General features: G+C 36.3%; 1 protein-coding gene, 2 long non-coding RNA genes and 1 other non-coding gene across 4 annotated transcripts; all 4 read right to left on the reverse strand.

Moving 5' to 3' along the window:
• Positions 1 to 1,395: 1,395 nt before the first annotated feature.
• On the reverse strand, positions 1,396 to 12,121 carry LOC141700134 (uncharacterized). Its single transcript, XM_074503921.1, has 9 exons — positions 11,942 to 12,121; positions 9,919 to 10,010; positions 9,664 to 9,738; positions 9,514 to 9,583; positions 8,699 to 8,800; positions 8,275 to 8,383; positions 7,979 to 8,041; positions 7,827 to 7,901; positions 1,396 to 1,535 (listed from the first exon to the last, which is right to left on the reverse strand). The coding sequence occupies exons 1-9, from the start codon at positions 12,119 to 12,121 to the stop codon at positions 1,396 to 1,398; spliced, it is 906 nt and encodes a 301-aa protein (XP_074360022.1).
• A 16,006-nt stretch (positions 12,122 to 28,127) lies between these two features.
• Positions 28,128 to 28,234, reverse strand: LOC141710129 (small nucleolar RNA R71). Its single transcript, XR_012570664.1, has one exon. It is a non-coding gene; the product is annotated as a small nucleolar RNA R71 (small nucleolar RNA).
• Positions 28,235 to 43,484: 15,250 nt separating this feature from the next.
• On the reverse strand, positions 43,485 to 46,017 carry LOC141706259 (uncharacterized). The gene is made up of 3 exons (XR_012568732.1): positions 44,967 to 46,017; positions 43,820 to 43,910; positions 43,485 to 43,550 (listed from the first exon to the last, which is right to left on the reverse strand). It is a non-coding gene; the product is annotated as an uncharacterized LOC141706259 (long non-coding RNA).
• A 1,605-nt stretch (positions 46,018 to 47,622) lies between these two features.
• On the reverse strand, positions 47,623 to 52,254 carry LOC141708383 (uncharacterized). The gene is made up of 3 exons (XR_012569453.1): positions 51,204 to 52,254; positions 50,057 to 50,147; positions 47,623 to 49,787 (listed from the first exon to the last, which is right to left on the reverse strand). It is a non-coding gene; the product is annotated as an uncharacterized LOC141708383 (long non-coding RNA).
• Positions 52,255 to 72,089: the final 19,835 nt, after the last annotated feature.

Genomic DNA, 72,089 nt, shown 5'->3' on the forward strand with positions numbered 1-72,089 from the left:
ATGATTAGATTCGATTCAATTGAAAGCTTAGAGAGAGAGAGTGTGAGAGGAGAGAGTGACGGAGAAAGCTTAGGATGGTTAGACACTGAAATTTTGACTTGTTAGCCGCTTCTCCAAAAGTTTTAAGCTTATTTTAGCCGCTTATTTTAGCACGCCTGATGATAGCCCAACATTGCTAATTTCACTTTATTTTTATTTTTTTAATAAATTTTTAAGTTTAAATAATGTTCAAATTTTTTATTAATAAAAAAATATAATTACTATATAGTACAGTGTATAAAATTTAACAAAAAAATATATTTTATCAATCTTAGCTAATATTAATGTTATTGCATAGTTATATTATCAAAATAAATTACTTTTGAAATCAAATAATTATATATATTTAATTATTTGTAAAATGTTATCTTTTTATCCATTAACACCCTATTGTAACATAAGTTTCCACATGTTACCGTATGTAACACTTTAAAACTATAGTAACATGTTACAAAGGCTATGGTAACATCAAAAATATTACGTTGCGGTAGGCTAAGATGAGCATAGCTAAGGTAACATAATTTTGTAACACGCATGATTAATCCATTGCGATAGGCCATCTACGGCGTAGTGGCTTCTTACAACAGACATGTCCAATCAGAACTTTCAAGCAATCTTGCTATCTTACAAAATAGATGTTAAAGAATAACATCAGAAAATTGTCAATGAAGCTGAACAAGATGGAAAATGTAGATGCTTGGTTAGACAAAGACTTCAGTATAGAGATGGATGAGGTTTTGGCTAGGTTTAGAGAGGAGTATATAACTATCTTGGGAAGCAATTCCAAAACTCTCAGTCCCCAGAAAGTTTATGATCCTGTTACAGAGGTCTACAAGGCACAACTTAAAGCTTTTCACATTATTGGTAAAGCATTGCAACAGACTCTAAACAGTCATCAAGACATAATTAGAAGATTGGTGAAAGACAAGCTGGATGACCTTGTGCCAACTCAAATAGAAATCAAGAACAAATTTCAGAAATTTGTTGACCAAATGGCAAGGTTTGAAATGTCCAGCAAGGAGAAACGCATCAAGCAACTGAAGCAATCTTTTGTAGCTTTGCATGAAGTTTTCCAGAATCACATTACAAGTAATAGTGACACAAGGGTCAAACTGGATCAACTTCATCAAGCTAGATATGAACCATCTTCTCTTTTAATGCAAGGGATCAAGGAGACAGTTCAAGCTACTTTTGGTGCTCCTATCTCTTCAAATTCCCAACAACCTCCTTCTACATCAACAAATCTCCAAATACAATCTCTACAACAACAAGTTTCAACTCTCTAAGCCTCTAATAACTCACTCACAGCTCATGTCAATGCTCTCACTTCTCTAGTGCAGAGTTAACAGAATGACATCAGGAACCTGGTAGACTCCCACAAACATCTTCAAATGCAGAATTCCGTTTTTTGAGAGCTATCATTGGTGCCTTGAATGTTCCTTTACCTGCTCTTCCTGAAGCTGTGAGGCCAGAAATTCCAAATCCACTACTCCTTCCTGCCAACAAGATTAAGGGGGGATAGAAGCTAGGATTCAACAGTCTAAGGAAGCTAGCAAATCTTCACAATCTCATGAGGCTGGAAAATCTACTACTCACTCTGGTCAAAGTTCTATGCAATTAATACTCTATCAATATGTTGGTAAAGACATGCTCCAGAAAGCTGCAGGAGGACCCTGTCAAGATAAGGAGTTCAATGAGCTACTAGCAGTTCTAAGAGTCTCCTGGCCAACAACTACATCACTTATAAGAGATCTTTCACAACAACATCAATTTCTTAAGAGTGGTACTCCCTCCGTCCCACTGGATTCTTTACATACTTTTGCCTCATGCTTGACACGCACTTTAAGGCTACTATAAAATATAGTTCTATAATTTTTTTTAGAATTTTCTTTTTTTTTTGTATAAAAGTTTAAACATTATATTTTTATTTAAAAAAGAAAAATATTTAAAATTATTTAGCGAACTATATTTTACGGGAGCCTTAAAATGCGTGTCGATCCCCCATCCGCCAATATAAACAACCCACCGGGACGGAGGGAGTAATAGTAAAGGTTGAAAACTTTTTGGAGAAGAGGATAGTAGCCAATGTCAATGACTGTGGTTTAGACAGATGTCTACAGATGTCTCTTTCAAATCTTCAAAGTATGAGAGCATCTAAGTAGGATGTAATAATTGAAAGAGTTAATCGTGTAATTCGAGAGGACACCCAATTGCTCAAAGAACTCAAGAAAGCTCAGATAGCTGCTTTTTCTAAAGCCTATCTATATCCAAGCAAGGGGGTGGCCTACATTTGTCCACAAACTAAACAGTGCAAATACTTCACAGTACCCAAAAACTGTGTAAGGGGAAATACAAGATTAATTGTGACATTGGAAACTGATCTAAAGAGGAAGAACTTCAAAACAGCTGAAGATGAGATGATTAGGATGCTGGAAAGATACCTAAAAAATGCTGAGATCATGTTGCCAACTAAACAGTTCAACATAATAGATGACAAGGATGATGATGAGCAGAAGAATAATGAGCAAAACCTGTTGTGCAAGACATGCATGTACAATAACAAGACTAAGTCATATTGACAACCCTAAATAAGTTATTTGGTAATCTATATTTGCATTGTGTTTTGTAACACCTAAGTCTGTAAAAATGTAAATAGACTAGACTGGAGTATTTTTCTGCAAACAGTCTCAAGCCTAAGAATAAGCTCCGAAAGAAGATCATGAAGATCATGCCTCAGAGAAAGTATGAAGAAGCTTGGAGTTGAATAAATCTATTTTGTGAAAAACATTCTAAGTCAAGAAGTCTACAAGTCACATATTTTGTGTTATAGAGAAGTCATTCGAGAACTCCAGAATGACTTATCGAGAATTCAAGAAAAGCTACTAGAGAACTTAGAGATATCGACAAGCCAAATTGAAGACATAAATAATGGAGATATCGACAAGTCATTTCTTCACTAGAGAACTCTGAGTTATCGACAAGTTAAAATATCACTAGAGACCTCTGAGTTATCGATAAGCCAATTTTTCACTAGAGAACTCAGAGATATCGATAAGCAAATTTGTCACTAGAGAACTTAGAGATATCAATAAGCCAAAGTGAAAACACGAAGATGAGAGATCTCGACAAGACAAATTCTCTTATAGAGAACTCAGAGACTTCGATAATTCAAAACATTTATAGAGTGATGAGAGATCTCGATAAGCCAATATACTTATTGAGATGTCAAGTTCTCTATTTACCAAACTGCAGACCAGTTAAATATCCAAGATTATCAATCAACAAACAATCCAATCAGTTGGATTGACAAGTCTACAAAAGCAGCTTGAAGAGCACAAGATCAAAGGCCAAGATTAACTGACAAAGTAAAGTCACAGGCATGCAAGATTAACAAAGATACACTAAGCCATAAATAGAAAGATTTGGTTATCCAAAAATAGGGTTTAGTACATGCTACTGCATACTGTGTAATAACCAGTGTTTACTGTTCTATAAAGTAAATATTGGATGCTTTGTGTTAGATGCAACAATTTAGATCAGAAATCTTGTATTCTCTCAAGAAAGAAGCTAAGCTCTTTATCAACAAAGAGCCTAAACTTTTTTTAGTAAAACATTCTTAATTTTAATATAAAATTAATTGAGTTTTGAAAGATCTATGTTCACTATTTTTATCTGTTTAAATTCAGTACTAACACATTTCACTACAAGGTTTTAATTTACATTGTTCAACACCATAAACACTTCAAGAAAGCAGAAAAACACATTCACCCCACCCCCCCTGTGTGTGATTCATTATCTAACAAGTGGTATCAGAGAAAAATCTAAAAGTAAATAGATTCAAGATCTTGGAAGAATAAATACACAGAAAATCAGTAGTATCAAAATCCCTACTTTTGATAAGACTAACTACACTCTATGGAAGAAGAAAATGTTGCTTTTTATCAGGATGGCCAATTTATTATACATTCAGATTCTCAAGAATGGGCCTTTCACTCCTACGATAAGAGTTGAGGAATCTACAGATGGAGACATGGTCATTCCAGCTCATTATGCTCCTAAAGATCCTTCAAAATACACTGAGCCTGAGAAATAAAAAGTCTCCCTAAACAGTGGCTTGCAGTTGATCTTGATAGAGTCACTTGACAATATAATGTACAATAACATTGTCAAATATGACACTGCTAAACAGATCTGGGAGAAGATATAAATACTTTGTGAAAGAACAGAGGAAGTTCGGTCAAATCAAAGAAGGATATTGATTTCACAGTATGAGGGTTTCATGGCTAAGCCAAAGGAAAGCATTACTGATGTGTTTGAAAGGTTTAACAAGCTGATTAATGACTTGTAGCTACATGATTAATATTATAAAGCTGAAAAAATGAACCTGAAGTTTTTGCTCACACTCCCTGACTATTTGGAACAGAAAATTTCAGTAATTAGAGAAGGGAGAGACTTGAGCAGATTGACTTTGGAAGTTCTATATGGAATTTTAAAAATATATGAATTGGAAATGATTTAAAGGAAATCATTAAGAGCTTGTCAAGGGTATGTTGTAGATAATTCAAGTGCTCTTATTATTAATGAAATCCAGATCTCTAATGATGAGCCAAATTCCAAACTCCAAATATCTCAACTAGTGAGCAAAGAAACAATGTTTCACAGGATCAAGTCATACCGGAATTAGAAGAAGATGAGTTCTACACCCTGGATGAACTCGATGAGCTAGATCAGTCAATGGCCTATATGGCAAGAAAGTTCCCTAATATTAGAGTAAAGAAGCCAAGATTCTTTAAGGGAAAAGGACAATCTTTCAACAAAGACAGCCGCTGGAAAGGAAAAGGGAAGCACACACCTGATAGCAAAAATGGCTACAAAATTGGATCTGTTGACAGATGAAAAATAAGATGATATAACTGTGATGAGCTAGGCCATTTTGCTATAGAATGCAGGAAACCCAAGAAAGCAAAGAAAGTCAAAGCTTATCTTGAACTGGAAGCAAAGTATGAAGCTCTTCTGAAGAAATAACAAAGCACAGCCTATATTACAGAGGGAAATAGTTGGGATGATTCTGAAAATGATGAAGATGAGGAAATTGGAAATTATGCATTTATGGCCTTGGAGCAAGGAGAGTCGTATTCATCAAAAACACATGTACCAACTTTTACCACCATTAATTTAAATGTGAGTCAATATAAGGAAACTGTTGAAAAGATGAGCACGGAAATATTTCACATTCATACAAGTATGGTTGCTGCTATTGAAGAGGTTAGTAGACTGACAAAGATAAATGAGAAACTTGAAAATGAGAAACAAGAAAATGAGTTGTTGCTCGTAGAGTTTGAAGCTGTGAAACAAGAAAATGTATATTTGAAGAACAAGCTCAAGTGTGCAAATGAGATTGAAGCAGTGTTAAGGGAGAAGCTAGAAAAGAATGAAGTCAAGTTGAAATCTTTCAGGAATACATCTGAGTTTGTTGGACAATACCATGAGAAGAACAAGCCTTGTGCAAATATTGTTATGGTCTTGATTATGATGCTTTGAACAACAAAAAGGAAGCTGTAGGTGAAAAAGGGAAAGTAAATTAAAATGAAGATGTTCCAGCTATGCTGAAAAAGGTTGGTTCACCTATGTTCAGAGTATGTGAAGTAGATTTCAGTGAAGAAGAGTTGATCATAAAGCAAGAAATTGCTGATGAAGACAATGAGAAGAAGAATGCAGAAATAACTCTAACTTCAAAAGCTAAAAAGAAACCCATGGTCAACCAAGATTCCAAGGCACCTGTCAGAGAAATGAAAACTGAAGATGCAAGAAAGAAGAAGAAGAATAGAAATGGGAAGATTGGGATAAACAAGAGCAACAATCTTGCTTATATTGCAGATGCTCCAAGGAATAAATGTAAAAAGTGTGGCTCTGTGAATCACCTAACTTACCTTTGTAAAAGGATTGTTAGCAAGCCAATTGAAGGAGCCTGCAAGTATGATGAAGCCAAGGAAAATGATCCATATTCATTTTGTGATAAGTTTGACTGCATTCCATGTAACTTAAAAGTAATGAAAAGTTGCCACAAGCTGATAGTAGATCTCAAAAAAGTCAGTATTGGATCTACAACTCACTACGTGAAAAACTGGAATAGACATCGGTTATTAGCCGATGTAAAAAAAATCCTGACCGATGTCTTCATCGGTGTAGAGAAAGGTCCCCCCTTTGACATCGGTTTTTAGCCGATGTAAAATATAGCTTTCCATATCGTTTTTTGACAATAAACTGATGTCCTTTATCTTATATAAGTACCTAATAACATTTTAATTTTACAAACTAAGAGATTATAATCAATTTAAAGATATCACACACAGTGTGATTATAACCTCTTACATCAGTTTTTTTCTAAAAAATGATGTTTATTAAGACTATTAACATCACCCTCGTTTAAAAACTGATGTTAAAGATTAACATAGACATCGGTTTTTAGCTGATGTCTATACTTTACAATGATTGTTCATTCAACCGATGTTAAAACACATTTTACACATCAGTTAGTAACCGATGTAAAAAGTATATAATTTTTCTTAAGGTCAAAGACATCGGTTTTGAACCTTTGTCTAAAGTATATAATTTATGTTAAAATCAAAGACATCGGTTCAAAACCGTTGTTTATTTGATTTAACATCAGTTTGGAATTGATTTGCCTGATGTTATTGAGTTGTATATACATCAGTTTTGGGTACAAAAGAACACAATATGCCTGTTGTTTTTTATTAGCATAGACATCGGTTTTTACATTTTCAGTGATGTGTATTATTCACATATTCAACTAGCCAAAACTTACCAATCGCAAACCAATCACAAACCAAACCAATCGCAAACCAAAACTATCAAAACTGAAATTGACTAATCGCAAACCAAAACTGAAATACTAAAAGCTTTTTAGCTATATATCAAGCACCAAACAAGCACGAAAATGCAACAAAAGTTATATAATAACTTGCAAATCATCCAACAAAAGTTATAACAATCATTTAAACAAGTCAGACCGAATATCCAAAATTCATGATCTGCCATAACTAGTCTAATTACGCAAGTCATTTCCAGCAAAGCGTGGTACTAGCATGGTAGCAGACTACTTAAGCAGATTACAAGACCAACCAAACGAACGAATGACCAACTAGATGACAGTGTACTGATCAAACTAAATATTGTTCCCTGGTAACATGAAAACTAAACAAACTCTTGGACATATTGAAGAGTCTCGAATCGCACTTCATCAAGTTCCTCCCTTGTATAGCACTTTCAAGTCTTAGCTGCCCACTGTGAAATTTACAGAGTGCAAAAACAACAAATTAACATACTATACTATAAATATAAATATGCCCTGATAAATGTACATTTATTCTAGGTGTTTGCAGATTGCGCTAAATGTACATTTATTACCTTGGTAATGAATTTCATTTCTTTATTTATCGAATATGTCTTTCATGTAACGCATGACAACGTACCCATACTCGTATCCACCCGGTTGTTTCGGGGATCCCTAATCCAACAAAAAGTTAACAATCAATCAATCCCAAAAAAGAAAGAATTTACAAAAAACCATAGTACAGTCAAATGTGCATAAATGAATACTTACGCTAAGGTTCGTAATATTGGGGTTTTTGTTTACCTATAGGATCATCAGAGCAGCATGAGCCAAGCATGCTACCGTTATTATACTACACATTGATATAAAATATTATCACTAATCCTCCTATTATCTTGGATGATTCGCAACGCAATGAATCAAGTTATGTGACCTGATGCGGCTACAAAGCTTTCCAAAGCAGAGTTTTTGTCTTCAATGTCCCTAAATTTAGCTCTCCTCCTATGGCCTGCAGTTGATTATAGATAATTAAGATACAAAAGGAAGCAATCTGAGTTATAGACCAGTTTCTCTAAATCATTATACCTGGTAATATCCATTCAAAATCAAACTGCGTTAACTTCTTGACACTCTGAATCTGTGCCAGAACTGCCACACGCACAAAAAAAATACAAGTTAGAACATAAATTGGACTACATATACTTCACCAGCTGTACTACTGAACCTTTTTTTGTTCATGCAGTGTAGAACATTTTTCTTTGTTCACTCTCTAATGAACAAGTGACTAAACAAGAACAAGTTGAAAATCATTTATCAACAGATCTTGTAGGCAAAAAAACAACAACAGAATAATAATTATAAACTGATTCCAAGTCTGGTACTTGAAAACCAATTGTATATCTCTGAAATGCATAGTCTAGATTCATCCATTGTGATATGATCCCCAACAAAAAGTACCTTAAGTGACTTGTGTAATAAGCAGACTGATCCCTGCCACAAAAATAAAAATAAAATTGAGTGATGCAACACTCAACTATAACATTTTTAACCAAGTAAAGAAGTAACAAACTAACAAATGGACTGTTTCCTTTAAACTGACGAGTGATGATCCAGGATATAATAAAGAGAACCTAACCTAGAAACCTTTAAAGATGAGGATATAAGATTCAATTTTAACAAACTCCTACATGCTTCTAGCAATTATAGGACATAGATCATATTAACTGGATTGCGGGTCAGTCCATTGATAACATAAATTAATGGTACACTAATTACTAAATTTGCTGAAGGAACATCTTTACCCACTTTTATGTGGCCCAGAGTGTGTATAAACTCAAGATCATCAGCAAGCTTCCATGGCCCATTCCCCTCTAGCTTACACTCTACTTCAGCAGTAGAAGCATCTACCTTCAGAAAAAAATATAGTACGAATTATAAATTAAAATTACAGAAATGATTATGCAGAGAAGAGTTCCAGTTATGCCCTGAAGAATTTACAAATATTTCTTTTAGATTTGTTCCAAGGAAAATGATCGACAAATCTACAGAGTGAATGAGAATACATGTGAATGGACATTTAACTGAGAACAATATTATTTTAACATTTGATTGACAAGTCGAACTGAGGTGGCGGTGTTTAAAATGTGGGACAACTGAATCACCTTAAACTACCAGGTAATCTGTTCATCTCTCATTTTGAACGGGCAGGAAAACTATGTGATGATGGCCAAGATTTAAAAATTCAAACTTTCCCAATAAACTTCAGCTAAGAGGGATGATATTGATACACTGATGTTGGAAGAAGCTGTTAATAGAATCGTTTAAATAAACAATGTTCTAAAAAAAGAGAAATTAAGCAAGCAGGTTAAGGTATTGCTGCAACGTGGATATTTTTCCTTGAAGGCTAAATGAAAGGAAATTGTTTACACAAGATCTTATCTTCTACTAGGTAGAAGTAGGTTTTCCTTTTTGATATAAACCTGCAATGTACTTGGTCCTGTCGAGTGCTTTAATATATATAGAGACCTTAGGTGTGTAGTAAAAATATCTTAGTAGACGCAATATGGAAATGAGGAAATCAAGTAAAGTAGAATTAAAAATACCAATTTTTGGAAAAATACTTCTTCTGAGTGGATAATTCTGTCACATCCTAGCCTTTTTGACCACTTCATATGATCTGCAATATCATCCCTGATCACAAAAGAAACAATAATCATTTACCAAAGGAAATTTGCAAAGCTCTGTATTATAAGTGTTATGGCAATTAGTACCTGTGCGTAAGAAATATGTAACGAGCTCCACCCATCATTTCAAATCTACGGGCCAGTTTATCTATATATTTAGGACTGCAAGACCCGTGATGGTCATACAATTCAAGTAGAACAATCAAAACTTAGTGCAAGACAATAATAAAAACAACTTCTCACCACTAAACTTCTTCATTTCCATGATATTTTAATTTTTGATGTATTAAATAGTAGAATGGATGGAGAAACCTTTTTGATAAATTAAACTATACATTGTACTTGTCCACAAGAATATTCCTTTCAGGATGGACAATGAAGTACGAAGCAGCCCCAAATGACTTCTCAGAATGATAACCACAATGATATATACCCTAAAACAAGTCACTGAATTTTGCTCAGTTAAAAAATCATTAAACAATTGAAAAAATTTTAGTCTTTAAATTAGACGTTAAATAATAGAAAGTAATAAAAATATGGTTCTGTTATGAAACATAAAAGAAAGTTCAGTTATAACTTACAAGCCCACTATCCATGATAGGTACACTATTAAGCAAAGAAAGTGTTATAGTTGGAACGACACACTCTTCTAAAAACATTTACAGGTTTCGAGCAAGATACTGAGTTCAGAATCTTCGTTTCAAGCTTCGACCCCTTATTATGGCATCATTAAGCACTATGATCAACTACAAAGAAAACAGTACACACACAGAGGCCCGGGGGAGAGGGGGAGCTAGTATGAACTCTTAAAGATTTGTTAAAGATTTAACAAATTATGATAAACCTATCATACCATATACAATTACATCGCGTTTCACTAATTTTATACCTTTTTTTAACGAATACCTAAATTACAATTACGACTAGTTCTCCTCAAAATCATTAACATCTCTTCTGTATTTCACTAATTTTATACTTTTTTTAACAAATATCTAATTAAGCTTGTGAACTTGTTCTCAAGCTCATACACAACTGCTTTCCATAAATTGCACAGTTTATATAAATAAAAAAAATTGTAAAGCCCCATATCAGCATAAACAGACAATCAAAACAGAAAGAGGATTACTAAAATACATACACATTTTAAAACATACAATCAAAAAAGAAAGAGGATTACAATCATTTTAAATAACATTAGCATAAATATATCAACAAAGCCCCATTTCACACAAGTAAAAACAATGCATACACATTAATTCACAAAGGTACACAAATTCAGTAATAATCTGACTATAAGACACACACACCAATCAAAAGTCCCAAAAAATCAAATTTAATTGAAAATACACTTACAAATTAGGGTTCGATTTCGGTGAAACAGAGCTCGATTTGTGTAAACTTGCTTGATTCGGGTTGTATGAACACTTCTCAGGGCTGCATGTCAACCTTCTTGCTTGATCTGTAATTAGAGGGTTTAACTTTGTTTTAGGGCTTGTAACGGGTAGAGGTGAAAGAGAGGGGAGAGTGATAGTTGAGAGGTGAGAGACGGAGACGGAGATGGAGAGAGAGAGAGAGAGAGAGAGAGATAGTATAACCGACTCGTGTATATTCTTTTATTTTTATTATATTTAAAGTGTAATAAAGGTTTAAATAATTAAATCAAATGTGTGTAATGGTTTTGGCAACAGTTATTGATTTTTATTTAACTATTTGTGATCTGTTGATATGTGGGATTGAATTGTGTGATTTATTAGTGAGTCATACGATTTTATCTCGCTTGTAAAACTGATTTTGTTGCAATTTTAATTCCATAAATACTTGGATTGTTTCTAAAATTGGTTTTATAATTTTATAATGCTAATAATTATTTTTAGGACTTTATAAAATTGAGAAATCAATATTCTATTAATTAATTATTTTTAAATGATTTTCTGAGTATAAGTATTGGTAAAATCCATATTTAATTCAGGAAATATTCAAAAATCATGAAACTTATATTTTATTAAGTCCGTATTATTCTGAGAATTTTAAAATTATTTTAGAATTTTTCGGGATTCGTATCACCCGCGCGTCGTTTCGTTATTCGTCAAAAAGCGGGTACAAAGTGCACCTTAAAAATTATTTTAAAAATTTTGAAATTTATGTTTTTGTAAACTTCGGGATATTTATGACCTTTTGAAATTATTTTCGAAATTTTCTGAAATTACTTTTCGTAAAACCAGGTTCGTTAATTTTAATTCCGGGACAAACCGAGTCATGAAACCCTTGTATACATATCCTATATTATACGTGTTGATTTTTTAAAGCAGGGGGACACGTGTGTTTTGGTTGGTGCGGCAGCTGTCAAACAAAAGAATAAAACAACCCCACCCCCTTTTCTTTCACCCCTGTGCTCGGCTGTTTCTTCTTCCATCTTGGTCTCTATCGCGTTTCTTCGCGATTTCTCTGCTCCATTTGCTCCTGCTCTTCCCTGTTCTTTTGTCCTTGTTGCTTCATAGCTCGATTGCCGCCGCTGTGAAATTATTCCAGTGAGCTTGGTGGTCATGTTGCTTATTTGTATGTATATATATATATAGATGTGTATGTGCATGTGTGTGTGTTGTGATTGTGTGTGCGTTGTGGCTGTGTGTGTGTGTGTGTTTTAACAGTGGTGTGAGTTGGGGCGGCGCGTGGCCACGTGCCTCCTTGTCCCTGTTCTGTGTTTCTATTGGATTGTCCTTTTGGGTTGTCCTTTGGGTTGTTTTGGGCTTGCAGTTGCGCCGGATGTTTTTCGGGCCTTTTTTGTTGGGCCTGTTTGTGCAGTTTGGTTTGGTGACTGGAAATTGAATTTTTATTTTCTGTACTGCAGGAAATTATTGATTAATATTCGTGAAATAAAGTTTTGCTGCGGTAAAAATAATGTTAATCGGCGTAATTTATTTGAGAACCCGTATTATATTGGGCGCCAATTAATTGTGCCGCCGTTGACGATGAACTTCGGTGAGTCAACGGTGGACGGTGATGACGATGTTCTGAGTCCTAAACCTTATAAATAAATAAAATGATTCGTATAAAATGTTTTCGAAAATGAATTGTGCATGAATATAGAATTGGTATGGAATGAAAATGTGGATTGTTGAGAATTGTTGACGTCGATTATAATCGACGGGTAGTCTTATAAATAAAGAAGTTGCTACCAAAATTTTCTAAAAATATATTTGTAAACGTACATAATTATGTTCTATGTGTTACCCCTATTTATGTTCGAAAGATGTGATTACATGATTATGTGTATAATAATAATACGAGTCGGGTTGTCGGATTTGGGTTATTAGGATTTGAGGATATCAAGCATGTCGGTATAACTAATTAGGGTACTCTGTATTTGTAGATCCCAGTCGAGTTTTCCCAGGATCAAAGTCAGCGTGAAAATTACTTAGGGTTTTGTAAAGCGTTGCAAGGCAAGTACCCCTGACCATTCTTTTATGGTTTAGTGCATATGAATAGCTAAATGTTTTATTCTCATAATGGAACAAAAACGTTTTAAGTTACGTATCCCCTGTAGTTATAAATCACTGTTTTCAAATTGTTTTGGGGAGAAATAACTTCGAAAGGTACCTATATTAAATGAAATGATTTTGCAAACTGGATTTTATATGTGTGCTGGTTAAATAAATGATTTTGGAAATGAGATAGGTACAAGTGTTTTGAAAACTAGATAAAACGGTCAGATATGGGATACATTGGGGCCAGAGTAGGCCTATTGAGGTGGCGTAAGAGGCTAATTCGGTTGTGCGCACTATAAAACCGATTAGTCCAGCAGGTCAGAGACCTAGCTAGTCTCTGAGTTCCGGAACAGGTAAATGGGATGGCAGTTAGAGCCGTCTGGTGTTGATAGCCTGATCAGTTGTCTTCACATATCCGCTATATATCTGATTGGGATTTGTGATTTATATAAGAGCATAAGTAGATGATACAGCGGTTCTATAAAAATGATTAGCATGCTAAAATTGGACTCTAGTATTTATACAGCACACTACTATGTTATTTTTATAAAGCATGCTAGTTAGTGATATCCAGTTATCTCTGATTTTTATTATGAAATGTTGATATCATGGTTACAGTTTTGTTCCTATTATTATTACATTCCAGTTTTTATTCTGTTATTCATATCTTGGTACTACTGAACGATTATGCTCACCCTTGCAAACTATTATGTATATTTCGCAGATGCCTAGAAGATCAGTCAGACCGACCCATGTTCCCGCCCCTACTAGACCCGGTTCCTCTGAGGTAGTTTGTATCAGGCCATGAGGTCTGAGGAGTTGCTGAATAGAGTTAGAGTGTGTTAGATGTTGAATAAAGAGTTTGTAGTATTGAGAACCTGAATTATACTTGAACTTGGATCGGATCTTGGTTTGGGGTCAAGTTAGTATATTTTAATAATAATTCTGTTGTTTATATTTTTGGTAATTGTGTTTAGTGAGGTCAACTCCTGACCCCGGGGTTGAGGCCGTCACAGATAGAGAGAGAGGGAGAGAAGTCGGGGAGGGAGAGTGTACCGAGAGAGAGAGGTCGGGGAGGGAGAGCAGTGAGAGAGAAGAGGGGAAATGAATTTTGTTTAAGTAAAAATTTCCCCTGTGTTTTTTTAGTTGTAAAGGGGGAATAATTTGTTCCGTGTTTTTTTAATTTTTTAAAAAGCAGGTATATACAACGGTCGGACATGAAACTGATGTGAATAATGTTGTTTCACATCGGTTTGAGAGCAACTGATGTCAAAAATTGTATTTACATCGGTTTTTTTTGTAACTGATATAAAAAGTGTGATGTCTATTCCAGTTTTTCACGTAGTAGCTGCAAGGGAAAATGCACAAATATTTTTGAATGTTATTCTTTCGGAGACTTCTAACTCTACTTCTGCTAAATCAGTTAACAAGAAGAAAGTACCCAACACTGCTTGGGTTGCTAAACACACTTAAACTCATTGTATGCAGGGCAAAATGAAAAAGGTCATATGAATCATAGAGAGTGGATGCTCCAGGCATATGACAGGTGATAAGGCCCTGCTATCACAATTTGAGGAGAAGGCTGACCCTTTGGTGACCTTTGGAGACAACATCAAAGGATTCAAAATGGGATATGGTAAGATTGTTTCTGGAAATATTTTCATTGATGATGTAGCATTGGTAGCTGGTCTTGAAGTAAATCTTCTCAGTGTCTTCCAGTTTGCAGACAAAGGTCTTAAAGTTCTATTTGACAAAGAAGAATGTATCTTCATCAGCAAGAAAAGCAATGAAATTTCTCTTAAAGGAGCAAGGAAAGGAAGCTTATTTGTTACAGACTTAGACTCACCAAATGAGGATGGAATTTGTTGCTTCTACACAAAGGCGTCCATAGAGCAAAGCAAGTTATGGCATAATAAACTCTCATATCTAAACTACAAGGCAATCAACACTCTGGTCAAGAAAGAGTTGGTGAGAGATATGCCAAAATTAGAGTTTGCCCAAATTGAAGTCTATGAAGCCTGTCAGAAAGGAAAAATGAAAAGATCAAGTCACAAGTTAAAAATTGTGAATTCCATAAGTGCACCATTGTAACTTATTCACATGGACTTTTTTGGGCCAGTAAATGTCTTATCAATTTCAAGAAACAAATATGCACTTGTCATGGTGGATGATTTTTCAAGATATACTTGGGTAGAATTTATGCACTCTAAAGATGAGACTCCACATATCATAATTGAGTACATATAGAAGATAGAAAAACATGATGAAGATCAAAACTGTGTAAAGAGATTGAGAAGTGATAATGGGACATAATTCAGAAATGCAACATTAAGTGAATTCTTCAAAAATAAAGGCATTGTTCAAGAATTCTCTGCTGCTAGAACACCTCAACAAAATGGGGTAGTTGAGAGAAAGAACAGAATATTAGTAGAAGCTGCAAGGACAATGCTGCAAGATGCCAAACTGCCAACTAATTTTTGGGAAGAGGTTGTTAATACTGCATGCTACACTCAAAACAGATATCTCATTAACAAGATTCATGGAAAATCACCTTACTCAATCATGTCTAAGAGGAAGCCTACTGTAAAGCATGTGTTTGGAAGCAAGTGTTACATTTTAAAAGACAACTCTGAATATGTGAGAAAATTTGACATTAAGGTTATTGAAGCAACTTTTCTGGGATATTCAGTGGAGAGAACTTCCTACAAGGTCTATGTAATTGATCAAAAGAAAACCATCAAGAGCACATATGTGACTTTTGATGATGACAGGTGTCCAGGCTTGGAATGAATTGATGATAATGAAGCTGAATCCCTTGCATTTAAATTTTTTAACATTGACAGTGATGATGAAGAAGCTAAAGTCAATGCACAACAGATGATGAATGAAGAGACTACTGAATAGGAAAATCATGGAAATGGAAGCTCATCTCATACACCTGAATTTGATAGCACAAACTTAGGGGGAAAAAGAGAAGAAAGATCTACTAGTCATACCAATAATAAAGAAAATGATGAAGGCACTAGTCAACAAACTCATACCAGAAAATGGGACAGGAGTCACAATCCAAATACAATAATTGGTGATCCCAAAACTGGTGTAAGGACTAGAAGTGCAACTGCTAATGAGTGCCTACATGCATGCTTTCTGTCTCAAGTAGAGCCTAAGAAAACTGAAGAAGCTCTTATGAATCCTGATTGGATATCTGCAATGCAAGAAGAGCTTAATCAGTTTGAAAGAAATAAAGTTTGGGAGTTAGTTCTTGCACCAAAGAACATAAGTGTAATTGGAACAAAATGGGTGTTCAGGAACAAGATGGATGAATATGGTATAGTTACCAGAAATAAGGCAAGGTTGGTTGCAAAAGGCTATTCACAGGAAGAAGGAATTGATTATGATGAAACTTTTGCTCCAGTTGCAAGACTTGAAGTAATAAGGATTTTTCTATCCTTTGCTGCACATTCAAATTTCAAAGTGTATTAAATGGATGTCAAGAGTGCCTTCCTAAATGGTGAATTAGAGGAAGAAGTTTATGTGCAAGAGCCACCTGGCTTTGAAGACTCAGAATTTCCATATTTTTTGTACAAGATACTCAAGGCTCTATATGGATTAAAGCAGGCACCTAGAGCTTGGTATGATACACTGACAGACTTTCTACTTAAACATGGTTTCACTAGAGGAACTATAGACAAGACACTCTTCTACAAGCTGCATGATGGTGATATGATCCTAGTTCAGATTTATATGGATGATATTATCTTTGGTTCTACTAATGAGAAGCTCTGTCAAAGATTCTCTAAGCTTATGCAGAGTGAATATAAAATGAGTATGATGGGAGAACTAAGTTATTTTCTTGGACTCCAAGTTAGTCAAAGAAGTGATGGAATTTTCATCAGCCAAACCAAGTATATTAAAGATTTATTGAAAAAGTTTGGCATGGTTGATTATTCACCTACATCTACACCTATGTCAGCAACAAAGTTGGATGAAGATAAAAGGGCAAGAATGTAGATATTTCAAGCTACAGAGGAATGATTGGATCATTGCTTTACTTAACTGTAAATAGACCAGACATCATATTTGTTGCATGTCTATGTGCAAGATTTCAAGCCAATCCAAACGAATCACATTTGATGGCTGTGAAGAGGATTTTTGGATACTTGAAGGGGACTCAAACTTGGGATTATGGTATCCTAAGGGAACTGGTTGTAAAGCTGTTAGATACACAGATGCAGATTTTTCTGGATGCAGGGTTAACATAAAGAGTACTAGTGGAAGCTGTAAGTTTCTTGGACAAAGACTTGTATCATGGTATAGCAAGAAACAAAATCTGTGTCAACTTCCACAGCTGAAGCAGAATACATAGCTGCTGGAAGTTGTTGTGCTCAAGTGCTTTGGATTAGAAATTAGCTAATGGATTATGGCCTGGTGTTACACAAAATTCCAATTATGTGTGACAATACTAGTGCTATATCTATTGTGGCTAATCCAGTTAATCACTCTAGGACAAAGCACATTGATGTAAGGTACCATTTTATTAGAGAACATATTACAAATGGTACCATTGAGCTCAATTTTGTTCCAACAGAAAAACAATTAGCTGATATTTTTACTAAACCTTGATGAAGCAACTTTCACTAGACTTGTAGGTGAAATTGGAATGCTTAATTCTTCATCCTAAGGCAAGAACTCAGCTAATATTTTGTAGCAGATTAATTTTTAGTAAATCAATATTAATTTGATTTAATTAAAAATTAACTGGAATATGAATTATAAATATTTCAGAAATCTCTGCATATTTATTTTTTCAAATTTTTAAAATTTAGCTTAGAATTTTTCAAAATTCTAAGTAAACTGTCTGGATGTTAATTTATATTTTCAATATGTAAAATTAGCAAGGCAGAATCAAAGTGATCAAAAGTATAAAGAGAACTGAGTTCTCGATAAGTCTAATTGACTTATTGGCAAGTCATTTTAAGACTTCTCGAGTGAGTTCTCGATAAGTCAATTTTCCTGACATCTCGAGTGACTTCTTGATAAGGTTTATTATGACTTATCGATAAGTCATTGTATAGTTCTCTAATAGTGTTAACTCACAGAGTTCTCTACACGTATAATTTTAGACTTATAAATAATTCAGAACTGAAATAATTTAATTTAATAAATTATTTTGGTAAAATACTTTTGGCAAAATTATTCTGATTTTATTTTGATTTATTCAAATAAAAATTGGAATCAATTCAGTCCATTTTGGACAAACTAGGTATTTATTTGACATCTCGATAAGTTATTTTTTAGTTATCTAAACGAGCAAATTAAAATGATTTCTCGATATGTAATTCACTTTCAAAATGACTTCTCGATAAGTATACTCCAAACGTCTATTTTTGAGTCCTCGATAAGTCATTTACTTTTACTATAAATACCCAGAAATCTCGATACACATATACTTACGCCTTCGAGAACTCTAAGTCACCTAGCCTTTTCAATTCTAAACCGATTTCTCTATCATTTCAAACTCTTTCTCACTAATTTTTCTTACCCATTCACTCTTACTCAACAACAATTGAACTCAATACTGTTAAAGCTATAATCCCAGAGAAAGGAACCAACTATATTGCTTTCATTGATGCTAATAAAGCCCCTGACAGTTTCAAGGGGTTTATGAATTTTTTTTCCTGAATCCTATCTTGCAGGTGCTTTAACTGCTAACCTAGTCCTATACTTGGATGTTCTGCATGAATTATGGACAACAGCTGTGGTGAGAACTGTTATGAATGACAACTCTGTGTCCTTGGTGGTAACATGCTCAATTGGAGGCCAATCTATAGAGTTCAATGAGCAAGATGTGAATGCAGCTTTGGGTCTTCCAACTGCTAATCTAATGGAGGTGCCAACATAAGATAAGCTAGCTGAGTTCATGGATTTCATCAACTATGGTGGAAGAATCAACCTGGCAAGCTTGAACAGAACAAACCTAAGGAAGGAATGTTCCTTCATGTTTGATTCTATGGTGAGGGTCTTCACATGCAGGAAGACAGAATATGACAACATATCAAGTGTGGTGCAGAAGCTGGCGTTCTCAATAGCCCACAACAGACACTTGAATGTTGGTCTATTGATCCTGGAAGAACTTGCCACCAGGCTAACTATGCCCCAATCTTCTAGAGGTGAGGAAATTTTCTTTCCTAGATTTATTATGTCTACTTAAATCATAAAGTATCAGACATACATTTGTTGAATGGTATAGACAACACTAAAATAGACAATTATAAGCAAGTGTCCAAAATCATATTTGGTTCACTTACTACAAAGAACAAGGTAAATATGAGTATGAAAATCAATCCATTCATAACGGAGAGGTTTAAGACTTACCCTTACCCTATGCCTGATATGAGATCTAATGCACAATCTAGTACAACCATGGTCCCTGAACCTGTAGAAGTTCAAATACAGGAAAACCAACAGGGGCCTTCCCAAGCTGACACCACTTCTTCAAAACCAATAGCAGTTAGGAAACCAACCACTTCATGCTCTTAAAAGGATGAAGTGAGTAAAAAGAAGAGAAAGGAGATAACCTTTACTGTAATGAATGAAAGTGGTGAGGAACCAATACCAACTGAGGCACCCTTAGTTAGAAAAATAAAGAAGGCTAAGAAAACTGAGTTGACCACTAAAGCCACCTATGTATCCTCCCAAAAGGATTAAGTTGTACAAATGGGGTCAAAACAGATTCTAGAGACATCCTCTCAACATGGTGTTTGTATTGAAAAAAGCATTCTCCCCAATGCATCTTGTAATGAGTCTACACCTGCACTAGATCAAGTTCCAGTGTATGAAAGAAGAAATAAGGATGGCACACACAGTGAGAGCACATCTATTGAAGCTCCTTCATTCACTCAAGGGGAGCTGCCAACACTCACTCATGATCGAACTCTACTTATCTCTCAAATTTCTTCTTCTCATAATGTGCTTAAATCTAATTTTTAAGTACAACCCCATTCAAGTGACTTGGTTCAAGAAACCTTGCTCATCACCCATACACCAAATTCAGATGGTGAGAGGCTACTAGTTGGGGTAGACCTTGATGACACCATCACAAACATGGGAATTTTTCAGTTTTTACTAAAGACACCATGTTGGTTGAAAATGCACCTTAATGTGCAAACCAGTCTTCACAGACTGTTAGGTTTGAGGGTAGTACTCCTGAAGGGGAGATATCTAAATCCTCTCCAATTCAATTGGAGGTTCTTGTTCCAGGAACAAATCCCCTTAAAACCTTAGCAGAAATTGCTTTAGCAATTGATGCTAGGAGTACAATTGTCAATGACCCTGCTATGGGAGAGGCAAGTATAGCACATTTAAGTGACAGTGTGGTGCAAGACACACAAGGGTTTGAGGCTATTTCAAATGACAGTAGCACACTCAAATCCCCTCCAATTCAAACGGAGGTTCCCACAACTGGTGAGGGACAACACCTTGTCATAAACATAGAGAAATCTGTGAGTCAAATTGTGATTCCTATCATAGGTGGTTCTGATCCTTCACACCAACCCTCAACCTCTCAACCTCAACAACCACACATCATCTCATAATGGCTGCAAACAACTGTCTCTCAACCTACATCTGTGGATGATCTTCTTGTTGAGCAAATATCTGGATTAGCCAACATCTCACAACATGTACTTACTTTAGATATGAGCAACCAGGACTATCAAGCCATTCTGCTAACATACAATGAAGAAGTTGAAAAATAGAAGGAGAAAATTGTAAATGATGCAGAACAAGATGGGAATGTAGATGCATGGCCGTCTAAAGATTTTGTTTTGGAGATGGATCAACTCTTGGCTAGATTTAGGGATGAATATATCACTATTCTTGGAAGCAATGCCAAGGCCTTTACTCCACATGATGTTTATGATGCAGTCACTGAAGTTTACAAAGCTCAACTCAAGGCTTTTCACCTCTTTGGTAAAGCTCTAGAATTAAAGATGGCTGGTCATGAAGAAAAGATAAGGAAGCTGGTGAAAGAGAAGATGGATGAGATCATACCTTCTCAAGTCAAGATCACCTCAAAGTTTAACATTTTGCTGACCAAATGTCAAGGCTAGATCCGACTTCTATGGAAAAAGATGTCAAAAATCTCAGAAAATCTTTCATTGCTCTCCATGAAGTGGTTCAACAAAAAATTACAAGTTCCAATGACACAAATCTCAAGTTGAACCAGCTTCACCAAAGCAGATATGAGCCCTCTGCACTACTCATGGAGGGTATCAAACAGGCTGTGACAGACACCTTTGGACCTTCTATCCCATCAAGCTCTCATCAACCCGCCTCTACATCTACCAATCTTCAAATTTAAGCACTTCAAGGTCAAGTCTCCACTATGCAAACCTCAAATGACCAACTCACAGCTCAAGTGCAAGCTCTCACTACACTGGTGCAGAATCAACAGACAGATATTCAAACCTTGGTGGACTCCCACAAGCACTTACGTATGCAAAATGTTGTGGCTTGGGGAGCTATCATGGGAAAGCTTAACATACCTCTGCCTGCACTTCCAGAAGCTGTGAGGCCTGAAATTCCTACTCCTCTTATCATGTCTACCAACAAGACTAGGGGAGAGATAGAGGCTGAGCAATTAAGATCATCTACTCAAACTGTTCAAGCTGCTGACAAGAGAAAATCTCAAGAAGTTGATATTGGAATGGAAAGGCTAATCTAGTCTGAGCAGGGAATTTGATGAATTACTCAAGGCTCTCAGGGCTTCTCTAAATAATAATTTCTTCACTTACAAGAAGGCCTTGGATAAGACAATAAATTCTATAAGGGTGATCTTAGTGACAAAGGACAATTTTCGGGAAAGAAGAATTGTGGTCAATATAAATGACTAAGCCGTAGACAGGTGTATGCAGGTGTCCCTTAACTATCTTATCTCTAGAAGGGCATCTGAACTGGAAATTATGATAAACAAGGTCAAAAGAGTGATTCATGAAGGCACTCTCTTGCTAACTAAATCAAAGAATGCTCAAGTAGATGCTTTTCCAGAAGCATATCTATAGCCAAGCAAGGGAGTGACATACATCTGTGCTACCACCAAACATTGCAAACATTTTCATATCCCTAAGCAATGTGTCATGGCCAACAAAAAGCTCATCATGATTCTAGAGTCTGATTTGAAAGTCAAACAAAATGAGATTGTTGAAGATAAAGAAATGATTAAGCTGTTGGAGAGATATATGAGGAACCCTGAAGCTAACTTGCCTAAAATTCCAATCAATAAGAATGACTTGGATGACGATGAGCAGAAGAAAGATGATCAAAAACCTTCTGGCTCAAATCCTAGTCAATCCTCTAAGGCAGCTGGAAGCAAAGATAAGAAGGAGGAGAAAAAGTGTAACACCCCTTCTTAAAAATTGAAGGAGATATTATTATAATCCATAAACCTGCAAACAGAGCACTAATATAATCTCTAATAAATATTTAAATCTAAATAACGTTGGAAGTATATAGACCTAATCAACAAAATATAGTGTATCTCTCCATCACACAGTCCTTAATCCCCCTTAGCACCTGCCAGAAAAATAATACGGCAAGAGCTAAATGCCCAGTACGGATTTAGATTATAGTTTATAAAATAGAAAATCCGGAATTAATATTTCCCAGTTTATAATAAAATAATAATTTTAAAAACATGTATGGCTGAAGCAACAAAGGGTTAGGATATTTCATACCAATATCTTAACAGATACAAATACATACATCATAGGGTACCATAATGTATGCAACAAACTGGTTAACGTGTACGGCATATACAACGTCACCGCCAAATCAAATTAAATCAAACTATGGGTGCACCCACGTATCCTGAACAAATATCAAATGCGCAAAAGCTCCTCCCAAGAGCTAACAGAAGGATACGCCGTGACCAATCACACTGTCACGGAAGTGTCATGTCACTGGTGCCGCAATGACATGGCTGTAGTACCCCTACAGCTGGTTAACTTGGTATACCCTAAATCATACTAAGGGTCCAAATAAAATAATTCTCGCAAAATTTAAAATCATCTCAAACAAATAATTCAGATTTTCAAAACAGATGGTGTCATAAATAATTTTTGAAAATCGCATGACAGATTTTTAAAATTTTCAAAATCAATTTTTAAAATAATTTTCGGAAGTTAAACGGTCAAAACAAATATTAACGGAATGAACAGAAAGTAGAACGGAACAAATCAAATAAATAATATAGACAAGAGGAGTATCGCTGAATAAAAAGGAGACGGGATCCGTACCTCAAATATAACAATCCTCTTAACTAACAAAATCTGCAAATCACCTCTCACTAAATTCCCGAATCCTGAGTTAATAACAAAAGTATTGACATATTAAAGTCAATATATTATTAAAGTCAATACAAACCCTGTGAATTTGTTCGTACTTAGATAATAAGCCTTTCTAATAAATAAAATAAAAATGCATTAGCCTTATCCATGAATAACTTCCTATCCTTGTAATTCTATTATGCACTAAGAGACTCTCGTCATACAAACAATTGATCAAGACTACTCCTAATATTAATATTACAATTTTGACTCTAATTTTACAAACCAGTTTCGGTGGATCGAGCTATTGAATCTACATATATTTATATTTTACATGATTACCTTAGATTTTGAAGCCATAAAATCAATTAAGTTTATAATTTAATATTCATGAAACATAAGCATATACTTTAAACCCTTTCATGTTTTATTAACTAATATCTGAATTTTTAAAACACTAACTACTGAAGTAGACCATTAAGTTAACATGCTCCTTCGTGATGTGACATTATGAATTATGAATGTATATAGGATTAATCAATTATATAAAAAGACTACTAAAACTTGAACATGAATTAATCACCTTACTTGGTTTACGGTCAAACGACTCATACAAATGTCTTTGACTCTTCTCTCTCTCCTCATGGCTCTGTTTCTCCCCTCTGTTTCCCTGCCTCTTTTTTTTATCTTCGTGGCTTTACTATTAGGGTTTCTAATTAATTAGACAATGATTGTGTGTGCAAATATATAGCCTCTAGATATTTGTTTATTTTTTTAATTACCAATATATTAGATCCCTTATTTTAATTATATTCAAGTCGTTATTATTATTATTATTATTAAATTCCGGATATTACAAAAAGAGAGGTGATGAGAGAAGAAAGAAGAAAAATAAAGACAGTTCAGGACCACACCAACAAACCCTAAATATCTAAATTAAACAAACCAAACCCTCTATGCAAATAAATTCAAATATCAAACCACCTCAAACTTCAAAGCCTAAATTCATATACAAACAAACTACTAACACATTTCTAAAAAATACCAAGCACGTTAAGCCAAACATTTCTCAAGAAAATCACAAACCTACCTTCTGTCAAGCCATCACTCAAAGTTCACTACAAGTCTGTTAGGAGGAAACCTAAGAAAGCTAAGCATACTGAAAAAGTGCAAGTTACTAAGAGGGCCATCTGGAATTGTTACAAGCAAAGTGATTTTCTATCTCTAAACTGGTGCAACTCAGATGAAGACTACTTTCAACAACTAGCTGAGAAAATAGTCAGAGTTTGGGTTGTAACACTAAGGAAAGTAAGAATCTACTATGAAGATGGGTCCTTCACATTTCTTGGCAGCAACTTAATGGATACTTTCGCACCCACAGAAGTTAAGAGAGTGATAAGCTTACTAAAGTACAAGAACACTGCAACCATTGCATGGAGATCTGTTTTAGCTGAATGGTTGATAGTAAAGGAGGAAACAAGAGCAAGGAACAATGCTGAGTATTAGGAGAGGAAGAGAAAGTATGATGATGAAATAGAAATATACATTAAAAGATCAGAAGAACTCAAGGCAAGAGGTATGATAGTAACATGGTCAAATCCCCTCCTATTCAATTGGAGATTCCCATTGTTGGTGAACAACACACTGTCACAATATCACAATCACAGTTCCAACTGTGAGTCAAACTGTGGCATCTGTTAGAGGTAATGTTCCTTAACCCCAACCATCCACCTCAAACACAACAAACATCCCTTCTACATCAAACATTTCTCAACAACCCTCACACTTAATCTCTAGTGGCTACAGGATGCTCAGGCTCAACCAATCACCATAAATGACCTTCTGGTAGATCAAATCTCTAGACTTGCCAACATCACACAACAGCTTTTTACAACAGACATGTCCAATCATGATAATAAAGCAATCTTGCTGTCTTATGAAATAGATGTTAAAGAATAACAACACAAAATTGTCAATAAAGCTGAACAAGATGGAAAATGTGGATGCTTGGTTAGACAAAGACTTCAGTATAGAGATGGATGAGGTTTTGGCTAGGTTTAGAGATGAGTATGTAACTATCTTGGGAAGTAATTCCAAAACTCTCAGTCCCCAGGAAGTTTATTATGTTGTTACAGAGGTCTACAAGGTACAACTTAAAGCTTTTCACCTTATTGGTAAAGCATTGCAACACTCTGAACAGTCATCAAGACAGAATTAGAAGATTGGTGAAAGACAAGCTGGATGACCTTGTGCCAAGTCAAGTTGAAATCAAGAACAAAGTTCAGAAATTTTTTGACCAAATGGCAAGGTTTGATATGTCCAGCAAGGAGCATAGCACCAAGCAACTGAAACAATCTTTTGTAGTTTTACATGAAGTTGTACAGAATCACATTATAAATAATAATGACACAAGGGTCAAACTGGATCAACTTTATCAAGCTAGATATGAACCATCTTCTCTTTTAATGAAAAGGATCAAGGAGATAGTTCAAGCTACTTTTAGTGCTCCTATCTCTTCAAATTCCCAACAACATCCTTCTACATCAATAAATCTCCAAATACAATCTCTATAACAACAAGTTTCAACTCTCTAAGTATTGAGTGGTATTTATGACACTTTATAATGCTCTATTAAGCTTTGAATTGGTGCATTTACACTAAAGTTGTTGGTATTTTAATGTGTTTCTAGTATTTTTGCATTTTAGGAATTAATTCAGAAATCAGGTGAAATAACATTGTTTTTGAGTTAATATGGTGTTAGGATGGTGTCCATGGAATAAAGCTCGGGAAACCAACTCATTGCATCAAGAATTGAAGAAAAACATAATTTTCTCCAGGAGCACGGCGCGCCCGCGCTGTCATAGCGCGGACCCGCGCCCAAACTACAGAGATGCAGCGCGCTGATGAAGCGCGTGGTCGCGCCGGTTCGGGATGTTAGAATCTTGATTCTACATGGCTTCTAATTGGAGGACTTCTACTTTGCATGGGCTGCTGTATATACCTAAATAAAAGATGTTTTCAGAGAGAGACGTACCAGAACACAAGGAGAAGGCGTAAGAAGACCGTTTTAGCACAATTTAACAAAGGCGAAGAAGATCTAGCTTATACTTGTGATTCTTTGTTCTAAGTTGTAATGTTGGATGCTAGTTTTCTTATTCGTGAACCTATACTCTTGTTTCATACTTTTTTTATTATTTATTCAGTATAAAGACTACGTTTATTATACCATACTTTCATTGGAACCCACATTGATGATGAGTCTGATTATGGGATAATCGTTATCGTGGGGTTCTAGTGGATTTATTTATGGATTTCTTTAGTTGATTTATTTCGATGCCTTATTGTATGGTGATTGTATGATAATCTAGTATTCGTTGTGCTTATTCATCTTATGAGCGTCGCGAACTTATAAGGTAGTTTGTTAATTCTTAATGAAGCGATAGTGAATTTAAGGATTTAGAAATTGCCATGCTAGAATAGGTTCATGTGTTATTGTTATGCATGATTCGTAGATAATTTTAACTATTTACATGCCTTATGTAATCACGATAGATAACTTGTGTATTAAACCATTATGCTGTCAAATTCTATAGACATATAGGGTCTCAATATAATTGGTGTCTATTCAGCTTCTATCTCTTTTGTGGATGTCTGGTAGTATGGTATCCGTGCAACGAAAGTTGGCGTTTATCAGTTTCGTGTCTGATTAGTGTCATCACCATTACATGCTAAGGTTAAGAACGAAAAGACTATTGAATGAAGTACTTAATGAAGTTAGAATCACATGTTTGTGTCATATATTATTCAATTCTCTTTACTCTCTTTAGTTAAAGTTCCCTAGTATAATTCTCAACAGTTAATCGTAGTATAATTAAAACCCAAATTTTTATTCGTCTTAGCATCGAATTGTAGCCATATCATTGTTGCATAAGTGCATAAATCACAAAGTTAATCTAAGCCTGTCCTTGTCGGAATGAACTAGAAATAATTCTATATTACTTGCGAACGTGTATATTTGCGTGAATTTTAGCGCATGTTTAGCGACTAATAAGTTTTTGGCGCCGCTGCCGGGGACTGTAGTATTAACTTTTAGTTTATGTGTTTGTCATCAGTGATCGTTAAAGTTCATTGACTCAGACATTGTTACTTACTTACTCTTTTCCTTGTCGTGTTTCAGGTACTCTAGCGAGCGTGTATGCATACGCGTTCGCGGGCTCGTTAGAGAACTTTGGATCAAGCCGAGGAAGAAGCTGTAGTGATTCGAAGGGAAGTTTTTGAGGAAGAAGAGAAAGTAGAAGAAGAAGAAGAAGAAGAAGAAGAAGAGAAAATTGAGGAACCAGCTTTAGTACTGATGGGAGATCAAGCAGAAAATCCTAAGGCTCTGACGGACTATTCTCAGCCTAAGATCAATGATATTAAGTCAAGCATCATCAGACCGGACATCTCGGCTAACACTTTTGAGATCAAGTCGAGCATGATTCAGATGATACAGAACTCAGTTCAGTTTGGGGGTTCTCCTAGAGAAGATCCCATCATGCACATCAGGGATTTCATCGAGATCTGTGACACTTTCAAGTTCAATGGGATGACTGAAGATGCTATCAAGCTGCGACTCTTCCCATTCTCTCTGAGGGATAAAGCAAAGTACTGGTTACATTATCTACCACCAGGGTCTATCACCAAATGTGAGGATCTAGCTCAAAAGTTTCTCACTAAATTCTTCCCTATGGCGAAGACTGCTGTAATCAGGAATGCTCTTACTCAGTTTGCTCAGCAAACTGGAGAATCTCTGTGTGAGGCTTGGGATCGATATAAGGAGATACTAAGGAAGTGCCCACACTATGGCATGCCTGATTGTATGATTATAAACTATTTCTATAATAGTTTGGGCGCTCATTCTAGACCAATGCTCGATGCAGCGTCTGGTGGAGCCTTATGGGCCAAAAGCTATAATGAAGCTTATGAGTTGATTGAACTCATGGCAGCTAATAAATACCAGAATCCTACGTAAAGAATGTTGCAAGGCAAGGTACAAGGAATTCTGGAAGTGGATACAGCTACTGCTATAGCTGCTCAACTTCAAGTTTTGACGATAAAACTCGACTCTTTGGCGAATTATGGAGTTAATCAAATATCTAGTGTTTGTGAGCTTTGTGCGGGGGCGCATGAAACTGAGCAGTGCGCTATTTCTAGTGAATCAGCTCAATTTGTGAGCAACTTTCCGAGATCATAGCAACAAGATCCAGCCACTTATCATCCAAATAACTGTAATCATCATAACTTCAGCTGGAGTAATAATCATAATGCGGTGCAACAATCTTATCAGCCATACTCAGCAAAGCAGTATAACCCTCCTGGTTTTCAGCAACCGTAATATGCCCCTAAGCAACAACTTCAACTTCAACAACTACCGTAAGCTAATGAAAAATATGAATTGGAGGAGTTGAGGCTCATGTGTAAGATCCAAGCTGTGTCTATCAAGACCTTGGAGAATTAGATTGGGCAAATTTCTAATACATTACTGAATCGTCAACCTGGAACGCTTCTGAGCGATACTGAAGTGCCAGGCAAGAAGGAAGATAAGGAGCAATTTAAGGCAATTATATTGAGGTCTAGTAAGGTTGTGAATCCTGAAAAAGCTAAGACAAAATTTGAAGTTGAGGCTGAAGAAGAAGAGGTGCAGAAGGAAGAAGAAGTGGAACCAAGGAAGACTATTGTTGAGCACACTCCTCTTGAGGGTAATATAGGGGAGAAACAGATCTATCCTCCACCTTCTTTTCCTAAGAGGCTGCAGAAGAAAAAGCTGGATATGCAGTTTGAGAAGTTTCTGGAGGTGTTCAAGAAACTTCACATCAATATACCTTTCGCTGAAGCTCTTGAACAAATGCCTAGTTACGCGAAGTTCGTGAAAGGTATTCTCTCTAGGAAGGTGAAGCTTGATGACTTAGAGATCATTGCTCTCACGGAGGAATGCAGTGTTATGCTGCAACAGAAGTTGCCTCCGAAGTTTAAAGATCCTGGAAGCTTCACTATTCAATGTACCATTGGAAAGGTGTCATTTGACAAGTGTCTATATGACTTGGGAGCTAGCATCACTTTGATGCCCTTGTCAATCTTTAAGAAGTTGAACTTGCCTGATCCAAAGCCTGCTTATATGACTTTGAAGTTGGCCGATCATTCTATTATATATCCTCGAGGTATTGTGGAGGATGTCTTTGTCAAGATGGATAAACTCATCTTCCTTGCTAATTTTGTAATTCTTGATTTCGAGGAGGATAAGAAGATTCCCATAATCTTGGGAAGACTTTTCTTGGCTACTGGCCGAACCTTGATAGATGTGTAGAAAGGTGAGCTCACCATGCGAGTGATTGATCAGGATATAACTTTTAATGCGTTCAATACCATGAAGTTCCCTACAGAAAATGAGGAGTGCTTAAAAGTGGAGTTGGTTGATTCGGTGGTTACTTCAGAACTCGATAAATGGCTAAGGTCTGATGCCTTAGAGAAGGCCTTGTTGGAGAATTCTGATAGTGAAGATGATGAAGGGGATGAGCAGTTGCAATTTCTGAATGCTTCTCTCTGGAAGAGGAAGATTGATATGCCTTTTGAATCTCTGGGAATGGAGGAGTTGAACAAAGCTCCTAAGCGCCTCAAGCCATCTATTGAGAAAGCTCCTACTCTTGAGCTTAAACCTTTACCTGAACATTTGAGGTATGCGTTTTTAGGTGATGCATCTACTTTGCCTATTATTATTGTATCTAACCTTTCAGGTAGCGATGAGGAGAAGCTTTTGAGAATTCTTAGAGAATTCAAATCGGCAATTGGTTGGACTATAGCAGATATCAAGGGAATAAGCCCTTCATATTGCATGCATAAAATTCTGCTAGAGGAAGATATCAAGCCTACTGTTGATCAACAAAGAAGGTTAAACCCTATCATAAAGGAAGTCGTGAAGAAGGAAATTTTTAAGTGGCTGGATGCAAGAATCATCTATCCTATTTCTGACAGTTCATGGGTGAGCCCAATTCAGTGTGTGCCAAAGAAAATAGGTATCATTGTGGTTGTTAATAAGAAGAATGAGTTTATTCCTACTCGAACAATCACGGGGTGGAGAGTTTGCATGGATTAGAGAAAGCTGAACAAGGCCACAAGAAAATATCACTTCCCTCTGCCATTTATTGATCAAATGCTTGACAGATTGGCTAGGCATGAGTACTACTGTCTTCCGGATGGTTATTCTGGTTATAATCAAATTTGCATTGCTCCAGAAGATCAAGAGAAGACTATTTTCACCTGTCCTTTTGGTACTTTCGCCTTTCGAAGAGTTTCTTTTGGGTTATGTGGAGCACCGGCCATATTTCAGAGATGCATGATGGCTATCTTCTCTGATATGATTGGTCAAAATGTGGAGGTGTTCATGGATGATTTTTCTGTGTTTGGTGATTCATTTTATGGGTGCTTGTAGAATCTAGGCGACGTTCTCAAGAGGTGTGTTGAGACCAATCTGGTTCTCAATTGGGAAAAATGTCACTTTATAGTGTGACAGGGCATTATTCTTGGGCACAAGGTCTCTAGTAAAGGTCTTGAGGTGGACAAAGCCAAAGTGGGGGTCATCAAAAATCTTCCCCCGCCAATTTTTGTTAAGGGGGTTCACATTTTTCTTGGTCATGCGGGCTTCTATAGGCGGTTCATCAAGGACTTTTCAAAAATTTCTAAACCTTTGTGCAATATTCTGGAGAAAGATATCCCGTTTAAGTTTGATGACGAGTGTGTGGCTGCTTTTGAGTTCTTAAAAAAGAGTTTAATCACGTCATATGTCATAACTGCACCCTATTGGAGTGAACCTTTTGAGATGATATGCGATGCAAGTGACTATGCAGTTGAAGCAGTTCTTGGGCAGAGAAAGAACAACATATTTCATGTGGTCTACTATGCTATTAAGACCCTATATGGTGCTCAACTAAATTATACTACTTCAGAGAAAGAACTTTTGGCTATTGTCTATGGTTTTGAGAAATTTTGATTTTATCTGCTTGGGACGAAGCTGACAGTTTTCACTGATCACGCTGCCATTCGATATCTCGTCTCGAAGAAGGACTCGAAGCCTAGATTGATTCGATGGGTTCTTCTACTCCAGGAATTTGAGTTAGAGATCAAGGACATAAAAGGGACTGAAAATTAAGTCGCTGATCATCTCTCTCGTTTAGAGGATCCAATTGCTACTTCACAAGGTAAGACATTAATCAATGAGTCTTTTACCGATGAGTAGCTGTTTGGAGTGCAAGAGGAAGAATCGTGGTTTGCAGATATTGTGAACTACTTTGTGAGTAATATCATGCCTCCCGACTTATCATATGCTCAAAGGAAGAAGTTTCTGCATGAAGTGAAGTTGTATATGTGGGATGAGCCATTTCTTTTTCGACAAGGAGCTGACCAAATCATCAGAAGATGTATTCCTTACAGCGAAATGGGGGGGATCTTGCGAGATTGCCACTCAACGGCTTATCGAGGACATTATGGTGGAGAAAAGACAGCAGCTCGTATTCTTCAAGCAGGTTTCTTTTGGCCAACTTTATTCAAAGATGCTCATCAGTTCATTTTGAAATGTGATCGATGTCAACGTGTGGGTAATATGTCCAAGAGGGATGAGATGCCTCTTAATGTGCTTCTCGAGGTTGAAGTCTTCGATGTTTGGGGAATCGATTTTATGGGGCCATTTTTCTTATCTTGTAACAATCAGTATATCTTGTTGGCGGTTGATTATGTGTCGACATGGGTTGAAGTTAAGGCGTTTCCAACGAACGATGCGAAAGTAGTGCTTAATTTTCTTCACAAGCAGATATTCACAAGATTTGGAACTCCAAGAGACATAATCAGTGATGAGGGGTTGTGACGCCCTCAATCTCGGGGTTAGGAAATGAGGACTCACACACCTCTATTCTAATAATTAAATATGCATAAACCCCGATTAACTACTAACAGGATCAACAGGATAAAGTATGAGAAAAGATTACAACTACCAATCATAGAATATAACTTACAAACCCAAAATATTATTAAATAATCAATATCAATTCCGGCTGGGAATCGACAGATAACCCATTGTATCTTTATACACCTCTTTCTAGGCGCGAGCTCACTCATAACCTGTACTACCTGCTCTGGCAACTGGAAGCCCTCAACACGGTAGGGACCACCAGGTACGCTCTTACGAGCAGTGCGCCTAAGCCTGGCCATCTTCTTGCTTAACTGCCATGGTTAGATTAAGACAAAACAAGTGAGTAGAAAACTCAGCAAGTAACTATTTAGCAGTTCTACAATATCAAATCTCAATATACTTTGAACAAACTAGGGCATTCTACTTTAGCTAATCTAGGTGGCAGATTTCCACATATTTTTTTTTTGTTTTCTTTTGGATAAGGAAAGGTATCCCAAGAATAGTTGGGCTTTCAAGACACAAGGCTCGAAACAGGATGAAAGCCGACATTCATCACAAATCATTATAGGATCAAAATAGATCTTTCGATAGAGGAAAGCAACAGTATTTCAAGGTATAGAATCATACATATGATCAACAATTTCAGGAATTAGGGTTCTGAGCTTTAAGCTCGACAATAACATAATCAACTCTTTTCAAAGCAGTATAAACCATTTTCATTTCCAAAAATCAATTTACTGAATAAAAGTTTCAGTTCCCTTTTTAAATAATCATTTAGAACCCTTGATTGGATCACTTATCTTTCCATTTCATTATATACGGGTGATCAGCCCGTATCGACCTCCATTCCGGTCTTTAAGCTACCATTCGGCATAATTTCAGCCTTAAATTGGACTAGTCCCACTAGCCTCTTACCATGACTGGACTAGTCCCACTAGCCTCTTATGTCTCAATCCAATCCATCAGGAATTCATTCGGAAAACCTTGAGTTGGAAAAACAAATAGGTTTTCTAAAATCCATTTTATCATTACCAAGCATTTGAAATCATTCGGACTCTTTCAAGTCGAAACTCATTCTTAATTCAGATTTTAAAGAAACAAAGTTCAGGGAGTGAATCAAAGATACGCAAGGAACAATTCTCAAGAATTATGTATCAAGGATAATAAGGTACTAAATTTGAAGGATCAGTAATAACTTAGGGATCATTAGGGCGATCAAGAGAAACAGGGTATCATTAACAGAGTTAATCAAAATATTCAATAGGTTCAATATGATTCATGGCATTATAGGAAACTTGAACAGAAAGGCAGATTATCAAAGGGTGAAATCAATAGGATTATCAATAACAGGTTATCAAGAACAAGGGTACTTCAAATCAATATCAGGGTTTCATAAAGCAAGGGTTTCATACTTTAACAGTTCAATACTCTACCTGGTATGAACAACATTTTCTTTATAATCATTTACACAAGTAATCAGAGCTACTTGCCTGAAATTTCTTTCCTGAGGGTTGAACTACTGCCACCTAGTATACTTTTCCCTTTCCTAGCCCGAATGCCCTCACGCTCCGAATCTACAATAAAAACCAAAAATCTTAATTAGATTCCCAACTCTCGTTCCCGAAACGATCTCTCTATACGATAAATCGATTATATCTTTGACTCGAGCATACGAATATAGCTTATAAGCACACAGCACATAGCACATAGCACATAGCACAATTCTTTCTCGAAGTTTTTATATCCTTATATACCTAGCAATCAAAGTGTACTCGCTTGACCTAGGCTATATCTCAAATCACACTAACACGACTCTTTTACGAGTACTAGACCCATTTACAACCAAACATTTACGTGCATACTATCACTTATATCAATCAACTTAATTCCCTTTTCTTTTATTCCTTTATTCGAACCAAAACAACAATCCAATCAAGCAAAATCAAAGATTTTCATATATAACACTCAATCATTCTTTCAATTACCAAAATCAAGTTTTGACCTTTATTTCTTATGGCCTATTCGGCCTTAACACTTATCACAATCAAGAATCAAACATGCAAAAATAGATTTTGACATGCAAGGTTATATACCACATTTCTTTCTTGTTTTAATCCCCTATTAAATCATTCCATTCATTATGTCACCAAACCATGCACTACTTAGTGATTTCAACTTAATCAATCCATCAAATCAACATGCATACACTTAATCACCAAGTTATCCCCTTTTAATCTTGTTTTCATTCGGCAAGAACATAATTTTCAACTCAAAGACTAATTACTAGCATGCACTCATTGATCTCCTTTAAAACTATCATGCAATTGCTTTTAAATCATACAAACTTAGTGTTTACCAAGATTATCTCACCAAATTCAATTTCCTTTCTTGTTAACACAAAATTTCGAACCTAAACTTAGCATGCAACAATAATTCATTCCTTATTAATCTAATCACCATCCATCATTACTTTAATCAAGTCTACTCACAACAAATCACTTTAAAGATTCAACCCATTCGGGTTTATCAAGAAAACACACATTCAAAGATCAATCTTGACATGCAAAGTCCTATATCACATTTTCAACTTGTTTTAAGCCTTAACTTAGTCATTTAACTCATTTTCATCAAGATTTTCGAAGCACAAAGCCAAACATCACCTAATGACTCAACCTTAATCAAATTATTCAATGCATGCATTCACTTAATCATAAATCAATCTCTTTTAAACCCATTTCCCATTCGGCAAACATTCAAAATTCACAATCCAAGAACCAAACATTGACATGCATCACTAACTCCTCTTTTAAATCAACATGCAACTCTATTTCCTACTAATTAAGCTTAGTTCATACCAAGATCAGGTCACAAAATTCAATTTCCCTTTTTATTAGCATAAAGCCGAAGCAAAAACTCACATGCAAATCATTAATTTTGATTTTCTAAGCAACAATCACATGCACACATTCATTTTACAATCAAGGAAATCATTTTACCAATCACATACTCAATTTTCAACAAAAGAAACAAAACCCTTTTTCAAACTTTCAAGAAACCATAACATGCAACATTAAAATCCAACAATCACATCATGGAAAACCCACCGGCTCTCCTTTGGATCATGGCCGGTGGTGGTCGAACTTGAGAGAGTCCATGACGGATCTCTTCTCGAGTTTATGACCTCCAAAACCTCTTAAAATCACTCTTATAGTTATGCTTCAAGAAATTGTTTTTCTTAAACACAACCATAATGATCACTTCAACAAAACCTTTATAATCACTTACATGCAAGTAGGAATTGAAGTATATACCAAGAATAACAACTAATGAAAGCAATATCTCGGTGTTTGAGTGTGTTTTAATGGTTGCATGCGAGTGAGAGAGGTGAGAGATGAGAGAGCCGAGAGGGAGTGAGACAGAGAGAGTGTGTTCGGGAGAAAGAAAGAAAAAGAGAGAAGAGAGAATGAGTGCTCGGGAAAGAAAGAAGAAAATGGGGAGGAAGGGGTTGATTTATACTCCACCAAAGCAAGGGCAAGATGGTAATCTAATAATTTCTTTTCGACTCACACATACTTTCTCTTTTTACTTAAATACAATAAAATTCAAATATAAAATATATCTCTCTCGGGAAGTCGAGAATTATTGAAAATGACAATTTTAACACGTAGGTCTCGAAATTAGCTTTTTATCCATTACTCATAATAAGAATTTGAGCTAACGGTTGATTTTATATGAATTTCGCAAACTTGCTTTAATAAATACATTTTCCACATAAAATCAATTTAAAAATGCAAAGATCAACAATCAAATTCACTTATCATTTTTATAAAGTCTCTAAGGTCTTTACAAGGATAACAGAACAAATCCAATATTTTTATCTTACTCGGATGATTTTATAAAAATGCACGAAGGTTAAATAAACCCTTATTTAAATCAAATAATTCCTTTGAAATTCACAAAATTGACACAGAACATATAGTCATGCACACAGTCAAACAATCACACACATATAGTCACATAACGACTCAGGTCTGATCATAGAATCTATCCCTCTTTAATCTTTATCATCTTTTACGCGTACCGGGTCACGTTCAACCTGACGGCCCGATGCTCAGCGTTTCGATTACGCTTCTCATTATATTTGCCAATCAACACGTCTCTTAAGACGAAATACTTTATTCATTCACTTCATATATAATTCACATTTTATATTATTTAATTCCATATTAGGACGGGTTCCGTTCTACCTGACGTCCCGACACCACAGCTCGACTTCTAAGCTGACTCTTTAAATTGGAACGTTTTTATCCACGCTCCTTAACTCTAGTATACAGATAAGACAAATAATCACCGCTTAATCACATAATCTCATCACATAACACATACTTTACTTTCTTAATTACGACACAAAATTCGGTCGTTACAATCTACCCTCCTTAAAAGGATTATGTCCCCAGAATCTAATCTAAACAAATAGATGGGGATACTTTTCTTTCATTTTGCTTTCTAATTCCCAAGTCGATTCCTCGACTAGTGGATTTCTCCACAACACTCTAACTAGAGGTACAACTTTATTTCTAAGCGTCCTTTCTTTTCGATCCAAAATTCGCACTGGTTGTTCCACATAGGACAAATCTGGTTGGATTTCTACTAGTTCCAACTCGATCACATGGCTCGCGTCGGTATTATACTTTTTCAGGAGAGATACATGAAATACATTGTGCAGATGTTGCATTTGCGGCGGCGGCGCCAATTTATACGCCACTTTCCCAACTTGTCGCAATACTTCAAATGGTCCAATGTACCTTGGACTTAGCTTTCCTTTCTTTCCAAATCGAGTTAAACCTTTCCAAGGAGATCTCTTCAACAAGACTTTGTCTCCAGTTTCGAATTGCACATCTTTCCGCTCTTGATTCACGTACTTTGCCTGTCGGTCTTGAGCTGCAATTAATCTTTTTCGTATCATTTTAACTTTTTCCTTCGTTTGCTGCACTAGCTCGGGGCCAATTAACTTGCGCTCACCAACTTCATCCCAATAAGTAGGGGATCTACACTTTCTTCCATACAACGCTTCATAAGGCGGCATGCCAATACTTGCGTGATAACTGTTGTTGTAGGAAAACTCAACTAAGGGCAAATGATCGTCCCAATTTCCTTTGAAATCTATTGCGCAGGTTTGCAACATATCCTCAATTGTCTGAATTGTCCTTTCACTTTGTCCATCTATCTGCGGATGATATGCTGTACTCATTTTCAATTTCGTTCCCAAATGATCGTGGAATTGTCACCAAAATCTCGAATTAAACCTTGGATCTCTATCAGACACGATAGATACAGGAACTCCATGACGCATCACGATTTCATCCAGATACAATTTGACCAGCTTCTCTAATGAAAACCTTTCGTTTATTGGCAAGAAATGTGCTGACTTTGTCAATCGATCAATTAGCACCCAAATCGCATCGTGATTAGACTTGGTTTTAGGTAATCCTACCACGAAATCCATCGCGATATGTTCCCATTTCCATTCAGGTATGTCCAGTGGCTGAAGCAATCCACTTGGCCTTTGATGTTCCGCTTTAAATCTTTGGCACGTGTAACATTTGCTTATCCATTCCGCAATTTCCTTTTTCATGTTTGGCCACCAAAAATTTTCTTTCAAATCCTGGTACATCTTCGTACTCCCAGGGTGAATTGAAAATCTCGAGTTATGCGCTTCTTGCAAAATCTCGTGCTTTAGTTCCACAACATCAGGTATCCAAATACGTGAGTTAACACGGTATATCCCTTTTCCATCCTTTTGAGCTTTAATTTCTTCTCCCGTCAACTTATTCCTTTCACGATTCATCACTTGCTCTTGACAGCATCTAATCTTTTCCAAAATTTCAGGTTGAAACTGTATTGCATAAATGGCTTCACCTCCACATTCTGGAGTCTGTACCACTATTTCCATCTTTTCAAAGTCCTTGATTAATTCTTCTGATGACGTTAACATATTCAACTTTTCCTTTCGACTTAAAGCATCAGCTACCACATTTGCCTTTCCAGGATGATAGTTTATCGCACAATCATAATCTTTGATCAGTTCCAACCACCTTCTTTGTCGCATATTCAGTTCTTTCTGAGTAAAGATATACTTTAAGCTCTTATGGTCCGTATAAATCTCGCACTTTTCCCCGTACAAATAATGCCTCCAAATCTTAAGGGCAAATACAATTGCTGCCAATTCCAAATCGTGCATTGGATACTTTTGCTCATGCGGTTTGAGTTGCCTTGACGCATATGCTATTACCTTCCCGTGTTGCATTAACACGCATCCAAGTCCTTTATAGGAAGCATCACTGAATATCACAAATTCACCTTTATCATCTGGTAATACCAACCCTGGGGCGGTTACCAATCTCTTCTTTAACTCTTGGAAACTTTCCTCGCATTTTTCTGTCCAAACGAACTTCTCGATTTTTTTCGTCAATTTTGTTAATGGAACGGCAATCTTTGAGAAATCTTGCACAGATCTTCTATAGTATCCGGCTAATCCCAGAAAACTTCTGACTTCCGTCGGAGTCTTGGGTCTTTCCCAATTCATTACAGCTTCTATCTTGGCTGGATCCATTTTAATTCCTTCTTTATTAACTACATGACCAAGAAATTGCACTTCCTTTAGCCAAAATTCACACTCTGAAAACTTTGCATACAGCTTCTCTTTTTGCAGAATTTCCAAGGAAATCCTCAAATGCTCCTTATGATCTTCCTCCCTTTTGGAATAAATAAGTATATCGTCAATAAACACAATCACGAACTTGTCCAAATACTGCTTGAACACTCTGTTCATAAGATCCATAAATGCAGCTGGCGCATTCGTCAAGCCAAATGCCATCACCAAAAACTCATAATGTCCGTATCTTGTTCGGAACGCTGTCTTGGGTATATCTTCCGCTTTGATCTTTAATTGATGATACCCAGATCTTAAATCAATCTTTGAGAAACACGAAGCTCCTTTCAATTGGTTAAACAAGTCATCGATCCGTGGTAGAGGGTACTTATTCTTGATTGTCAACTTATTCAGCTCACGGTAGTCGATACACAATCGCATACTTCCATCATTCTTCTTTACAAACAACACCGGTGCGCCCCACGAGGATACACTCGGTCGGATTACTCCTTTGTCCAACAATTCTTGCAACTGAGCTGCCAATTCCTTCATTTCAACCGGTGCCATGCGATAGGGAGCTTTCGACACTGGTTCCGTACCAGGAGCCAATTCAATCATAAACTTGATCTCTCTGTCTGGAGGTAGTCCAGGCAATTCATCAGGAAACACGTCCGGAAAATCTCTTACTACTGGAATATCGTCGATCCTTACAGATTCTTTCTCCACGTCCACTGACATGAGCCAAATAAACCTCGCATCCTTGACGCATTAATCTTCTCACCTCAATAACCGTTAGAAACTTTCTTATCTTGCCTCTTTCCTTTAAATATCACTTCCCTCACCATCCTTGGTTTTTAACTTCACTTTCTTACTTTTACACTCTATTTGCGCCTCATGATTTGACAACCAATCCATTCCTAGTATAACCTCAAATTCTCCTAACTTAAAAGGAATTAAGTCAGCAGAAAAGTGCCGACCTTCTATAGACACATCACAATCGGGACAAATCTTATTAACAACAACTTTCTCTTGATTTGCTACCTCTATAATCAACTTAGGCTCTAGAGGGTACGCAACACAATTTAACTTATCAAGAATGCTTTCAGAAATAAAAGATCTGGTTGCTCCAGAATCCATCAAAACTTTTACTTCTACTGAGTTTATAACAAGCATACCTGCTACCACGTCCACATCTTGCACCGCATCTTTCATTGACATGTTAAAGGTCCTAGCTCTGGGTTGAGCTGATGGTGCTGGGAGAGACGGAGGTCCAGCAATTCTGAGAACATTAGCCTTCTGCACAGGCTCCTTGCAATTTCTAGTCATATGGCCTACCTTGCCACACTTGAAACAAGCCAAATCAGGCTTCCTTATTTCATTTGAACATTCTGAAGAATAATGCCCCTTCTGGTTGCACTTAAAACATGTTATATCCGGCTTATTACACCTCCCCGGGTGTCTCTTTCCACAGTTCCTGCATTCTTGCATCTGGGGTCTGCTATCCTTTCCCGGTTGTCCAGCTTTCTGGAAACGGTTCTTCTGAGCTCCATTCCCGGGTCTAAACCTCTGGAACTTTTTTGTTCCGACCTCCACCATTCTTCCCAAACTTTCCTCTGAACTTTGAACTTCCTTGCTCTTGCTCAGAGCTTTCAAACTTCCTCTTTCTTCCTTCATTTTCTCTTCGAGCAGCTTCCCGCTCTCCTTCCACTATCATTACTTTCTGAACCAAAGAAGCATAGTTCTTGATCTCCAACATCGCTATTTGACTCCTAATCCACGGCTTAAGTCCCTGCTGGAACCTCTTAGCCTTCTTTGCTTCAGTATTCACGTACTCTGGTACGAACCTTGACAATTCCGAAAACTTCACCTCATATTCTGCTACCGACATTTCCTCCTGTCTAAGATCCAAAAATTTCATCTCCAACTGATCTTGCATATAACTTGGCAAATATTTTTCCAGAAACATCTCAGTGAACTTCTCCCAAGATAAGTCTTTGCCTTCCAACAACGCCTTAGAAGACTCCCACCAGAAACTTGCTTCATCCCTCAAATAATAACTTGCGTACTGAGCTTTCTTATCATCCTTAACTTCGGCTAGCTCAAAGGCTTTTTCCATCTCTCTCAACCACGACTGTGCTTTAATCGGATCTGGCAAACCTAAGAACTCTGGAGGATGAACAGATTGAAAGTGCTTGAAATTTCCAACTTTTGGGGCCACAGGTTGTTGCAAAAGCTGAGCAAGTCTGCTCATCAAAGTGGTTTCTAGGTTTATTTCTGGGTCTTGGATGGGAATTTCTTCTTCTTGGTGATCTGGTGAGTTGGCCATTTCTTACAAACCTGATTGAGCAACTATTTAGCAATACGATAGCATGGCATATATATAACAACAATTTTTTATGAAATCTCTTTTGTGGGTTTTAAGTTTTACCCAATTTGCACATGCAATCCTATTACTACATAATTCTCATATCAGTGTTGTTTTATCATGGCACGAAATAGGGTTTTACGATCTTTAGACATGGTTGTACGAAAACATAGCTGTATTTAAAACATGGCATTGAGAACAGTTTATAAGATAAACAAGGTGCACAAAGGAAAGCAAGATAATAGATTTATTTAAATCAAGGGATTACATAGGAAATATTCTGGATTTTAAGGTTCTGAAACAAGGTACAATAAATAGCAGGGTTAAACAGAGGAAAAACTGGAAAACATCCCCTATCTACCCCTAACTTCTAACTACTACAACTACTACACTGGTCTGAAATACAACAAGATAAATGAAAAAGGGATCCCGACATCTGACCAAGTATCCCAAAGCCTACCGGCGCTGAAAACAACAATAACAATCTACGGGCTCAACCAACAGTCCCGTCTAATCATCTAGGATCTCTCTCAACACAACCAACATCCAGCGAATGATCTTATGCAGCCTCCGGGCCTCAGCATCAGCATCACTAGTGGATGGTCCCTCATCCAATCTCTTCCTGGCAACCTGCTCCACCAACTGAATCCTAGCTCTCCACTCCTCCATCACCACAGAAGTCCTCTGCCTAGAGTCTCGAATCAACCTATCTACCAAAGCTCCCAACTCAGGAATGCGGGAGTACACAAAGTCTCGGTCCTGGGCTAACTTGCCACCAATACTGACAGGAACAGTCTTAGGCATCTCCGACTCTGGCTCAGGGGCAGGGGTCTCTGAATCAGGCCTCAAGGGTGAAATCTGTATAGGGATCTCACTACTCTCAGAAGGGTCCTCCTCTGGGTCTGAACTAACATATACAGGCTCCTCTGGAGAGGGTGGAATAGGGTCCACAGGGGTACCAGTCAATCTAATCTCTGAGTCTGAATCACTACCACTACTAGGATCCTAAGAGAAAACATAAATAAGCAACCAAGAAACAATGTTAGGGTCAAATAAAGCTTCCAGCTAACTCACACCCTAACTCTAGTTTCTGCTTTACCAATCAAACACTTTCCTTAGACTATACCTAATAGTCTAACTCAACTCTACATGAGTCGAACTCTCTCGCGATATAGATATATTCCCAAAATACCCCTTTTTAAAACCTAACTTGTCTCAGGGACTAGATCCTGTAGCTCTGATACCAACTTGTGACGCCCTCAATCTCGGGGTTAGGAAATGAGGACTCACACACCTCTATTCTAATAATTAAATATGCATAAACCCCGATTAACTACTAACAGGATCAGCAGAATAAAGTATGAGACAACATTACAACTACCAATCACAGAATATAACTTACAAACCCAAAATATTATTCAATAATCAATATCGATTCCGGCTGGGAACCGACAGATAACCCATTGTATCTTTAAACACCTCTTTCTAGGCGCGAGCTCACTCATAACCTGTACTACCTGCTCTGGCAACTGGAAGCCCTCAACACGGTAGGGACCACCAGGTACGCTCTTACGAGCAGTGCGCCTAAGCCTGGCCATCTTCTTGCTTAACTGCCATGGTTAGATTAAGACAAAACAAATGAGTATAAAACTCAGCAAGTAACTAAATAGCAGTTCTACAATATCAAATCTCAATATACTTTGAACAAACTAGGGCATTCTACTTTAGCTAATCTAGGTGGCAGATTTCCATATATTTTTTTTTCTTTGGGATAAGGAAAAGGTATCCGAAGAATAGTTGGGCTTTCAAGAAACAAAGCTCGAAAAGGGCGAAAGCCGACATTCATCACAATTCATTATAGGATCAAAATAGATCTTTCGGTACAGGAAAGCAACAGTATTTCAAGATATAGAATCATTCATATGATCAACAATTTCAGGAATCAGGGTTCTGAGCTTTAAGCTCCACATTAACATAATCAACTCTTTTCAAAGCAGTATAAACCATTTTCATTTCCAAAAATCAATTTACTGAATAAAAGTTTCAGTTCCCTTTTTAAATAATCATTTAGAACCCTTGATTGGATCACTTATCTTTCCATTTCATTATATACGGGTGATCAACCCGTATCGACCTCCATTCTTGTAACGCCCCCAAATCCGGGGTCAGGGGATTTGGTCGTCACGATGAAACCTCAATCCAAAATAACCTGTTAAATCAAATAATAAATGCCAGCGGAAGATATTTATCATAAATGACCCCAAACTAATCCAAGATCTTTTAAGGTTACAGTTCTAGAAACAAGATATCCAAATTCAATAAATAAATTTTCTCACTTTCTTTTAAAACTCTTTTCAATAAATTCCAACTCAAAACTAAACCCACTAGTATAACTTCGAAATGAAGTGTACTAGGCCCAAATAAAATATACAACTATAATATAATCTAATATAAATAACTTTACACAATAAAACTTACACTAGTCCGCAAACCCTGGACCAACCACCTTCCAAGAGCTTCTTCTTTGCTTCCTCGAATTATGCAGCTAAACAACGCAAGCTAATCCTCACTGGAGGTTAAATTTAAAAACAGGCAAGTATGAGCGAAAGAAATGCTCAGCAAGTTAATTATAACATATATAGGGTCGTTTTGATATAAAACCGACATCTGCATCAGCGCAGAACATAGAAAAAAATCATAATTGCTGAATCATAAAATTTTATAGTTGAGGAATCCCAGAATTGATTCCTTAATTATATTCAAAACCATTTTGATACTTTTGAGCGAAAGGCTTCAGCAATACTTTGAATCTTGACGAGAATAAAACTCGTAAAATAGTGTTTACGGAAATATCGTAAACCACAATAACATGAAACAATGAATATATATTGAATCATAAACTTTATTCAAAACCGAACTCTGGAAATTAATACTTATCAATGTTCAAGAAATTCCTAACTATTCAGTATCCATCATTATCGACTAAGTTTCCATAGACTTAGCCTGCTAAACCAGCCTGATAAGGACGGGTTAAATAATTAAGAAGATCCCAATTCATTCAAGATTCTAATTATCACTGAGCAACAAATGCTGCAGCAACAATCTGAACTTCGAATTCATTTATAAACACTGTAATTTTCCCGAAACTGAGTGCTAAGAAATTAATTCATAATCATAATTTCTTTTCAAGAAGGAATGCCGTCAATGGCGATCAACAATAAATTAGACTGGATACTAGAAACCAACATATGCACTATAATCTGCTGATTAGTCAGAATATAGTGTGGATCTATACCCAACTGCATAGACCCAACCAACATAAGGAGTACTCAGGCAACTATGGCCTAAAGGGTCCGGTTCATCTCCGGCCCATAGGATCCAGCTCATCACTGGTCCTTATATATATATATATATAGTAACCATCCAGTCCGTGGAGTATTTTGATGTCAAATCACTTTGGGTACTTGCTCAAGAGAGCAATCGATGATAAAGGAATAATAGTGAAAGGAACTTGCATAAATAAGAGTAATTGCAGCGAAATATAAAACAGTTTAACTATTCTGAACTTAGAATAGGAACGAATAAATATTTGCAGTATTTAAGGAGAAAGGTTAGGAATACTTGCCTTTGGGTTTTTAGCAGTTAGTCACACTCGCAAAAACACAAATATCTCATGATGCTTTCTCAAGACGTCACAATTTCTTATTCTTAACTCTTTGATATGTCGCTAATGCAGTTACTGGGATCTGATACGAAATCTTATCCAACTTCAGTCTTGATCCCCAACGTATGGTTCTGTTAATCTCGAACCATCCGTAACTACTGAACCCCTATGCAACTCTCCCTTTTTCTTTTCTTTTTCTTGGTCTCACGCCTTTAATGCCTGATCCTATCATAAGCAAAAATATACTACTTTAGTATCCTTCTGAAATGATTATCTTATTTCTACCCTTTCGCGATATATATGTATATATATATATATCACATAACAGGTCGCACATATTATAGTTTAAAACTTACTACCAACTCAGAATATTATTTAACACGAGAACGCGCAACTTATGATAATATTTCTACGAAAAATTCGGCATGACCTATTTGTAATATGGAAAATACCCTGAATAACCACACCACAAATACAACCCACAAGTCATTTCAATGTTCTTACCCAAACATATCCTATACGTGTTACGACTAACAATCATAACATGCTTTCAAATCATTGAAATCAAATAAGTCAAATAGATTTAGATACAGGGGAATTTTAGAAAATTTTGGCATGAAGTATTCGTAATTAGGACTATCCGCCTGTTTTTCAATTCCACAATTTAATCTTATAAACAAACAAAATAAAGTTGCCTCAACTTGCAGCAACATAAAAGTAAACAAGTAAGAAAAGTACCCGCCCAGACTTGCGGCACCTAAACATTTAAGGAAAATTACCCGCCCAGACTTGCGGCACCTAAACAATTAAGTATACTGAATAATTTATAATATTTGAACTTACAGTTATATAATTTAGCATCACCAATTCAACTTGAGTAAACACTTAAATAAATCACCTTACACATATATCACATAGACTAACTATACACATATTCAAATCACACTCTAATAATTAGCAACTAAACTCAATCTCAAATAGGCATATACTAACATGTATTTTCATAAGACACATCGTTGATATCACATATACAAATAACAAGTCAATGTACATGTGCACAAGTCAAGTATGTCATCAAGTATGCTAACTTAAATCTATAATTTAATAAACTAGAAAGCACATATCAAATCACTAACCAACACTTCTATATTATAGGTTCATATATTTAATCTATTAAACAATGACTATCAATCACATATATTAGCACGAAACCATATGTCGAGTTATAACATACAAAATAGCTACCGAACCTAAAATTTAAGTTAACCAGCCTCGGAAGAATGACATTTTACAACACCTAGATGAACTTAAACAGAAAAGTTTAAAACATAAAAGTTGTAGGATATTTAGCGACCTTTCCAAAATGGTAAGGCTCGCTAAAAATGACCAAGTAACGAATTCAGAAACTTTAAAATACACAGCTGCATAAGCAGATTCAGCCCTGTTTTCGCAAGTAACTTAGTATTTGAGACTCCTAAATCATAGAATTGATTAATGAACTATAAGTAACAATTGTAGATCCTGAATTAAGCTTTTAAAATTGGTATAGTTCAAAGTCATAGCTAAAATAATGAATTTACTACGAATTTTTGAAGTCAGGATGTATCAAACTGAAATAACAGGACAGATTTTACAAATGGCAGATTTTATCATAATTGCAGGCCGAATTTGGAAAAACACAAAGAATGAAAATTGTAGATAATTCCATTATCTTTCCAGAGAGTGCAAAATCATTATCATACGATGAACTAGTTAAAAGCTACGAATTTAACAAGAACTCAGCTTATTTCTAAACGGATTTGACAACACAATTCACAACATATCATGCATATAACTCACTAATAATCCTTCAAATAACTATGTATAAATCTGAAAATTTTGTAGAACAACTCAAAATACCAAGACTGAAATTTAAAACCACCATAAACTATTATAACTTAAACATATATTAACCGGGTCAAGCCATAATCACTTAACAAACCAAAACTCAAGTTATACACTACTACACCAATGTTATAAATCTAAAAACCCGGAAATCATCTGTACCAACTGAAATTTCAGATTTTATAAAATCAAGAATAGTAGTTGTCATTTAGACATTCAATCCGCCTAAGAATATATAAGCGAAATTCAACCAAGTATTGACTTACACAACTCGAAACTACACAAAATCAATTAGCAAGTTCATAACTATAATTAACAAGCAAAATCAACCTAAACCAAATAATATTTTATGCCGCCGACTCGCCGGAGTTCATTGCCGGCGGCCGGCTGACCTCCGATCGACCCCAAATCACGGGTGAAGATCGAGGTCGAGCCTCTGGTTCGTCGAAGCAGCCCAGTTCTCGTACTATCAAGGAATTCGCGATCTTCCCAACATCAATTGTAGGATTAAAACAAAAGAAATCAAGCCGAATATATATATGTATGTATATGAGAGTATATACCTGATTGAGGGTTAAATTCAGAGGGTGATTGAATTAAAGAACGGAAGAAACAAAAAGAAAAAGAAAGAAAGAAGAGGGGTGGAGGAAAGGCGTTGAAGCGGTGGAGTAGAGGCGGGGGAGGGGAGCAGCGACGGGGAAGAAAGAAAAAGCTGGGGGGGGGGCTGTGTTTTTTTTTGTTTGTTATTGTGTTTGTTGTTTTATTTTTTTCCATTACTCCTTCCCAACAAGAAAGTGACACGAAGCCAAACCCATCCTAAAATCAAACGCGTGTACTAATAGATAATCACGAAGATTCTGAAACCCGGTTTATCCCGAAAGTTGACATTAACGGATCGAGGTGCAGACAAAACAATTCCAGAAAATTGACGAAAAAAATTTAAAATGCTCGAAATATTTAAAAGTTAATAAAATAAAATTTTCTTGATTTTTGAAGCATTTCTGAATTTAATACTGATTTTATAATTAGATGAAATCAGGCAATCATTTAAAGATAAATAATCAATAAAATATTGATTTCTAAATTTTATAAATTCCTAAAACGAATAAATAAAATTATAAAACAATACAAATAATTTTAGAAATAATTTTAGCATTTATGAGAATAAATAATCAATAAAATCATTTTAAGAACAAAATAATGTCGTTCAATAATTAATTATACAAATAAGGTTCGTATCCACAATTACCCAAAATTAACAATAAAGTAACACACAGACTCATCCCATATTTTATTTTGAGCACATAAAAATTGAAATACTCAAATAATATCACATATAAACACCCAAACATCAATTCCACTTATCATATAATTCACTAAAATTCACATAAAATCACATAAATAATTCCAAATAATTATAATAATAATATCTAAAAATATGGGATATTACAATCTACCCACCTTATAAGGATTCCGTCCTCGGAATCAGCAGAAGAAAGCACTAAGGGTTTTCTAACCAACTTTCCATTCCCAAATAATCCTAGTTTTCCATAATCTCAAATAAATCTTGTATTCGTTGTATGATAAAACTTTTATAGGAGCTTCACCGTGCACCACTGTTCCATTCACCTCTTTTGACCAATTCCTCAATAGAATCGCTTTACTGATTGCGAGAAAGAAGAATAGAGAGAAAGATAGAGGGAAGAAAAGAAAGAGAAAGATAGAGAAATAAAGAAACAGAATGACTTCGCTATACACCCCTGATATTTTAATCGCATTGCAATCCACTGTTGCTCTTGATAATCCCATCACATAACCCTGCTTTGACTTGACCAGGATAACTCAGCTTAACTTGATTGGCATACCTTCGAATGTTTGGGATGACAAAATCATGGAATTTCAAAAAGAAAAGAATTTGATACCATAACGGAACCAAAATCTGAATTTGAGAAAAAGTATTGTTGAAATAAAAGAATAACTGAGAGATCAATATGATCAAACGAACTTGGTATTGCGTGTCCAAATTAAGACACTACTAAAGGTTGTTAACCTTCATGTATTCACAATACACACAAGTGATGGCGTCCCATCCAACTCCTATCACACAGACAGGTATACCTTGTGTCCCCTATAGTTAGGGTTGTTTATCCCAGTCAGAATAAAAGAATATCAAAGTGATCGAAAATCAAATGAATAAAACTGAAAAGATTTCAAAGCTGATATTTCTGAAGGAATGAAATCCAGAGAAAATAATTATGGCACCAAATGAGCAAGTGGTGTCACATCACCAAGAAACCATCCACCAAATAAGAAAAGTGGAAGTTAAATTATCATAACTTGGCAGAGCTATCAAAACCTGAAAAAATAGGCTTCATGACAGCCTCTGACACATTTAAAACACAGATAGGATTGAAAATGAGTGTTAGGGAATATATCCTCTAACAATCACTTCTTTTGAGAGATGTCAAAAGGAATTATAGAAAGAAAAGGTATTGCCAAAGTCTTAATATTTATCTTCAATTTGAACTCTCCAGTTGACTCGCCATCTGATTCTAGACGCTTCTTTATGTTCCAAGGATATCGATAATCTTCATCGTCGTCGAATCGTAGTAGCCTCGGAAGATTCCACAATAGAAGTTTGCAGCTTCCCGGAGTTCCGTCCAGCTCAACACAACCATCTCGAACGAATGCGCCTATCTTAACTTACTCGTTGGCACTATATCTGATAGTCCAACAGGAACTCGATATGAGCTCAAACGTCCTCACATAGCTATACACACTCCTACACACTCTCGTTTCTAGTTTACTATAACCTCAGCTCTGATACCAACCTGTAACGCCCCCAAATCCGGGGTCAGGGGATTTGGTCGTCACGATGAAACCTCAATCCAAAATAACCTGTTAAATCAAATAATAAATGCCAGCGGAAGATATTTATCATAAATGACCCCAAACTAATCCAAGATCTTTTAAGGTTACAGTTCTAGAAACAAGATATCCAAATTCAATAAATAAATTTTCTCACTTTCTTTTAAAACTCTTTTCAATAAATTCCAACTCAAAACTAAACCCACTAGTATAACTTCGAAATGAAGTGTACTAGGCCCAAATAAAATATACAACTATAATATAATCTAATATAAATAACTTTACACAATAAAACTTACACTAGTCCGCAAACCCTGGACCAACCACCTTCCAAGAGCTTCTTCTTTGCTTCCTCGAATTATGCAGCTAAACAACGCAAGCTAATCCTCACTGGAGGTTAAATTTAAAAACAGGCAAGTATGAGCGAAAGAAATGCTCAGCAAGTTAATTATAACATATATAGGGTCGTTTTGATATAAAACCGACATCTGCATCAGCGCAGAACATAGAAAAAAATCATAATTGCTGAATCATAAAATTTTATAGTTGAGGAATCCCAGAATTGATTCCTTAATTATATTCAAAACCATTTTGATACTTTTGAGCGAAAGGCTTCAGCAATACTTTGAATCTTGACGAGAATAAAACTCGTAAAATAGTGTTTACGGAAATATCGTAAACCACAATAACATGAAACAATGAATATATATTGAATCATAAACTTTATTCAAAACCGAACTCTGGAAATTAATACTTATCAATGTTCAAGAAATTCCTAACTATTCAGTATCCATCATTATCGACTAAGTTTCCATAGACTTAGCCTGCTAAACCAGCCTGATAAGGACGGGTTAAATAATTAAGAAGATCCCAATTCATTCAAGATTCTAATTATCACTGAGCAACAAATGCTGCAGCAACAATCTGAACTTCGAATTCATTTATAAACACTGTAATTTTCCCGAAACTGAGTGCTAAGAAATTAATTCATAATCATAATTTCTTTTCAAGAAGGAATGCCGTCAATGGCGATCAACAATAAATTAGACTGGATACTAGAAACCAACATATGCACTATAATCTGCTGATCAGTCAGAATATAGTGTGGATCTATACCCAACTGCATAGACCCAACCAACATAAGGAGTACTCAGGCAACTATGGCCTAAAGGGTCCGGTTCATCTCCGGCCCATAGGATCCAGCTCATCACTGGTCCTTATATATATATATATATAGTAACCATCCAGTCCGTGGAGTATTTTGATGTCAAATCACTTTGGGTACTTGCTCAAGAGAGCAATCGATGATAAAGGAATAATAGTGAAAGGAACTTGCATAAATAAGAGTAATTGCAGCGAAATATAAAACAGTTTAACTATTCTGAACTTAGAATAGGAACGAATAAATATTTGCAGTATTTAAGGAGAAAGGTTAGGAATACTTGCCTTTGGGTTTTTAGCAGTTAGTCACACTCGCAAAAACACAAATATCTCATGATGCTTTCTCAAGACGTCACAATTTCTTATTCTTAACTCTTTGATATGTCGCTAATGCAGTTACTGGGATCTGATACGAAATCTTATCCAACTTCAGTCTTGATCCCCAACGTATGGTTCTGTTAATCTCGAACCATCCGTAACTACTGAACCCCTATGCAACTCTCCCTTTTTCTTTTCTTTTTCTTGGTCTCACGCCTTTAATGCCTGATCCTATCATAAGCAAAAATATACTACTTTAGTATCCTTCTGAAATGATTATCTTATTTCTACCCTTTCGCGATATATATGTATATATATATATATCACATAACAGGTCGCACATATTATAGTTTAAAACTTACTACCAACTCAGAATATTATTTAACACGAGAACGCGCAACTTATGATAATATTTCTACGAAAAATTCGGCATGACCTATTTGTAATATGGAAAATACCCTGAATAACCACACCACAAATACAACCCACAAGTCATTTCAATGTTCTTACCCAAACATATCCTATACGTGTTACGACTAACAATCATAACATGCTTTCAAATCATTGAAATCAAATAAGTCAAATAGATTTAGATACAGGGGAATTTTAGAAAATTTTGGCATGAAGTATTCGTAATTAGGACTATCCGCCTGTTTTTCAATTCCACAATTTAATCTTATAAACAAACAAAATAAAGTTGCCTCAACTTGCAGCAACATAAAAGTAAACAAGTAAGAAAAGTACCCGCCCAGACTTGCGGCACCTAAACATTTAAGGAAAATTACCCGCCCAGACTTGCGGCACCTAAACAATTAAGTATACTGAATAATTTATAATATTTGAACTTACAGTTATATAATTTAGCATCACCAATTCAACTTGAGTAAACACTTAAATAAATCACCTTACACATATATCACATAGACTAACTATACACATATTCAAATCACACTCTAATAATTAGCAACTAAACTCAATCTCAAATAGGCATATACTAACATGTATTTTCATAAGACACATCGTTGATATCACATATACAAATAACAAGTCAATGTACATGTGCACAAGTCAAGTATGTCATCAAGTATGCTAACTTAAATCTATAATTTAATAAACTAGAAAGCACATATCAAATCACTAACCAACACTTCTATATTATAGGTTCATATATTTAATCTATTAAACAATGACTATCAATCACATATATTAGCACGAAACCATATGTCGAGTTATAACATACAAAATAGCTACCGAACCTAAAATTTAAGTTAACCAGCCTCGGAAGAATGACATTTTACAACACCTAGATGAACTTAAACAGAAAAGTTTAAAACATAAAAGTTGTAGGATATTTAGCGACCTTTCCAAAATGGTAAGGCTCGCTAAAAATGACCAAGTAACGAATTCAGAAACTTTAAAATACACAGCTGCATAAGCAGATTCAGCCCTGTTTTCGCAAGTAACTTAGTATTTGAGACTCCTAAATCATAGAATTGATTAATGAACTATAAGTAACAATTGTAGATCCTGAATTAAGCTTTTAAAATTGGTATAGTTCAAAGTCATAGCTAAAATAATGAATTTACTACGAATTTTTGAAGTCAGGATGTATCAAACTGAAATAACAGGACAGATTTTACAAATGGCAGATTTTATCATAATTGCAGGCCGAATTTGGAAAAACACAAAGAATGAAAATTGTAGATAATTCCATTATCTTTCCAGAGAGTGCAAAATCATTATCATACGATGAACTAGTTAAAAGCTACGAATTTAACAAGAACTCAGCTTATTTCTAAACGGATTTGACAACACAATTCACAACATATCATGCATATAACTCACTAATAATCCTTCAAATAACTATGTATAAATCTGAAAATTTTGTAGAACAACTCAAAATACCAAGACTGAAATTTAAAACCACCATAAACTATTATAACTTAAACATATATTAACCGGGTCAAGCCATAATCACTTAACAAACCAAAACTCAAGTTATACACTACTACACCAATGTTATAAATCTAAAAACCCGGAAATCATCTGTACCAACTGAAATTTCAGATTTTATAAAATCAAGAATAGTAGTTGTCATTTAGACATTCAATCCGCCTAAGAATATATAAGCGAAATTCAACCAAGTATTGACTTACACAACTCGAAACTACACAAAATCAATTAGCAAGTTCATAACTATAATTAACAAGCAAAATCAACCTAAACCAAATAATATTTTATGCCGCCGACTCGCCGGAGTTCATTGCCGGCGGCCGGCTGACCTCCGATCGACCCCAAATCACGGGTGAAGATCGAGGTCGAGCCTCTGGTTCGTCGAAGCAGCCCAGTTCTCGTACTATCAAGGAATTCGCGATCTTCCCAACATCAATTGTAGGATTAAAACAAAAGAAATCAAGCCGAATATATATATGTATGTATATGAGAGTATATACCTGATTGAGGGTTAAATTCAGAGGGTGATTGAATTAAAGAACGGAAGAAACAAAAAGAAAAAGAAAGAAAGAAGAGGGGTGGAGGAAAGGCGTTGAAGCGGTGGAGTAGAGGCGGGGGAGGGGAGCAGCGACGGGGAAGAAAGAAAAAGCTGGGGGGGGGGGCTGTGTTTTTTTTTGTTTGTTATTGTGTTTGTTGTTTTATTTTTTTCCATTACTCCTTCCCAACAAGAAAGTGACACGAAGCCAAACCCATCCTAAAATCAAACGCGTGTACTAATAGATAATCACGAAGATTCTGAAACCCGGTTTATCCCGAAAGTTGACATTAACGGATCGAGGTGCAGACAAAACAATTCCAGAAAATTGACGAAAAAAATTTAAAATGCTCGAAATATTTAAAAGTTAATAAAATAAAATTTTCTTGATTTTTGAAGCATTTCTGAATTTAATACTGATTTTATAATTAGATGAAATCAGGCAATCATTTAAAGATAAATAATCAATAAAATATTGATTTCTAAATTTTATAAATTCCTAAAACGAATAAATAAAATTATAAAACAATACAAATAATTTTAGAAATAATTTTAGCATTTATGAGAATAAATAATCAATAAAATCATTTTAAGAACAAAATAATGTCGTTCAATAATTAATTATACAAATAAGGTTCGTATCCACAATTACCCAAAATTAACAATAAAGTAACACACAGACTCATCCCATATTTTATTTTGAGCACATAAAAATTGAAATACTCAAATAATATCACATATAAACACCCAAACATCAATTCCACTTATCATATAATTCACTAAAATTCACATAAAATCACATAAATAATTCCAAATAATTATAATAATAATATCTAAAAATATGGGATATTACAATTCTGGTCTTTAAGGTACCATTCAGCATAATTTCAGCCTTAAATTGGACTAGTCCCACTAGCCTCTTACCATGACTGGACTAGTCCCACTAGCCTCTTACGTTTCAATCCAATCAATCAACAATTCATTCGGAAAACCTTGAGTTGGAAAAACAAATAGGTTTTCTAAAATCCATTTTATCATTACCAAGCATTTGAAATCATTCGGACTCTTTCAAGTCGAAACTCATTCTTAATTCAGATTTTAAAGAAACAAAGTCCAGGGAGTGAATCAAAGATACACAAGGAACAATTCTCAAAAATTCTGTATTAAGGATAATAAGGTACTAAATTTGAAGGATCAGTAATAACTTAGGGATCATTAGGGCGATCAAGAGAAACAGGGTATCATTAACAGAGTTATCCAAGATAATTAAAGGTTCAATATGATTCATGGCATTATAGGAAACTGGAACAGAAAGGCAGATTATCAAAGGGTGAAATTAATAGGATTATCAATAACAGGTTATCAAGAACAAGGGTACTTCAAATCAATATCAGGGTTTCATAAAGCAAGGGTTTTATACTTTAACAGTTCAATACTCTACATGGTATGAACAACATTTCCTTTATAATCATTTACACAAGTAATCAGAGTTACTTGCCTGAAATTGCTTTCCTGAGGGTTGAACTACTGCCACCTAGTATACTTTTCCCTTTCCTAGCCCGAATGCCCTCACGCTCCGAATCTACAATAAAAACCAAAAATCTTAATTAGATTCCCAACTCTCGTTCCCGGAACGATCTCTCTATACGATAACTCGATTATATCTTTGACTCGAGCACACGAATATAGCTTATACAAATAAGCACACAGCACATAGCACATAGCACAATCCTTTCTCATAGTTTTTATATCCTTATATTCCTAGCAATCAAAGCGTACTCGCTTGACCTAGGCTATTTCTCAAATCACACTAACACGACTCTTTTACGAGTACTAGACCCATTTACAACCAAACATTTACGTGCATACTATCACTTATATCAATCGACTTAATTCCCTTTTCTTTTATTCCTTAATTCGAACCAAAACAACAATCCAGTCAAGCAAAATCAAAGATTTTCACATATAACACTCAATCATTCTTTCAATTACCAAAATCAAGTTTTGACCTTTACTTCTTATGGCCTATTCGGCCTTAACACTTATCACAATCAAGAATCAAACATGCAAAAATAGATTTTGACATGCAAGGTTATATACCACATTTCTTTCTTATTTTAATCCCCTATTAAATCATTCCATTCATTAAGTCACCAAACCATGCACTACTTAGTGATTTCAACTTAATCAATCCATCAAATCAACATGCATACACTTAATCACCAAGTTATCCCCTTTTTATCTTGTTTTCAATCGGCAAGAATATAATTTTCAACTCAAAGACTAATTACTAGCATGCACTCATTGATCTCCTTTAAAACTATCATGCAATTGCTTTTAAATCATACAAACTTAGTGTTTACCAAGATTATCTCACCAAATTCAATTTCCTTTCTTATTAACTCAAAAATTCGAACCTAAACTTAGCATGCAACAATAATTCATTCCTTATTAATCTAATCACCATCCATCATTACTGTAATCAAGTCTACTCACAACAAACCACTTTAAAGATTCAACCCATTCGGGTTTATCAAGAAAACACACATACAAAGATCAATCTTGACATGCAAAGTCCTATATCACATTTTCAACTTGTTTTAAGCCTTAACTTAGTCATTTAACTCATTTTCATCAAGATTTCCGAAGCACAAAGCCAAACATCACCTAATGACTCAACCTTAATCAAATTATTCAATGCATGCATTCACTTAATCACAAATCAATCTCTTTTAAACCCATTTTCCATTCGGCAAACATTCAAAATTCACAATCCAAGAACCAAACATTGACATGCATCACTAACTCCTCTTTTAAATCAACATGCAACTCTATTTCCTACTAATTAAGCTTAGTTTATACCAAGATCAAGTCACAAAATTCAATTTCTCTTTTTATTAGCATAAAGCCGAAGCAAAAACTCACATGCAAATCATAAATTTTGAATTTCTAAGCAACAATCACATGCACACATTCATTTTACAATCAAGGAAATCATTTTACCAATCACATACTCAATTTTCAATAAAAGAAACAAAACCCTTTTTCAAGCTTTCAAGAAACCATAACATGCAACATTAAAATCCAACAATCACATCATGGAAAACCCACCGACTCTCCTTTGGATCATGGCCGGTGGTGGTCGAACTTGAGAGAGCCCATGACGGATCTCTTCTCGGGTTTATGACCTCCAAAACCTCTTAAAATCACTCTTATAGTTATGCTTCAAGAAATTGTTTTTCTTAAACACAACCATAGTGATCACTTCAACAAAACCTTTATAATCATTTACATGGAAGTAGGAATTGAAGTATATACATAGAATAACAACTAATGGAAGCAATATCTCGGTGTTTGAGTGTGTTTTAATGGTTGCATGCGAGTGAGAGAGGTGAGAGATGAGAGAGCCGAGAGGGAGTGAGAGAGAGAGAGAGTGTGTTCGGGAGAAAGAAAGAAAAAGAGAGAAGAGAGAATGAGTGCTCGGGAAAGAAAGAAGAAAATGGGGAGGAAGGGGTTGATTTATACTCCACCAAAGCAAGGGCAAGATGGTAATTTAATAATTCCTATTTGACTCACACATACTTTCTCTTTTTACTTAAATGTAATAAAATTCAAATATAAAATATATCTCTCTCGGGAAGTCGAGAATTATTGAAAATGACAATTTTAACACGTAGGTCTCGAAATTAGCTTTTTATCCATTACTCATAATAAGAATTTGAGCGAACGATTAATTTTATATGAATTTCGCAAACTTGCTTTAATAAATACATTTTCCACATAAAATCAATTTAAAAATGCAAAGATCAACAATCAAATTCACTTATCATTTTTATAAAGTCTCTAAGGTCTTTACAAGGATAACAGAATAAATCCCATATTTTTATCTTACTCGGATGATTTTATAAAAATGCACGAAGGTTAAATAAACCCTTATTTAAATCAAATAATTCCTTTAAATCCATAAAAATGTCACAGAGCATAGTCATGCACACAGGCTAGCTATCACACATATACGATCATATAACGACTCAGGTCTGATCATAGAATCTATTCCTCTTTAATCTTTATCATCTTTTACGCGTACCGGGTCACGTTCAGCCTGACGGCCCGATGCTCAGCGTTTCGATTACGCTTCTCATTATATTTGCCAATCAACACGTCTCTTAAGACGAAATACTTTATTCATTCACTTCACATATAATTTACATTTTATATTATTTAATTCCATATTAGGACGGGTTCCGTTCTACCTGACGGCCCGACACCACAGCTCGACTTCTAAGCTGACTCTTTAAATTGGAACGTTTTTATCCACTCTCCTTAACTCTAGTATACAGATAAGACAAATAATCACCGCTTAATCACATAATCTCATCACATAACACATACTTTACTTTCTTAATTACGACGCAAAATTCTCGGTCGTTACAAATGCGCCCTTTGCTGACAAACCAATAAGAGGAGTATTAATAATAAATTTACTTAACCTACTCTCTCGGATATTATCTATAACCTATACATAAATCCTATAACATATTTGGGGCTGTCCAGGGACTCTAAACCGTAGCTCTGATACCAAAACCTGTCACACCCCCAACTTAACAAACAAAATAAATATAACTATTACAATATTTAGAAGAAAGTAAACATAACTGAATCCAAGATCTTACAGTTTAGGGTTTGGAACAGCCCAACACTACCATCTATTACAACTGATTTTAAATTCGAGTCCTCACACAAAACTATCTCTTATTCTACCTGAGCTCGGACATACGCATCGGCGTCACAGGTCTTACTGTCTGCTTGAACCTAACCATAGCTGCTAGCTGTAATATCAGGGTAAAGCAAGGAGTGAGCCAAATGCTCAACAAGTGCTAAACTATATGATATAAAATATAAATCGAGATATATATAAAAGAATGACATTGTGAAGACATAACCAATAATAACAAGAGATAAAACTTTGGGTGATGGCATCATTTGCTTGTATCAAAACATTTCCAAAATCATATCTTAATTCAAAAATCATTTTATGACGCTACGGATTACAGCCGGTGATCAGCCACGAAGTAATTCCGAACCTCGCTAGGTTCTAAAATATTAATGGGATCCCTAGGCAACTTTTAAGCCTACATTGTAAGTGTGGAAAGGACTCGCGTCTCAGTCCAGATCCACTATTCAAAGAAAACATTTGTTAGTCCCTTAACAATATATCAAGATTTACAGAAGGGGGGTTGAATGGAATTCTTGAACCTTTTTCTCGAAATAAAAATGTTCAACTCGAATATAGATATAATGTTTTGATTAGCACAATGCGGAATAGAAACTTAATTGAATCAAAATATAAGTAATTAAAAATAAGAGTCTTTAAAAACTTTCTGGTGGATTTAAACAATTCCACCAGAGATATATATAATATATCGAGAGGACTCTGTATGCAGGAATGCTCACAGCTGCTTACAAATGGAACTACTGAGAATACAGGAAATGCTAATGATTCTGCTTACAAAGATTTCTCTGTTTTTGTGTTTCTCAGCTATCTCAGTTATTTTTCTATTTGCTACACTCTTGGTTTATATAATACCAAGATTATAAAGTCAAAAAGACTGAACAAATATAAAAACTATCAGTCTTAAGCTTTGCTGCTTTTTGTCCTCTATTACCCAGTTAATGGGCTTCCACAATATGTTTGTATACATCTCGACAGCTGTGTGTCAGCGTTCACTGTTCAACTGCTGTTTGAATTCTTCATATGATCATCCGTCAACTTTCAGAACATCCGTTGATGGTTTAATTGATCATCCGTCGACTGCTATTTTAAACATCCGTTGATAGTCATTTGATCATCCGTCGATGGCTTTGTTAATCATCCGTCGACAGCTATTTTGGCACTTGACTCTATTTCACTTATGCAGAATTACAAGACATCATTTATGTACAATTAATCAACCTATTCTGCATATCTAGTTAAAGTCAACATGACTTATAAGCTACTATAGATTCTATATAAAGGTGCATACATAACTGTGCTACAAACTTATTATTACATAAGCTACTCACTCGATGGATGATAAGTTAATCATCCGTTAGGACTATAATGAGTTATCCGTCGGGACTATAATTCTTATGTGTCGAGTGCTACATAATTTCACTAAGTAAAATCTACTTAGATGTTTTGTTTATGAAATCATCAAGTACACAACATATGCACAACAATCTCCCCCAATTTATGTCTACTGGAATTGTAGCCATAAATTAAGAGATACTTGATGATAACAAAACATCCTGAACATACATCTTTAAAGATAAGTAGATAAACTGAAAGTGCTTCAATTAAACAAAATGTACAAGGTTTGGCTCACAGTCAATTCAATATGCTCCTCTAGCTTGAGCAGATTTTTCTAGTTCCTTGAATGTCTGGATCTTCTTCCAAGCTTTCTGTTATTTTCCTCAATCTGATTTTGGAGCTGCCTGTGGAATTCTAGTTCATCAGATTCTGAGAGATCTAGCTTTTCTTGCATTTCCAAGAGAGTCTCATTGCTAGAGATACTCAATTGGTCTTCTAATCTGAAGAATCTTCTCACACCCTTGTCATCCATGAACTCCATCAGCCAGTAGGGCCTTAGATGCACTCTTCTCCCTGTGTATGGGATGATTAAAGTCTTTGGGAGTGCATCTTTAGCTCTTACACTCCTTAGTTCTTCAATCTTCTTCAATACTAGTCTTCTTGTAGTTACATTGAACCCAAAGTTTTTCTTGAAGGATGAATAAACTTTAATCAGCATAGCTTGGCTCTCTTGAAGAATCCTGTGAAGTGGCCACTGAATCTCCCTTCCTCCTTTGTACTTGAACACTAACCTTTCAGGCAGGTTCCTGTATGCATCAATTCCCCTCACTTCATCCAGTTTATCCAGATAAAGATTTAGATCTGAAAATTCTTTGATGTCACACAAGTGCAAGTAGTCTCCCCTGTTGACTTTGGGTTGAGCTTTAACTACTGACTTGGATTTGAGAGGTGACAGCTTCACTTTCTTGACTGCCCTTGACTTTGTCCTTTTTGGCTTGCTAAGGATTGGTAGGCTGAAGTCAGGAATTGGTATGTTATCCCACTCTATTGGCTCATCCTTTGGCACAATAGGTTCATGAGTTGTAGCTGGTGTGGATTCCTTAGGAAATTGATCTTCCAATTCCTTGTCAACAACATCCAGTTTCCTTTTTGTTCTTCTAGCCAATTCTTTCTTCCTTGGGGATTTCTTTCGTCCTTCAATTTTCTTCTTTGATTCAGCAGCTTCAGATGGTTGAGAGGGAATTTGTTGAGAAGAGTTTACAGCCTGTAGCTTGGCCAAGATAGCAATCTGTTCTTTCTTTTGTTTAGACTTCTTTGTATCTGGAGCAACTTGCCTCTTTTCCTGCTTTAATCTGGCTTTTTCTTCTTTCTTTGCTTGAGCAAATTGTGGATGTCCAGCTACCACACAAATTTCCTTTCCATTTCTGAATATCTTAGCAATTCTCCTTTTTGAAGCTGAATCAGCTGGATCTTTATAGAAGAAAATAGATCTTGACAGAAGCTTCTTTTCATCAGGCTTGGGTGTCTCATACACAGTGTCCATAGGGTTCTTCCAAGATGATTTTGGATAATTTACCCTTGGTTTAAGAATTGTTTCAGCCTTTGGAGACTTGATGCAGGAAGATTATCCTTTTTCCAGATAGTTCATGCTCATCTCATTCACCCTGATTGGCTTGACATGAGAGTGATGGATGGCTGACTTAACTGGCTCCTTGACTAGTTCAAACTTTTTCTGTATCTCCTCATCAATCTTATCCCAGTTGATCAAACTCAACTTTCCTTTTTCAGCAACTTTCAAATTTGCTGCTGCTGTTTTAATTAGATCTATACCATCTGCAACTGTTGGCTTGAAGACAGTAATTGAAGGTACAATTACTTTGCTGATTTGTACTTGAAGTTTCTCCCCCTCAGTTGGTCCTTTCTCCCCCTTACTTGATTCTCTCTCCCCCTTTTTGTTATCATCAAGTTGAGGAGTTAGGCCTTGTGCTTTAGGCAGTTGCATGAGAAGATTTGTCTGAGTCTGTTGATTTTGAAGAAGGATAGCCACTGAATTCTCAATAACTTGAACTCTATCTTCCAGTTTGGCCAGCTTCTTTTCAGAATCTGATTCTCTCCTCAGTCTCAGTAATAGATCTTGCATGGTACCATATGGCATTACTGAATCCAGCTTCTCAGAATTATAAGTTTTCAAGTCAGCTATGTCCCTTTTTATTTCATCTACACTCAGATTCTGTCTGACTTGCTGGAGCTTCATTAGATGTAAAGACTCTAGGTGAGCTTGAAGAACAGCCTTGGTACCAGCATTGGAGCTCTTCTGAATGGCCTGTTGAATAGATATAATCTGTTTGACCAAGGATACATTGAATTGTCCAGGAGTAGATTCCTTAGTCAAAGCCCATTCAGGTAGATTAGGAATAGAACTTGGGCCTTCAGCTCCCCCTAAGTTCATGCTTCCATCAAATGAAATAGAGTCATCATCATTAGAATTTGCTCCAAATTCTTCAGATGGCTCACCAGCTTGAGAAGGCATCATATTGACAACAGCTTTATCTCTTTGAAGAGATTCTGAGGTGTATACTAAATTCAAAGTCTGTTCTGCCTCCACATTGCACTGAGCAGCCAACAATTGATAGGATGACACAGGATGAGTAAAAGTGTCAGCATCCAAGGAAATATTATCAATTTCAGCTTTGTAATGTTGCTGAAATTGTCTTCCCTTTTCAACATCATCCACAATCATTGACTCACTAGCAATGGCTGAATCCACCCTTAATTCTCCTATACCTGCCTTTCTCTCATAATCTCTCTTTTGTTGCATCAGGTTCTCACCCTGGCTTCCCACCCTCACACCCTCACCTTCACCTACTAAGGTGGGACTCCTCTCACTCACTTTTGCCAATCCTGAATAAATGGATTGCTGAGATTCACTCTTTTCCTCTCCTTTTGCCTGGGAGCAACCCAGCCTCTCACTCAATGCACTCTCTTCTCTCAGTCCTAAGAGTGACTGTATTACCACTAAATCTTCTGCACTAGAGATAATTGATGTTTGAAGTTGTGCAGAGACACTCGACGAATAGGTGATATCCATCGGGTGAGTGGTAAAGCTATCCGACGGATAACTGCTGTTAAGCTTATCCGTCGGGATACAATCACTACTCGTCGGATGAGCAATATCCATCGAGAGAGTAGAAATGAATGAGGTGGGAAGAAAGACTATTGTTGACTCTGTGTTGATTGAAGTTATTTGAGGCACAGATGTCACAATAGTATCTGAAAGAATTGGCAAGTGAGCCAACAAATCATCTAAAAGATGATGCTCACTTGCACTAGATTTTGGCTTCCCCAACAGAGTTAAAGAAGGGGAATCAGGAATTGAAGTGTTTATCATATCCACTTCCAGAGAGTTTGTTGGTGAGTATGGTGTTTCAGAGGCTTCTATTATAAGAGATTTTGGCTGTGACTCTACATTTATTGGAGCCACATCAAACTGAATTTGAGAAAGTATAGGGACTGTGTCTTTAGCACCAGTTTGTACTTGTGTGCCCTGTGCATCCCCAGTGGTTTTGGAAATTACAGTTGTTTTGGCAGCTTTGGTAGGCAACTGTTTGGTCATTGTCACAGTTGCCATAACTACTCCTGAACTCAAAAAAATTGAGGAGATTGGAATAGTTGAGGGTATGGATGAACTTACCTCACTTACCTGAGGTGTCTGCATTACAGGAAAGTAGAACATTGGCACATCCCTATGATGGTTGGCTATGTTCAAATCTGCAATGATTCTTCTCTCTTGAACCCAACAAGCCAATTTGTTGTTTGGGTTCTCAAGTATAATCTCTTGACAAAGATGGTTAGCCAATAGCATGAAAAATCTAGCATAATATACATTCTTTCCCCTTTTGGCTAACTCACCTAGTTTAAAACCTAACTCATACAAGACAAGGTCACTGAAATTGTAGAATTTATCTGTAACTAGCATGTATAGCATGTTAAGCATGGAAATGTTCACAGAATCAAAATTACTGATTTTTCCAGAGAAAACTTTAGTCACAACATCATACATGAAACTCCATTCCTTCCTAAGACCTAATCTCCTAATATCACTTAGTTTAGTAGTAGGAAGTGCATAATGCATGAAATTAAGCATATTGATAATATCAGTGTCATTGTGTGGTAAAGTTACATTATTATCAGGAATTTTGAAACATGCTTTTATCACATCACTATTGATACAGAACTCATTACCTTTGATAGTTAGAGTGATGGTTTTTGTCAGTAGAGTTGTAGATTGCAGTGGTCCACATCTCTTCAACAACTTCACAGAAAATTATGGGTGATTCAAGCATGGCATAACTTAACTTGCAGTTCTTCACAAAGTCCATCATCTTGTGATAATCTTCTGATTGCTGAATACCCGTATTGACCAAAGCAGTGAAGTTGTTCTTCTCATAAATGAACCCAGTTTGAGACATAATCTTTACTACGGGTGCCATTGTTAGAGAATGAAAGCTTGAAGAGAAAGAGAATATTTGCTTGAGAGAGAATGAAATAAAAGCAGTTGAATTTGAGAATGATAAAGAAAATAATTGGAATGAAATAAGCTTTTATACTATTTCAAAAACAACGGATAAAAATAATAAAGAGGAGTAAATTAACCAATAGAAATAGTCCAAAATAGCCGTTTAAAAATAAACTGTAAAAATTCCACCCATTATCCGTCGTGTAATGCTTACAAACTGTAAGTATACTCGATGGATAATATTCAGGGAATTAACGGTTGAGATTTAGACAATTCGACGTATGAGGATAAACTGATATCCGTCGAGTTTTAAAAGATTCCAGAAAAGTAATTGATTTTTATTTGCAAATATTATATCGACGGATGACTCAACTCGATGGATACTGGTCATCCGTCGAGATGCAAATTTCGATTTAGCTAAAATTTCATCCAAGACTAAAAATCAGCTAAATTTCTGGCTACATAATAATTTGCAAAATAGCTCAGATAAATTTAAGAGTAATTAAGCATACCTAACTCACTTACCAACCTTGAAAAGGTGGATTCATCCAGTGGCTTGGTAAAGATATCTACAAGTTGCTTCTCACTTGGAACAAAATGTAACTCCACAGTACCATTCATTACATGTTCCCTTATGAAATGATACTTGATGTCTATGTGCTTTGTCTTTGAATGTTGCACTGGATTTTCAGTGATGGCAATTGCACTTGTGTTATCACAGAAAATGGGAATCCTTTCAACTTGCAAACCATAGTCTAGCAATTGGTTTTTCATCCACAAGATTTGTGCACAGCAACTGCCAGCAGCAATATATTCAGCTTCAGCTGTAGAAGTAGAGACTGCATTTTGCTTTTTACTGAACCAGGACACAAGCTTGTTTCCTAGAAATTGACAGGTTCCTGTTGTGCTTTTTCTGTCAATTCTGCAACCTGCATAATCTGCATCTGAATAACCAGTTAGATCAAAACCAGAATCTCTAGGGTACCAAATGCCAAGTTTTGGTGTTCCCTTGAGATATTTGAAAATTCTCTTAATAGCTATCATGTGAGATTCTCTAGGATCAGCCTGAAATCTAGAACATAAACATGTAGCAAACATTATATCTGGCCTACTAGCTGTTAAGTACAGAAGTGAGCCAACCATGCCTCAATAGCTTGAAATATCCATAGACTTTTCAGTAGTGTTTAATTCAAGCTTAGTTGTAGTGGCCATGGGAGTTTTTGCAGATGTGCAATCCATTAGATCAAACTTCTTTAAAAGATCAAAAATATATTTAGTTTGACTAATGAATATTCCATCACTAACTTGTTTAACTTGTAAACCAAGAAAGTAAGTTAGTTCTCCCATCATACTCATTTTATACTTACTTTGTATCAATTTGGCAAATTTTTTACAAAGTTTTTCATCTGTAGAGCCAAAAATAATATCATCTACATAAATTTGAACAAGTATGCTAGAGCCATTAACATTTATGAAAAATAAAGTTTTATCTACAGTACCTCTTGTGAAGTGATTTTCCAAAAGGAACTTTGATAGAGTGTCATACCGGGCTCTAGGTGCTTGCTTCAGTCCATAAAGTGCTTTCAATAGATAATAGACATACTCTGGAAAATTTGGATCTTCAAAGCCAGGAGGTTGACTAACATACACTTCTTCCTCCAAATCTCCATTCGGAAAGGCACTTTTGACATCCTTTTGATAGACTTTGAAATTGGCATGGGCTGCATAGGCTAAGAAGATTCTGATGGCCTCAAGTCTTGCAACAGGAGCAAATGTTTCATCAAAATCTATTCCTTCTTGCTGGCAATAGCCTTTAGCAACCAATCTGGCTTTGTTCCTTACTACTATGCCATTTTCATCCATCTTGTTTCTGAATACCCATTTGGTGTCTATTGGATTCTTTCCTTTAGGCTTGGGTACCAGCTTCCATACTTTATTCCTTTCAAATTAGTTTAGCTCCTCCTGCATAGCTAAAATCCAATCAGGATCTAACAAAGCTTCTTCTACCTTCTTTGGTTCTTCCTTTGACAGAAAGCTGCTGTATAGACATTCTTCCTGAGTTGCTCTCCTTGTTTGAACTCTAGAAGAAACATCACCAATAATAAGTTCAAAGGGGTGATCTTTTGTCCATTTCCTTGGTTGAGGTAGATTAGCTCTAGATGAAGAGACCTCAATGTTGTCTTGATGTGTGATTGAGTTTTGATTGCTAGAAACTCCCCCTGAGTTTGTGGATCTTTGATTTGAGAAAAGAGTACTTTCTATGGGTTATCTACCTTGACTTCCTGCTCCTTTTGATAACCCGATGGATGGTGAATTTTGAGTACCGACGAATGAGGCAGGTTGTCTTCCGACGGATAACACAGATTGCCTTCCGACGGATGAAGCATTATGCAACTCAACAAATGTTGAGTTTTGTGCTTCATTGGTGGTAGATTAGTCTGCATTATCCTTAGACACTGTTTCTTGATCACTCTCATCATCACTTTCATCACTGACCATCTCAACATTGTCGAATTTGAGGCTCTCATGGTAATCTCCATCTTTCAGTCCTTCAATCTTTTTATCATCAAACACAACATATATAGATTCCACAACAATGTTGGTTCTTAGATTATAGACTCTATATGCTTTACCAACAGCATATCCAACAAAAATTCCTTCATCTGCTTTAGCATCAAACTTTCCATTTTGATCAGTTTGATTTCTCAGAATATAGCATTTACAACCAAAGACATGAAGAAAGTTTAGAGTTGGCTTCTTGTTCTTGAACAATTGATAAAGAGTCATGCATCGTGCTTTATTAATCAGAGAGATGTTCTAAGTGTAGCATGCAGTGTTTACAGCTTCAGCCCAGAAATATGTTGGTAATTTTGATTCTTCAAGCATTGTCCATGCAGCTTCAATAAGTGATCTGTTCTTCCTTTCCACTACTCCATTCTATTGTGGAGTCCTTGCTACTGAGAACTCATGTAAGATTCCATTTTCCTCACAAAATGCTCTCATGACATAGTTCTTGAACTCAGTTCCATTGTCACTCCTGATTCTTCTTACTTTGAAATCAGGATGATTGTTAACTTGCCTTATGTGATTGATGATGATTTCACTAGCCTCATCTTTAGACTTTAGGAAATATGTCCAAGAGAACTTTGAGAAATCATCTACAATTACTAGGCAAAATCTTTTCTTTGAAATTGACAATACATTGACTGGTCCAAACAAATCCATGTGAAGCAATTGCAGAGGCTCTTCAATTGCTGAATCAAGTTTCTTCCTGAATGATGCTTTGATCTGCTTCCCTTTTTGGCAGGCATCACACAGTCCATCCTTTGTAAACTCCACTAGAGGAATGCCTCTTACTAGTTCTTTCTTTACCAGCTCATTCATGGTCTTGAAGTTTAAATGGGATAGCTTCTTGTGCCATAGCCAACTTTTATCTTGACTTGCTTTACTGAGAAGACAAGTTACAGATTCTGCTTTAGTTGAGTTGAAGTCAGCTAGGTACACATTTCCTCTTCTCACACCAGTGAGAACCACTTTGTTGTTTTGATTATTAGTCACAACACAGGCTTCTTTATTGAAGGTTACTGAGTTGCCTTTATCACAAAGCTGGCTGATACTCAACAGATTGTGTTTGAAACCATCCACTAAGGCAACCTCTTCAATGATGACATTGTCCTTTGAAATCAAGCCATATCCCACAGTATAACCCTTGCTGTCATCTCCAAAAGTAATACATGGGCCAGCTCTCTCCTTAAACTCTGTGAGGAGGGTAGAATCACCAGTCATGTGTGTTGAACAACCATTATCCAAGTACCAAAGATTCCTTCTGTTTCCCTGTACACATCAAAATCAAATCAAGTTGATTTTGGTACCCAACTTTCCTTGGGTCCTGCCTTGTTAGCTTTCTTCTTCTATTTCTTAGGTCTTAACTCATTTGACTTAGGAATTTCAGATTCTTCCTTAGTCATTTGGGTTGGGCCTTTGAAACCATTTAATGCAACAGAATTATTATGGATAAAAAACCAAGGTTATTACTTGCTGTATTTAATACTAAGATTCGGGAGCTCAAGGCCTTTAATGGCTGCTCTCGTGTTTCGTGACTCAATCTGCCTTTACGAGATGCCTACGTATCTCTGTGAATTAGAGAATCAAGCCAAAAAACGTAGTTCTGATTGGTGGGGGTGAGACCCCTTATATAGATGTTGGGAGTCCTTGAATTGGACTTGGTATAGGAGACTTGGTGGGCAAGTCTCATAATTAGAATGGACTTTGGAGTCCTAGATAGTAGGAAACTGATTCCTTATCCTTTTAGGTCCCCTTGAGGCTAATCTCCAAGGATTTATATCCTTATCGGGACTCTTTTCAACATCTGATTTGTCCCTTATTAATTAATTACGAAATTAATTAATAATCAGAGCTTTTGGGCCTTTTTTATTCCATCAGGCCTGATCTGGTCCATCAGGCTTAACCTTTCTGGTCTGAGTATCATATATCTTTTTATTGGGCCTGGCAGCCCACATTTTGTACAATTAATGCAGTATTTAATTATACAAACATAATTTATTTATCCCTATCATTTGCCCCCAACTTTTGGGAAACATTGATTAGGTTTCGCAGAAGTTAAGTCTATTTGTTCCCTTACAGGGTTTCGTTTTTCCGTAAAGTGTGGAGCGACCTACACATTTACAACGAATTTTTCCTTTTATTCAGGAATTATCTTAATTTCCAGGAATTTTTCCCTTATTTCCGGGATTTTTCCCTTATTTTCTGGAATTTTTCCCTAATTTTCTGGGATTTTCCCTAATTTTCTGGGATTTTCCCTAATTTTCTGGGATTTTTCCCTAATTTTCTGGAATTTTCTGGGATTTTTCCTTATTTTCTGGAATTTTCCCTAATTTTCTGGGATTTTTCCTTATTTTCTGGAATTTTATGGGATTTTTCCTTATTTTCTGGAGTTTTCAAATTTCCAGCCCTTTTTTCAACCAGGATCCAGGTCGAAATTTCGACCAGGATCCTAGTCGAAAAATGGGGCCAGCCTTGTCATCCTGGTCGAAGGAATTCGACTAGGATCCACGACCTGGAATTCGACCAGGATCCTAGTCGAAATTTCGACCTGGATCTAGGACCTGGAATTCGACCAGGATCCTAGTCGAAAATTCGACCTGGATCGAGGTCGAAAATTCAACCCTTTTTTTTTATAAGCGTATCGACTAGGATTTCGACTAGGATTCTAGTCGATATTTCGACCTGAATCCTGTTCGAAAATTCTTTGGTTTTCTTGCTTCCTGGTCGAAGGATTTTGACTAGGATCCACGACCTGGAATTCGACCAGGATCCTAGTCGAACTTCGACCTGGGTTTTTAATCCCTATTTTTTGAAAGATGCTTGGTTTTATTCGACCTCATTCCTGGTCGAAGCTTCGACCTCAATTCAGTTCCGTTATTCCAGCTATTTTCGGGTGTCTGCTCGAAAGATTTCGGGCAGGATTCACGACCTGGAATTCGACCTGGATTCTGGTCTTTTTTACCCGCTATTTTCGGATGTCTGCTCGAAAGATTTCGGGCAGGATTCACGACCTGGATTTCGACCTGGATTCTGGTCTTTTTCACCCGCTATTTTCGGGTGTCTGCTCGAAAGATTTCGGGCAGGATTCACGACCTGGATTTCGACCTGGATTCTGGTCTTTTTTACCCGCTATTTTCGGGTGTCTGCTCGAAAGATTTCGGGCAGGATTCACGACCTGGATTTCGACCTGGATTCTGGTCTTTTTTACCCGCTATTTTCGGGTGTCTGCTCGAAAGATTTCGGGCAGGATTCACGACCTGGATTTCGACCTGGTTCCTGGTCTTCCACTAGCCTTCTTTATTTAGCTTTAATTTAGGGTATTGTATTTTCCAAATCCTAATTGGATTTGGGCCTAGCCTTTTTTGTTGGGCCTTATTAAATTTTTCTGAGCCTCTATTATTGGGCTTTTCCAAATCTTATTGGGCCTCTTTTATTGGGCCTTTTCAAATCTTATTGGGCCTCTTTTATTGGGCCTTTTCAAATCTTATTGGGCCTCTTTTTATTGATCTGGGCTTAATACACCCTGTTAAGAATGCTCTAGAATTCCTTGGAATATTCTGGAATATTCTTTTTTCTGGGCTTTTTCTTATGGGCTTTTGTCCTCAATGGGCTTTTCGTCCCTTCAACTTCCTTTTCCTCTTATATAAAGGAATGAGGAAAGGCTATTACTCCTCACTTTCTCATTTCTTAGTTTTCTTCTTCATCTTCCTGCTAAGATTCTCAGAGGAATAACAGCAAGTCGGAGCTCAAAGCCTTTTTTCAGGAGCGCTTCTTCAGGTAAGATTCCTCCCTTTGCTTTTCATTATTTTTCCATTGTGTGCCATTTTAAGATAGCCTATTTACGTGCCTCATACTTTTTTTCAGATGGCTGACAAAAGAATGACTCGTTTGGCCAAGATGAACGTGGCTAGAAAGTCCAATGATTTTCCTATTCGATCGAGGTATACTTCCTTAATCGACATGATCAACACTCGAGGGGACGAGTATCCGTCTGATGCGCATCTGGACGCGCACGATCATATCAGTGCTTTACGGGATCCCAAGGAGCTGGAAAAGTTGAGCAGCTGCTTCAAAATCAAGGAGCCTTTTAAGCTGGTTCTTGCGGGTCCGGCCGACAGGGCCTGTTAGTGGAAGAAGGACGCGCTATGCGTCTATAGGGATACTCTGAGGGCAGGTATTAGACTCCCTTTTCATCCATTCATTCCTTTGCTACTGGCTGATGTGGGCATCAGCCCTTGCCAACTTCCCCCTAATTCCTGGAGGTTGATTCTGTGTTATCTGTCGCAATGCGCCAAACACAACGTCCCCACATCTGTTGCTGTCTTCAGGAAGATTTTTCAGTTTAAAAACAGCCCTGATAAAAGTCCGGGTTGGGTTTCTATCAACCAGCGCCCCACTATCCCCCATATCGTAAATGGGAAGTCCATCCCTGACAACAACTTGGGGTGGAAGAAAGATTTTTTGTTTGTTATTTGGGAAGGTGGAGATTGGGGCTCCCTGTTTCGATCATCCTTTGGGCTGGCCGTAGACGGGAGCCCGAATGACATAACTTTGTCTGAGGAGGAGGCTAGAGGTTTCAACCTCCTTACGCAAGACAACGGCACTTCCCATTGTTGGGACCTTATCCGGGAGACCGTCCTGGTAGAACGCGGCCTTTCGCCCGTTAATAAGAAAAGTAAGTTCCCTTTCTTATCTCCTTTATTTCCTGCACTTTTATTTCATTGATTTTCAACTGACTTTGTTTGTTGCAGTGGCTGAGAAGATTGAGGAGGCTACCAAGCCGAAGGACCTGGAGACAACCAGGATGAAGAGGGCCGGGAAGATCTTTAAGGACCCTCGACTGGGTGACCGCTTCCCGGAGTTCCTTCTTCAGGCGACGGAGCCAGATGAGGAAGGCCCCAGCCAAGTTCTGCGCACCAAGCAGAGGCCAGGTGCCTACTTTCAACCTGCTTGGGGGATCCGGGGCAAGGACTCAATTGTGGGCAGCACGGCCCTGTCCAAGGAATGGTCTAAGCATTCCATTTCCCCGGTGGATTATCAAGATTTTGTCCTTCAACAGGACTTGGAGGGGAATGAGCTGTTTGGAGCCCAAGCTCTGGCGACGGTATGTACTTTACTTATGCTTTTTACAATTCTCTTTTCTTTCTTTTCTAAACCTTTGCTGTTTTCTCCTGCAGGCTAACGCCCATTTTCAAGGGGCTATTCACCAAGCCA

Source organism: Apium graveolens, chromosome 2, assembly GCF_009905375.1.
Source record: "Apium graveolens cultivar Ventura chromosome 2, ASM990537v1, whole genome shotgun sequence".
Classification (NCBI taxonomy): Eukaryota; Viridiplantae; Streptophyta; class Magnoliopsida; order Apiales; family Apiaceae; genus Apium; species Apium graveolens.

Coding starts and splice junctions, on each gene's coding strand:
- LOC141700134 (XM_074503921.1), bottom strand. CDS start 12,121: ATGACCACCAAGCTCACTGGAATAATTTCACAGCGGCGGCAATCGAGC. Junction 9,739..9,918: donor AGGAATATTCTTGTGGACAA/GTACAATGTATA, acceptor CGGGTCTTGCAG/TCCTAAATATATAGATAAAC. Junction 9,584..9,663: donor TACATATTTCTTACGCACAG/GTACTAATTGCC, acceptor TTTTGTGATCAG/GGATGATATTGCAGATCATA.